Raw genomic sequence first — 72089 nt, forward strand, 5'->3', positions numbered from 1 at the left:
CCCTGCAGAAGTACATCCAGCGCTTCAACAACACTCGCCTCAAGATTCCCAGGGTAACGGAGGAGGCCATCATCTCTTCCTTCTCCGACGGTGTGTGCAACGTCAAGATGAAGGAGGAGCTAGCGATGCATGAAGACCTGTGCACCTCCTTGGAGCTGTTCAACTTGGCGACCAAGTGCGCCAGGGCTGAGGAGGGGCGCCTCTCCCTCCTCGAGCTGCCTGCCGCGGACCCCGAAGAGAAGAAGCCCATGGCCAAGGACGTGAAGCGCAAGGGGGCTGCCGTGCTCGCGGCCGAGCCAGACACCAAACGGGGCAGAGATCAGCCTGAATCCTCCAAGGGCAGCCGGTACTGCGTGTACCACGACCTCCACACTCACAACACCAATGAATGCCAAGAGCTCCGGGCCGTGCGTGAAGGAAGGGTCGGCAGACGTCCCGACCGCAGCGACCGGGGCTACGGCTGAGGAGGAGGAAGGAATCCAGGACGCTGGGAAGACCGCGGCCTGCGCCAAGGGTGGCGCGACCAACCTCGCGAGGACCGCTGGCAGGAGCCGCCTCGCGAGGGAGGCTGGAGGGATCAGCCTCGCGAGGATCGCCCGCAAGGGAACGCATGCCTCCCTCCGCTGCCGCCGCAGCCAAGAAGGAATGAAGACCGTCATCAGGACGAGGGGGCTGGGGGCTTCCAGGAACCGCGTGCAATCGCCTACATCCTGGGCGGAGCTCAAGCCCCAGCCTCTCAGCGCATCTTCAAGCAGTTCGCCCGCGAAGTGAATGCAGTCCTCCCCAAGCTCGAGGCCACGCACCCTCTCAGGTGGTCGGCGTGCGCCATCACGTTCAGCTCAGCGGATCATCTCAAGTGTGCGGCCACAGCAGGAGTCCTCCTGATGCTTTGTTCCCTAATCATCAGCAACGTGCTAGTCACCAGGACCCTCATCGACGGCGGGGCAGGGCTCAACATCCTGTCCGTGGAAACATTCAACAATATTCAAGTGCCTTACAGTCAGCTTCAGCCAACCAAGCCCTTCTTCGGAGTCACCGACGGCTCCACGGTCCCAATAGGGCAGGTCCGCCTTCCTGTCACCTTTGGGGCACGCGACAACTACCGCACTGAGCTCATCGACTTCGACGTCGCCCACATTCGCCTGCCGTACAACGCCATCCTCGGGTACCCGGTGCTGGCCAAGTTCATGGCCGTAACCCACCACGGCTACAACGTCCTCAAGATGCCAGGAAGCGGCGGGGTCATCACGGTGCCCTGCGAAGAGAGAGACGCAGTGTGCTCCCTGGAGCGAGCCTTTCAGGCCGCATCACTGGAAGACCCAGACCGCGGAGGCAGGAGGCTTCCCGAGGCAGCCCCCAAGAAGAAGAAGACATCAACCGGCCCGGCTCCTCAGGAGGCAGGCCCCTCAGGGCCTGCGCCTGGCCAGGAGGAGCCTCCTTCCATTGCATAGGGAAGCGCGCCCGGCGCCCTCCTCAGGCAGGGCTCGGGGGCTCTCCCCTGGAGGGCCGCCGACCTCGCCGAGGTCACGAGGGAGGCGCTTGGGCACCATGTGGAGGCGTGCTTCGAAGCATGTTTCCCTCAAGAAGGAGCAAGGCAAGGAGGGCCAGACTCTCAGGAGTTCGTCAGCAAGGCCATTCAGGAGCTACAGGAGTCAAGGGTCATGAGAGGCAGCCGCCGCCTACCTGCTGTGGCCCCCCATCCAGGCGAGGATGGTGGGCTTCGCGTCTGCATCGACATGCCAGGGCTCAACCAAGCCGCGTCTGAAGAGCGCCTCTGGCCCTCGCGAGTGGGACATTGCGAGGGTCCGCCCCACAGCTACGCGAGCATGCCTTACGGCCTGCCGAACGCGGCTGCTGCGCACCAGCGTCTCATGAGGGCCATCTTGGAGGCTCAAGAGGTCAGGCGTGCCGCAGCCCTGGCGGAGATGGAGATGGCACGCGAGGAGCCGCCGACGCCTCCGGAGCCTCCCGAGGCCCCTGCGCCTGGGGGCTCGTGAGGATTGGCTCCCGCAGCCCGCCGAGTCTGCTACACCAACACCCCTTCGTCCCCAACATCATCAGGTGACATCTTTTAAGTTTCGTTTCTAGCTGGGAGCGCCTTCAGGGCCGCATTATTCCTAGGCCGCGTGGGTCCGTCCCTACGGCATGTATCCCTTTTATTTCATGTCCTTGGTCAAGCAAGGGCACCTCAGGAGTCGCCTGGGTCAAGGGGGCTGAGCTCGCCCCAGCGGGCTCAGCCTGGCCTCGCGAGGACGCCTGGGCAGGAGAGGCTTTCGCGTCACGGTCACCTTCTTCCTTGGGCAGAGGCACTGCCACGGATGGAACCTCAGGAGCTCCCTTCGGCTTCTTCGCCGCGGGCGCCAGCCTGGCCGAAGGACATGGGCATCAGGTCTCGTCGATAGAACAATAATCAAGACGGGAAGCAGGCACTTACAGGTCGTTGCTGGTGGACTCGAGCAGCCTTCGGCCGAACTTAAAGCCCAAGAGCCGGCTGCAAGGGTCGGCTTCAAGGGGCTCGGGAGCAGGAGGTGCACCTACGGATCGCCCTGGGGCCGGGGCAGACCCGCGGGGGACCAGCCCAGTCCGGTCCTTCTTCGGGATCGGAGGCAGGCTCCCGCCGCCCTGCTCGCCCTCATCCTCGTCGTCGTCGCTCTGGGGAAGGCGGAGAGTGCGGGACCTGCGCCGAGGGGGAGGAGCTCTTGACTCCGCCTCCGAGTCAACCCCCTCTTCCTGCTCCCCTTCTTCCTTCTCTTCGCTGGAGTCGTCGGAGGACACGTCCACCAGGTCCTTTGGAGCCTCCACGGGCACGGGCCCGTCCCCGTTGAAGACAGGCATGGACCCCACTACCTGCTCCCAATCCTCACGAAGGAACAGGGGCGTAGGAGCGCCCTCCAGCCTCGCCACGTCACCCCCAACCAAGGACTGGAGGACCGCCACCAGATCCTCGTCGGCCAGGACCACGGGGCTCGAGTGAGGCCTCCACATCGGAAGCGAGTACTGACGGAGCGGAGCCAGTTGATGCTCCAGGAACTAACTCAGCAGTGACGCACCGGTCAGCTTCACTGCCGCCACGCTGGCCGGCCTCAGATCTGCGTCCATCTTCTCCAACACCAGCTTCGCGCAGGGATCCAGAAGCTCCACTCGGGACCAGTCGTCGGAGCTCGCGGGGTGCTCCGTGGGCAGGATCAGCCGAGGATGGATGCGCCCAGCATCCACCAAGACCCACTTGCTCCTGAAGCCCTCAATCCTCTTCCCAGGGCTTGAAATGGCGATGGCACTGCCGTATGTGACAAAGCTCGTGCACGCGGAGGCGGAACCACGGGAGGTTCGGAGGGAGAAGTAGTGGCGTAGCAAGGCCACCGAGGGCTTCACCCCTACGTGAGCCTCACAATAGTAGGCGAAGATCGCCAGAAGAAGGACGGAGTTGGGATGGAGGTGCAGAGCTTGAATATTGTAGTGGCGGAGGACAGAGAAAAACTCGGAAAAGGGAGGCACCAGACCGACAACGATGGCGCTCACGAAGAGCGGATAGAAGGTGCTTCCTCGACCTTCAGGGACGGCAGAGCCGGCCTTGAACGCCTTTGTCCCGTCGATGCCCTGCGCCTCCACCATCTAGCGCACCAGGTCAAGACTCGCCCCTGACTTGTTGGGCGGGTCCAAGGCAGGCGAGTACCAAGCTCCGGCCGGGGCTTGGCGAGGCGCCATGACTGGCTAGGGCACGCAGGCGGAGTAGATCTGAAGATTTTGGAAGCAGGGAGGAGAGGCGCAAGAAAGGGGATCTGAGCAGCAAATGGAGGAAATAAAGGAGGCAAGGGAGATGCCACTCTTTTATCAACTCACGCGGTTGCAGAGGCGCTCACGTCCAATCAACCGCCACGCGGCGCCCAAGGCCGCAGGCTGTTAGGGCCCGCGATGCTTCGCACTTTCCCTTTCGCCTCTCTGCTCGGCCAAGTTCGGGGCCGTGGGCCCGGGGGCTACTATCGGCGTTCTGGGAACGGGGATCCCCAGACTTGCCTGCCTGCGGCCTGCGGCGTGGCTCAAAGGAGGCCCAGCACAGCCCATCTTCATCAACGCAAGCTCAAGACCCTCGCGAGGGGCCAAGCCTCGCGGGGCGGAAGACAAGGAGCTTCCTCAGGCACGGCCTCGTCAGGCTGGCTCATGAGGGGGCGGAGAGTTCAAGGCAGGGTACCTCGCGAGGTGCCCATGACGCAAGCCATGACGACCAAGGGCGCCAGTCGGGCGCCAGCCCGCGCAGTGTCCTCCTTTCCTCTTTGGTGCAAAGGGAGCAAGCGCAGGCGAGAGCATCAAGCAAAGGCGTCCATTTTGGTGCAACGAGACCAAGACCAGCCCAACGGCTGGAAGCAAGTCATTGTGGAGCCCAAGCCGGCGTCATCACCAGAGCCTTTGACAGGCGAGGACCAACTTTAGTCAGGATAAGTGTACCCGATGTTCCCCTTCAAAATGGCCGAATGTTGGCGCCCTTCCCGCTCAATATTTGGGAAGAGGCCCAGGGCCTTTTGCCTATAAATAGGACTAGCCACCCCCAGGGTAGAGACATCTGATCCTCATCAAGAAACCAGTAGATAGAGCAACTAAACCCCTCCTAGCAGTTCATCGCACCAGCCAAGAACAGACCCTCGCGAGGCTGTCCTGCTTTGTATTGTTCATCATCAAGCCCAAGAGGCAATCCACCACACCACACACTGGAGTAGGGTATTACACCACAATGGTGGCCTGAACCAGTATAAATCTTGTGTCTCTTGTGTTGTCCAGTTTGGTAGTTTAGGTCCTAGCGATTCGGCGAGGAGCGAGTCGGTAGAGGGTTGAATCTCCGCACGCACCCCAGTGTTCGAACCTCAAGGGTCTGCTGGAACCCGAAATCCGACACATTCGACGAGGCGCGACAGGATGCCGTGCGCGAGATGCACCTCGTGTTGGGGGAGGAACACCGTCGTCAGGCCTCGCTCTGAGCTGCGAGGTACCAGCAGGCGCTGCGGCGGTACCACTGCCACAACATCCATTCCAGGACCCTCGAGGTGGGTGACCTCGTCCTGAGGCAGGTGCTCTCTAGGAAAGGGCTTCACAAGATCTCCCCCATGTGGGAGGGCCCGTTCAGGATCGCCCTTGTTTCTAGGCCTAGAGACGTAGGACAGGGTCCCCATCCAGAATGCCTGGAACATCCTGCACCTCTGGAAGTTCTACCCATAAAGAAGGCTCTGCGCCTGTGAAGGTCTCCGCTCGTGTTGGGGCTGTACACGCCCCAGAGTCTCATGAGTGTCGCCCTTGGGCCTCACGGGGCTCCCTCCCACGTCCTAGTGGCAACACTTATTTCTGCGTTGGTGATAAGACTAGTATAGGTGCCGGATGCGGCTGTTCTTTCGCTTGCTTTCCATATCTGATTTCGACTTCTTGAATGGAATTTGGAGTTTCAGTGCCTCTTCTTGAGGGTTGGGAATTTTTCTTCTTACCTCATTCGATTCTCTTAAGCTTTACTTCAGGAGGAGTGGTACTTGCCCGTCGCTCCTCCTCGCGCGTCCCACGTGCGGGGGCTGGGTGAGTGTGCACGCGTCGAGCTTGCCCACGAGCACACCTCGCCAAAGCCTCAGTCCCTGGCCCTATGGCATATACGTCCTCGCGTGATGCTCTCGAGCGAGCTCACGGGCACTGCGCCTCTAGGGCCTCCTAGTTCTACAGCTATGGGAGCGCCCCCCCCCCTCCTGAAGCCTGGAGACCACTAGGTCTCCCCTCGACGAGGAGCGCTCCTGCGGCACGGAAGTTCATCACAAAAACTCTAAGATAAGTTATCCCAACTACAATCAATGGAAACGCGAGTATCTGGAGGAGGCATGGAAATAATAACTTAACGGCGCAAGCGCCATAGTCCATTACATGCCCTGGTAGGGCCTCCTACTTCTTTTTTGCAGCAGAAAGGAAAAGAAAAAATGAAGCAAAAGCAGGTGCATGTCGATGTCAGCTCCTGAGGTCCGGCTCTGGCAGCACCCCGGCTCACTCAAAGCCCTCCTCCCGCTTCACCTGGGCATGGCAGCGACGCAGCTTGTCTCCCCTCCTGGTCCATGCTTAGCGGTGCGACGGCTCGTCGGAATCATCGTCGCTGGAGCTTTCCACGGAGGAGAACTACTAATGGAAGTGGCATGACCATCGCCGAGGACGAGGTCATCACCAGCGACGACGCTGCTCCTCCATCCGTCGTTATCATCGTCATCATCGTCGTTGTCGCTTTTCGGGCAGCACCCAATGTGCGGGCCATCCTCCCCGGAGATCCTCACATAGAGAGTCGTGACACCGTCGTGCCTGAGGTGGAGGGTGCACCTCCCGCGCAGGTCGCGTGCGCGGGCAAACGACTGACACCCGCGGTTCAGGAACACATTGCCGGCAGCCGTGACCTCGGCCCCCATCCACGAGGCCTTGCTGCAGCAGTCGTCGGCCTGAAGCCAGAGGCCACCAGGTCCCCTGGCCGGCATCGCGCCCGCGAAGAAGCACGGGAGCTGGAGCCAGGCACTTACATGCTTCTCCGCCCACACTCTGGGGAAGAGTCGGCTGAGTGGGATCGCAGCCGTGGTGGCCGGATGGCTACCGCGTGCCTCGCCTCCTCAGAGCGGCTCCCTTAACCGCGGCGTCTCCCACCACAAGAAGACATGCCCACAAGACCGTCGGAGGCAGTGCCTGCCTTGGAGAGCGGGCTCCTACGCTCGCGGGGAACCGCTGTCGGCATCGCAACGTACTTGCGAGGGCGACCGTGGCCCGTCTTGAGCGAAGGCGAGTCCGGCTCCTCCTTGGGGACCTTTTCTTTCTCCGCAGCCGAGAACCTCCTCATCGGCGCCATGGATGATCTAGCAAGATGGTGGAGCAAGAGGAGGGAGAAGCAAGGAGCGAGAAGACGAAGATGGGCAGGGGGCTCCGCCCGCTCCCCCCATTTATAGCCGGGAGAAGGTAAATCGTTGGCCTCCCACAATCTCAAGTAATGATGATTTTCCCTGCATGCAGCAGGTAGTTGTCAAGTTGAACGATTGCTAAGGCAGCATGGGGAAGCGGAGACACCCACGTCTTATCAAGCGCCACGCGTCGACTCGGCCCGCAGGTGATTGGGGCCCGCGGTGTTCCGCACTTGCCCTTTGGCTTCGCCTTGAAGCCAAGTGCGAGCGCGCCTTAGGCCCGGGGGCTTCTGTTGGCGTTCTGGGAACCAGGGTACCCAGACCTGCCTGCCTGTGGCCCATGGCGTGGCTCCATCGACGGCCTGGTTCGGCCCATCTTCAACCACGACAAAACAAGACCCTCACGAGGGGCCAAGCTCGCGAGGCAGGCGACATCAAGACCTCCTGAGGGAGCGGCCCCCTCAGGTAGCCTCCTGACAAAGCGGAGATTCTATGCAAGACCCAGCCTCACGAGGCAGAAATGACATCAGCCATGACTACCAAGGCCAGGCGCAAAGCGGCAGGTTTCCTCTTTGGTGCAAAGCAGGCAAGCACGTGTGTGGAGTCCCAAGGAATCAACCAAAGGTTGCCATTTGTGTGCAACAAGACCAGGACTGCCAGAATGGTAGGGGGATGTCATCGCTGAGCCCACCACGACGTCACTATCAGAAGCTTTGCAGGCGAAGACCACCTTTCGTCAGGATCAGATGTACTTCTTGTCCCCTTTCAAATTTGGCTGTTGTGGGATTCCTTCCCGCCTAAGTTTTGGAGGAAGAGGACCAAGGCCACTATAAATATAGCCTAGCCACCACCGTAGAAAGCATCGGGTGATCAGCTCATCGAATCCCCAAGAGCTCATCACAAGAACACGCCTCCTGAGGTTGTTCTTCCACTTGTACTAGTTCATCCTCAGCCCCTCGCGAGGCTAATCCACCACAAAGCAGGAGTAGGGTATTACACCGCAAGGTGGCCCGAACCTGGATAAATTTCCATGTCTTTCTCCTTCTTGTTCATTGAGCTAGGTCGTGAGAGCGACGGATTGGTCGGCTTGAGAGGTTGAGTTCTTCGCACACGCCCCTGAGTTCGAACCTTTCTTGGGTCTGCAGAGCCCGGAATCCGACAACTATGAGTCTGCTACCTATCGTAGTGACCATGGGTCTCCTATGGGTCATGGGATCCATGGGCCTCCTACAGGTCATAGGATCCATGGGACTTAACCGGACCGCGATATGGGCCATAAACGAGCCAAAATCAAAGCGTCAATTTATGGGCCGAGACCATAATAGGCCATTAACTTGCGGAAAACAGCAGATGCTTAATTCTATAGAAAGGCATAACGGGTCATTAATGGGCTAGAATACATGACGGGATGAAAACGACCCAATGGGTTAACAGGCCACAAACGACTCGATTGTAACCACAGACTGAATTTGGCCCATTAGCAGAACAGGCCAGTAACGGACCGTAACTAATCAAGGGACGGAAATGATCCCAAGAATTTATGGGCCCTTAGAAGGACAAAAGATAACATGGGTTCAAAATGGCCTAACTGAATCATTGGGCGTTACTGGGTCCAAAGCAATTTAATGTTCATTATGGGCTAGAATCACCATGGGCAGTTAAAGGGTCCGCAGATACAAAAGGCCGCATATGGGTCGAAAGACGTCATGGGCCATACATGGGCCGAAAGTGACAATGGGATGGAATCATATTGGATAGCCCACATGACACTACTGGCCGCATTCGGAAAGGCCATAACGGGTCGTGAGTAACCGGGTCGTAAATGGGCTATATGCGAACAGGCCGTTAACAGGCTTTCCAAGGGCCGGCCCACAAACTTTTGACCAAGTCAAATGGGCCAGCCTTTTTAACTTAAATGGGCCATAGTTGGGCTATTCCACGTGTCAACGTTTCATTGCTGCCTCCCGTCCATTGGACGGTTAACATCTGTCACAACGCCGAGCTGGCACATGGTTCCGTTGGTGAATGAGAGTTTGACACATGGAAAATCACCATTGGTCCGGGTTGTTAACGGGTTATTGGGTCCAAACCAGCACCCTATAGCTTATCAGCGACCCATTATGGTGGATGCCACGTGCCGGTTACTCCTGAGGAAAACACTTTCATTACGCACCATTTATCGTCATGGAAGTGGGACACTTCCGTGATGATAATTTGAGTATTGTCATGGAACACTTCTACGACAGCACGGCTATGACTATCTTGATTCTATCATAAAATCATCATGGATGTACATGCTGACAAAAATTTGACCTACTGGGACAAACATGTATCATCACAGAAAGTTCTATTCACATTTCGACCAGCCCCCTTTATAAAAGTTGTTCAGGTGGACAAGATGCCTTGGTTTCCAAGCCATACGACCGCTCATGCAAGCGGTCGCGGTCATATGGAACGGTGTCTTGTGTGTTATGTCTTGTGGTGCGCCTCCTCCTGATTTGTGTCTTGTGGTGCTCCTCCTCCTGATTTTTACACTCATCTCTTCCTTCACTACTTCCCATGTTCACACTTGATTTGTTCCGTTTTTAGCCAATTTCCTATGGAAACACATCAAAGAGATGATTTGTGGAATTCTTTCCATTCATTAGTAAAGGAAATATGTCCTAGAGGCAATAATAAAGTTATTATTTATTTCCTCATATCATGATAAATGTTTATTATTCATGCTAGAATTGTATTAACCGGAAACATGATACATGTGTGAATACATAGACAACATAACGTCACTAGTATGCCTCTACTTGACTAGCTCATTAGTCAAAGATGGTTATGTTTCCTAACCATAGACATGTGTTGTCATTTGATTAACGAGATCACATCATTAGGAGAATGATGTGATTGACATGACCCATTTCGTTAGCCTAGCACTTGATCGTTTAGTATGTTGCTATTGCTTTCTTCATGACTTATACATGTTCCTGTAACTATGAGATTATGCAACTCCCGTTCACCGGAGGAACACTTTGTGTGCTACCAAACGTCACAACATAACTGGGTGATTATAAAGGAGCTCTACAGATGTCTCCGAAGGTACATGTTGGGTTGGCGTATTTCGAGATTAGGTTTTGTCACTCCGATTGTCGGATAGGTATCTCTGGGCCCTCTCGGTAATGCATATCACTATAAGCCTTGCAAGCAATGTAGCTAATGAGTTAGTTACGGAATGATGCATTACGTAACGAGTAAAGAGACTTGCCGGTAACGAGATTGAACTAGGTATTGGATACCGACGATCGAATCTCGGGCAAGTAACATACCGATGACAATGGGAACAACGTATGTTGTTATGCGGTTTGACCGATAAAGATCTTCGTAGAATATGTAGGAGCCAATATGAGCATCCAGGTTCCGCTATTCGTTATTGACCGAGAATAGTTCTAGGTCATGTCTACATAGTTCTCGAACCCGTAGGGTCCGCACGCTTAACATACGATGACAGTTTTATTATGAGTTTATAAGTTTTGATGTACCGAAGATTGTTCGGAGTCCCGGATGTGATCACGGACATGACGAGGAGTCTCGAAATGGTCGAGACATAAAGATTGATATATTGGAAGCCAACATTTGGATATCGGAATGGTTTCGGGTGAAATCGGGATTTTACCGGAACACCGGGGGGTTACCGGAACCCTCTTGGGGGTTAATGGGCCTTAGTGGGCCATGAGGGAGAAGAGGAGGGCCGGCCAGGGCAGGCTGCACGCCCCCCCCCCCCCCCCCCCCCCCCACCTAGTCCGAATAGGACAAGGAAGGGGGGCGCCCCCCTTTCCTCTTTCCCCTCCCCCCTTTCCTTCTCCACCAAGGCAAGAGGGGGGAGTCCTACTCCCGGTGGGAGTAGGACTCCTCCAGGCGCACCCCTAGGGGGCCGGCCGCACCTCCTCCCTCCCTCCTTTATATATGGGGGCAGGGGGCACCCTAGAACACACAAGTTGATCTTCGTGGTCGTTCCTTAGTCGTGTGCGGTGCCCCCCTCCACCATATTCCACCTTGGTCATATAGTTGCGGTGCTTAGGCAAAGCCCTGCGTCGGTAGAACATCATCATCGTCACCACGCCGTCGTGCTGACGGAACTCATCCCTGACACTTTGCTGGATCGGAGTCCGGGGATCGTCATCGAGCTGAACGTGTGCTGAAGTCAGAGGTGCCGTACGTTCGGTGCTTGGATCGGCGGATCATGAAGACGTACGACTACATCAACTGCTTTGTCATAACGCTTCCGCTTATGGTCTACGAGGGTATGTGGACAACACTCTCCCCTCTCGTTGCTATGAATCACCATGATCTTGCGTGTGCGTAGGAATTTTTTTGAAATTACTACGTTCCCCAACAATGGCATCCGAGCCTAGGTTCTATGCGTTGATGTTATATGCACGAGTAGAACACAAGTGAGTTGTGGGCGATACAAGTCATACTGCTTACCAGCATGTCATACTTTGGTTCAGCGGTATTGTTGGATGAAGCGGGCCGGACCGACATTACGTGTACGCTTACGCGAGACTGGTTTTACCGCCGTGCTTTGCACACAGGTGACTAGCAGGTGTCTGTTTCTCCAACTTTAGTTGAACCGAGTGTGGCTACGCCCGGTCCTTGCGAAGGTTAAAACAGCACTAACTTGACGAACTATCGTTGTGGTTTTGATGCGTAGGTAAGAACGGTTCTTGCTAAGCCCGTAGCAGCCACGTAAAATTTGCAACAACAAAGTAGAGGACGTCTAACTTGTTTTTGCAGGGCATGTTGTGATGTGATATGGTCAAGACGTGATGCTATATTTTATTGTATGAGATGATCATGTTTTGTAACCGAAGTTATCGGCAACTGGCAGGAGCCATATGGTTGTCGCTTTATTGTATGAAATGCAAACGCCCTGTAATTGCTTTACTTTATCACTAAGCGGTAGCGATAGTCGTAGAAGTAATAGATGGTGTAACGACAACGATGCTACGATGGAGATCAAGGTGTCGCGCCGGTGACGATGGTGATCACGACGGTGCTTCGGAGATGGAGATCACAAGCACAAGATGATGATGGCCATATCATATCACTTATATTGATTGCATGTGATGTTTATCCTTTATGCATCTTATCTTGCTTTGATTGACGGTAGCATTTTAAGATGATCCCTCACTAAAATTATCAAGAAGTGTTCTCCCTGGGTATGCACCGTTGCGAAAGTTCTTCGTGCTGAGACACCATGTGATGATCGGGTGTGATAGGCTCTACGTTCAAATACAACGGGTGCAAAACAGTTGCACACGAAGAATACTCAGGTTAAACTTGACGAGCCTAGCATATAACAGATATGGCCTCGGAACACGGAGACCGAAAGGTCGCACGTGAATCATATAGTAGATATGATCAACATAGTGATGTTCACCATTGAAACTACTCCATCTCACGTGACGATCGGACATTGTTTAGTTGATTTGGATCACGTGATCACTTAGATGACTAGAGAGATGTCTGTCTAAGTGGGAGTTCTTAAGTAATATGATTAATTGAACTTAAATTTATCATGAACTTAGTACCTGATAGTATTTTGCTTGTCTATGTTTGTTGTAGATAGATGGCTCGTGCTGTTGTTCCGTTGAAATTTGATGTGTTCCTTGAGAAAGCAAAGTTGAAAGATGATGGTAGCAATTACACGGACTGGGTCCGTAACCTGAGGATTATCCTCATTGCTGCACAGAAGAATTACGTCCTGGAAGCACCGCTGGGTGCCAGGCCTGCTGCTGATGCAACTAACGACGTTAAGAACGTCTGGCAGAGCAAAGCTGATGACTACTCGATAGTTCAGTGTGCCATGCTTTACGGCTTAGAATCGGGTCTTCAACGATGTTTTGAACGTCATGGAGCATATGAGATGTTCTAGGAGTTGAAGTTAATATTTCAAGCAAATGCCCGGATTGAGAGATATGAAGTCTCCAATAAGTTCTATAGCTGCAAGATGGAGGAGAATAGTTTTGTCAGTGAACACATACTCAAAATGTCTGGGTATAATAATCACTTGATTCAACTGGGAGTTAATCTTCCTGATGATAGTGTCATTGATAGAATTCTTCAATCACTGCCACCAAGCTACAAGAGCTTCGTGATGAACTATAATATGCAAGGGATGGACAAGACTATTCCCGATCTCTTCGCAATGCTAAAAGCTGCGGAGGTAGAAATCAAGAAGGAGCATCAAGTGTTGATGGTCAACAAGACCACCAGTTTCAAGAAAAAGGGCAAAGGGAAGAAGAAGGGGAACTTCAAGAAGAACACCAAACAAGTTGCTGCTCAAGAGAAGAAACCCAAGTCTGGTCCTAAGCCTGAGACTGAGTGCTTCTACTGCAAGCAGACTGGACACTAGAAGCGGAACTGCCCCAAGTATTTGGCGGATAAGAAGGATGGCAAAGTGAACAAAGGTATATGTGATATACATGTTATTGATGTGTACCTTACTAATGCTCGCAGTAGTACCTGGGTATTTGATACTGGTTCTGTTGCTACTATTTGCAACTCGAAACAGGGACTACGGATTAAGCGAAGATTGGCTAAGGACGAGGTGACGATGCGCGTGGGAAATGGTTCCAAAGTCAATGTGATCGCGGTCGGCACGCTACCTCTACATCTACCATTGGGATTAGTTTTAGACCTAAATAATTGTTATTTGGTGCCAGCGTTGAGCATGAACATTATATCTGGATCTTGTTTAATGCGAGACGGTTATTCATTTAAATCAGAGAATAATGGTTGTTCTATTTATATGAGTAATATCTTTTATGGTCATGCACCCTTGAAGAGTGGTCTATTTTTATTGAATCTCGATAGTAGTGATACACATATTCATAGTGTTGAAGCCAAAAGATGCAGAGTTGATAATGATAGTGCAACTTATTTGTGGCACTGCCGTTTAGGTCATATCGGTATAAAGCGCATGAAGAAACTCCATACTGATGGACTTTTGGAATCACTTGATTATGAATCACTTGGTACTTGCGAACCGTGCCTCATGGGCAAGATGACTAAAACGCCGTTCTCCAGAACAATGGAGCGAGCAACTGATTTGTTGGAAATCATACATACTGATGTTTGTGGTCCAATGAATATTGAGGCTCGCGGTGGGTATCGTTATTTTCTCACCTTCACAGATGATTTGAGCAGATATGGGTATATCTACTTAATGAAACACAAGTCTGAAACATTTGAAAAGTTCAAAGAATTTCAGAGTGAAGTGGAAAATCATCGTAACAAGAAAATAAAATTTCTACGATCTGATCGTGGAGGAGAATATTTGAGTTACGAGTTTGGTTTACATTTGAAACAATGCAGAATAGTTTCGCAACTCACGCCACTTGGAACACCACAACGAAATGGTGTGTCTCGAACGTCGTAACCGTACTTTACTAGATATGGTGTGATCTATGATGTCTCTTACTGATTTACCGCTATCGTTTTGGGGTTATGCTTTAGAGACGGTCGCATTCACGTTAAATAAGGCACCATCAAAATCCATTGAGACGACGCCTCATGAACTGTGGTTTGGCAAGAAACCAAATTTGTCGTTTCTTAAAGTTTGGGGCTGCGATGCTTATGTGAAGAAACTTCAACCAGATAAGCTCGAACCCAAATCGGAGAAATGTGTCTTCATAGGATACCCAAAAGAGACTGTTGGGTACACCTTCTATCACAGATCTGAGGGCAAGATTTTGTTGCTAAATTCGGATCCTTTCTAGAGAAGGAGTTTCTCTCGAAAGAAGTGAGTGGGAGGAAAGTAGAACTTGATGAGGTAACTGTACCTGCTCCCTTATTGGAAAGTAGTCCATCACAAGAACCGGTTCCTGTGACAACTACACCAATTAGTGAGGAAGCTAATGATATTGATCATGAAACTTCAGATCAAGTTTCTACTGAACCTCATAGGTCTACCAGAGTAAGATCCGCACCAGAGTGGTACGGTAATCCTATTCTAGAAGTCATGTTACTTGACCATGGCGAACCTACGAACTATGAGAAAGCGATGATGAGCCCAGATTCCGCAAAATGGCTAGAAGCCATGAAATCTGAGATGGGATCCATGTATGAGAACAAAGTATGGACTTTGGTTGACTTGCCCAGTGATCGGCAAGCCATTGAGAATAAATGGATCTTTAAGAAGAAGACTGACGCTGATGGTAATGTAACTGTCTATAAAGCTTGACTTGTTGCGAAAGGTTTTCGACAAGTTCAAGGGGTTGACTACGATGAGACTTTCTCACCCGTAGCGATGCTTAAGTTTGTCCGAATCATGATAGCAATTGCTGCATTTTATGATTATGAAATTTGGCAAATGGATGTCAAAACTGCATTCTTGAATGGATTTCTGGAAGAAGAGTTGTATATGATGCAACCAAAAGGTTTTGTTGATCCAAAAGGTGCTAACAAAGTGTGCAAGCTCCAGCGATCCATTTATGGACTGGTGCAAGCATCTCGGAGTTGGAATAAACGCTTTGATAGTGTGATCAAAGCATATGGTTTTATACAGACTTTTGGAGAAGCCTGTATTTACAAGAAAGTGAGTGGGAGCTCTGTAGCATTTCTGATATTACATGTAGATGACATATTATAAATTGGAAATGATATAGAATTTCTGGATAGCATAAAGGGATACTTGAATAAAAGTTTTTCTATGAAAGACCTCGGTGAAGCTTCTTACATATTGGGCATCAAGATCTATAGAGATAGATCAAGACGTTTAATTGGACTTTCACAAAGCACATACCTTGATAAAGTTTTGAAAAAGTTCAAAATGGATCAGGCAAAGAAAGGGTTCTTGCCTGTATTACAAGGTGTGAAGTTGAGTCAGACTCAATGCCCGACCACAGCAGAAGATAGAGAGAAAATGAAAGATGTTCCCTATGCTTCAGCCATAGGCTCTATCATGTATGCAATGTTGTGTACCAGACCTGACGTATGCTTAGCAATAAGCTTAGCAGGGAGGTACCAAATTAATCCAGGAGTGGATCACTGGACAGCGGTCAAGAACATCCTGAAATACCTGAAAAGGACTAAGGATATGTTTCTCGTATATGGAGGTGACAAAGAGCTAGTCGTAAATGGTTACGTCGATGCAAGCTTTGACACTGATCCGGACGATTCTAAATCGCAAACCGGATACGTGTTTTTATTAAACGGTGGAGCTGTAAGTTGGTGCAGTTCTAAACAAAGCGTCGTGGCGGGATCTACATGTGAAGCGGAGTACATAGCTGCTTCGGAAGCAGCAAATGAAGGAGTCTAGATGAAGGAGTTCATTTCCGATCTAGGTGTCATACCTAGTGCATCGGGACCAATGAAGATCTTCTGTGACAATACTGGTGCAATTGCCTTGGCAAAGGAATCCAGATTTCACAAGAGGACCAAGCACATCAAGAGACGCTTCAATTCCATCCGGACCAAGTCCAGGTGGGAGACATAGAGATTTGCAAGATACATACGGATCTGAATGTTGCAGACCCGTTGACTAAGCCTCTTCCACGAGCAAAACATGATCAGCACCAAGACTCCATGGGTGTTAGAATCATTACTGTGTAATCTAGATTATTGACTCTAGTGCAAGTGGGAGACTGAAGGAAATATGCCCTAGAGGCAATAATAAAGTTATTATTTATTTCCTCATATCATGATAAATGTTTATTATTCATGCTAGAATTGTATTAACCGGAAACATGATACATGTGTGAATACATAGACAAACATAACGTCACTAGTATGCCTCTACTTGACTAGCTCATTAATCAAAGATGGTTATGTTTCCTAACCATAGACATGTGTTGTCATTTGATTAACGGGATCACATCATTAGGAGAATGATGTGATTTACATGACCCATTACTTTAGCCTAGCACTTGATCGTTTAGTATGTTGCTATTGCTTTCTTCATGACTTATACATGTTCCTGTAACTATGAGATTATGCAACTCCCGTTTACCGGAGGAACACTTTGTGTGCTACCAAACGTCACAACATAACTGGGTGATTATAAAGGAGCTCTACAGGTGTCTCCGAAGGAAGATGTTGGGTTGGCGTATTTCAAGATTAGGTTTTGTCACTCCGATTGTCGGAGAGGTATCTCTGGGCCCTCTCGGTAATGCACATCACTATAAGCCTTGCAAGCAATGTAGCTAATGAGTTAGTTACGGAATGATGCATTACGTAACGAGTAAAGAGGCTTGTCGGTAACGAGATTGAACTAGGTATTGGATACCGACGATCGAATCTCGGGCAAGTAACATACCGATGACAAAGGGAACAATGTATGTTGTTATGCGGTTTGACCGATAAAGATCTTCGTAGAATATGTAGGAGCCAATATGAGCATCCAGGTTCCGCTATTGGTTATTGACCGAGAATAGTTCTAGGTCATGTCTACATAGTTCTCAAACCCGTAGGGTCCGCACGCTTAACGTTACGATGACAGTTTTATTATGAGTTTATAAGTTTTGATGTACCGAAGATTTTTTGGAGTCCCGGATGTGATCACGGACATGATGAGGAGTCTCGAAATGGTCGAGACATAAAGATTGATATATTGGAAGCCTACATTTGGATATCGGAATGGTTCCCGGTGAAATCGGGATTTTACCGGAACACCGGGGGGTTACCGAAACCCTCCCGGGGGTTAATGGGCCTTAGTGGGCCATGAGGGAGAAGAGGAGGGCCGGCCAGGGCAGGCCGCGCGCCCCCTCCCCCCCCCCCCTAGTCCGAATAGGACAAGGAAGGGGGGCGGCGCCCCCCTTTCCTCTTTCCCCTCCCCCCTTTCCTTCTCCACCAAGGCAAGAGGGGGGAGTCCTACTCCCGGTGGGAGTAGGACTCCTCCAGGCACACCCCTAGGGGGCCGGCCGCACCTCCCCCCTTCCTCCTTTATATACGGGGGCAGGGGGCACCCTAGAACACACAAGTTGATCTTTGTGATCGTTCCTTAGCCGCGTGCGGTGCCCCCCTCCACCATATTTCACCTCGGTCATATCGTTGCGGTGCTTAGGCGAAGCCCTGCGTCGGTAGAACATCATCATCGTCACCACACCGTCATGCTGACGGAACTCATCCCCGACACTTTGCTGGATCGGAGTCCGGGGATCGTCATCGAGCTGAACGTGTGCTGAACTCGGAGGTGCCGTACGTTCGGTGCTTGGATCGGTCGGATCGTGAAGACGTACGACTACATCAACCGCGTTGTCATAACGCTTCCACCTACGGTCTACGAGGGTACGTGGACAACACTCTCCCCTCTCGTTGCTATGCATCACCATGATCTTGCGTGTGCGTAGGAATTTTTTTTGAAATTACTACGTTCCCCAACAATTAGTCATTAGTAGCAATATTGGAGCAAATATCTTAGTTTAATGAAATATCTCAGTTTAAAAAAAGGGTAAATGAGTGTAAAAATATCACTCATCAAATGTCTTGTATGTGTGAAATAAAATTGCTTCGTAGTTGGCTCTTGTCTCGTTCACAATCTTTGTCCCTGCAGGTACCTAGAATCATAAAGATTGAGCCATGGAGAGGCTAAGGGTAAAGAAATCGTAAAATACTATTCTGAACACGAGTGACATAAAGGTATAGTATGGTAGCTTGAGTCCTATCTGTGGCAATATAAGAGGTGTAGTCATTAAATGCCAGATGCTTTTGCCTGATTTTATCTTAATTACTGATGCAACCTTACGCGATTGATAGGGCCTTTGGTTGGCCAACTCACTCTCGATGTAGGACGTGTGGCGATCAAGACATAATTTGGACATATCCCCCACTCTGATACGTTGCAAGCACATCTTGACTGTGCACAAACCAATATCATCATGATCTCGTCCGGAAATAAATGATTGTAAGAATAAGTCCTCATAACCATGACTATTTTTATTTATAAGTGTTCAGTTGTGCAACTTGATTTTGATATGGTTAAAGACTGCAATTTAATACTCTTGCAAAGCTTGGTAAAAACCCTTGTGCTAAAGGTGCACTTCCTCTCGTGGGTTCGATAACTCAGGGTCACCTCTAGGGAAAAAGGCGAGATCATTTCTGCTCCTTTACCGGGTCACTAAAGGGACTCATCACTCGTCCCCGTCCTAGACATGTTCAGGCTGATGACGAACAACGACAACACTTGGAAGGTCACCAGAAAGATGATCAACGGCAGGCTCAACCTTGATAAGGGCTGGGCCACCTTCTGTGTAGCCCACGAGATCAGGACCAGGGTATTATCACCTTCAAGCTGGTGAGCTCCACGAACTTGAGAGTCCTTGTCTTCAACGACCAGAGCATTCAGGTTGTGGCAAATTGCTTGCCGCACCACAAAGCATTCGACATGGAAGCTGAAGGTGTTGATGAGGGTGTTGCTGCTGCTAAGGGTGGTGTTGCTGATGTTGCTTAGGATGGATCGTTGCTATCTATGCTATGTTAATCAACTTTGAAGACTATGTGGTATTGTAGTGATGTTATACTGTTTGAACTGCTATGGTGATGGTTATGCTACGATTATGGTTATGCTAGATTAAGGTTATGCTTATGGTTTTGGTTGTGCTTATTCTTATGGTTTACGCTTATGCTTAAGGTTTATGCTATCGTTATGGTTACGCTATATATGTTGGTGTTGTGTGTGTATGTATTGGTAACCTCACCACTTCTAGAAGAGATCATCACAACACCTGTGTAGTATTTAACCAAACAACAGCTCTTTGCATCTGGGTAGAACATGCAGACAACCAAACACAGGTTCTGATGTTGCTGCTCAGTCAGAGTCGGAGGGGATGCAGACAAACGAACAACATGCAAAACTTAGTTTTTGACCTGCATCCACTCGGTCAGGCTGAGCTGGGTCACAGATACAAGTGCCCAAAATCGATGCGAGTAACCAAACACATCCAAAACCTACGGCCATGCACCTGAACAAAGTCTCACGTTGCATGCATTGTTATTCTCTGATGAAACTGAAGAAACCTAACACCCAGCAACTAGAACATGCATCGGGATTCAACAGCCTAACATTTTCAGCGGGCTATTGAGAGACGGAGGAAGTCGTGATGCGCTGAACAAGGTTGAAACTTGAAACGGAAGAGGAGGATGTTCCCCTAGGAGCAGCGCCTCCTATATATATCTAGCTTCCAGTTGGCTGCGGCGCAAGATACGAACCAAACAGTCAAATATCAGTCAGGCGGCAGGTTTCTGGCGTGAGGCCCCGTGGAGCTTTCAAGTGGCCGGCCACCACCATGTGTTCCCCGCCGCGGGCGAATAGTGTTCCCTCTGTCGGCGTCGTCCATGTCCAATCCGATATTCCGATCTCGCCAACGCTGCCGCAGCTGCTAGCACTGCTACTGGTGCTACAGCAGACGGCAGGCCCTCCTCCAGTCGTCAGTCGTCACGTCATGGCGCTAGCTGTGTGAAAAGTAAGGGCAGCAGTGCAGCTGGTTGAGCCATGGATGCCCTAATGATTGAACATGTTTCCTTCATGCCCTGCTATCTTCACTGCTGACCCAGCAGGGGTACAGTTCTTTGGTGAACTGGTTCTGTGGTGAACTGGTAATGGCCATCTGAGTGCCATGGTATAGAACCAGAAACTGACGCTGTTCCGGACTAACTAGCGTTGATCGTCTGTCTGATCAGAGAGACGATCGGAACTCGGAAGTGTGTCATGATACGTACTCCCTCCGTTCCAAAATAAATGACCCAACTTTGTACAAAATTAATACAAAATGGAGTCATCTAGTATTTTGGAACGGAGGGAGTAGCAGCCTGAACGATTCGTGTTTCTTCCTTCTCTGCTTGTTCTATAGTTTGAAGCTCTCTTGATGGTAGTCCACGGTATTATACTCTGCAAATGCTGCTGGGTGTATATATACAAGCGGTTTTTGTGCTTATTATTGGAGGGAAATCTACATCTGGATCTGTGCTCATCTCACATATATAATGTTTTGCAAACATACACAACAAAAGTCGTTGTAGTATAGTGGTAAGTATTCCCGCCTGTCACGCGGGTGACCCGGGTTCGATCCCCGGCAACGGCGTTTTTTGTTGTCTTCTGTGTGCTATTAGCAGACAGCTACATCCAAACTGGCCAAAATTTCTCAAACTCAACCGCAACGATACTTCAGAAATAGCATGTGAAGGTTCAGAAACAATCTCCTTTTTGTTTGTCTATACAAGATACCTTTTCTTAGAAGAGTCTACAAGATACCTGAATAGAAATCACAAGTTCGTGCTCACATGGGCTGTTGTGTCTGTGCTACTGGACAAGATTTCCACCCTATTGCTCTGCTCTGGCCGATTGTTTCCAAACCTGCTCTGAACATGTGTGCCACTGCTGCCTTCTGGAGTACATATCCGGTCATCAAGAAATCATAGGATTTCCACCTTATTTGCCGGGCTTTGTCGAGTTGTTTACAAACCTTCTCTGTGCTTCCAGGGGCTGATTTGGCCTGGCATGAAATGGAAACCACTGAACTGCCCCGCATTGCCTGGAAAGCACAAGCGAGTTCCAAGCCAAAAGGAGATGCGCCCTGACTCGTCCTCGACGCTGGTGCTTGCGATCTTTACATGCTGTGGCCTGTGGGCCGACAAACGACCTGGAAGCGCTCGTGTTGGCGATCTTTTATATGGCCTCTATGTTTTCTTGTGCTGTATGTATGTAGTCTGCATCCGGTCCGGGGGGCTGCTGTGATGTATACTATGAAACCAGGGAGTGCTCCCTTTTCTCTGAATGAACATCTATGAGTTTAAAAAACGAGTACGAATTCAGAATTGCACATCTTCAAGAATTTTTTTTCTTCCAGAAACGTACATGTAGCTGTATGACATAATGCTTAATCCGAGAAACAAGTAACTTTATTCTATTTGAAGGTGATCCGATTCCGACAATACAACTGTCCCACACAAGCAAAAATGTAAATTCCCTAAAACCACCAGGGCAGTTGTCCAGGGAAGAAGGTAATATTTAAGTTACAACGAAGTGATATTTCTCATCTCATCGGCACTAACCAAAACAGGAGTATTTCAGTATGGATAGTTCACATGAACATGCAAACTGTATATGTATGCTACTGCCTCTCACAGTCTCACTTGCTCTTCAGAGCAGGGCCGTTTGTGGTGGTAATGGCACCCTTTGGTGGGTTGAGCTCATCCCAGGCCTCAATCCATGTGACCATGGCATCAGCAAGCTTGTTGAAGTAGCCATCCACCTTGCCGAGCTTCGCCCTCACCTGCTTGGCCAGCTCAAGGTAACACTTCTGGACAGTGGTGGCCTCCTTTGAGAGAGTCACAGACTGGAAAAAGGGGATCAGCTCCTCCTGCCAGAAGATGCCGTTGTATTCCTTCTTTAGGTTCACAAACGGGTTGCTTGCTTTGCTGTGCCAGATGTAGGGCAGACCAGTCTTAATACCCAGGCTCAAATGATCAGTAATCACCTGTGTAGACAGAGAACAGATAATTCAGTACAAAGAATTGGAAACAGGCTAGATACAATTTTTAGCATCCGCAGTGCACTAGATATAACTAATTGTCCATGGCAACCAACATGTTCAGTTTGCATTCACAGACATACCACCAAATACAGTTTTAAAGAAAATGACAGAATGTACCTTGGTGCACCATCCAGCCCACATATCATCGTAGCGACCAATAGGCTGGCCATCACCCATAAGGCCAAAGTACATTGCAGGACCAATGAGCTCACGGTCAAACGCGAGGTTCATTCCACACATAGGAAACAAGGTACCCTTCGGGATTGTAAGAACAGCATCAACATACCTGATCCCAAGAAAGAAACATCAGATTAGAAAGAAGAGATTGTTTAAAATATTGAAGTGCCAAATGTAAAATTCTCACCTGTTATTTCTCTCGCGAGGCTTGACAAGCTGGGTAGGGGCATCATAGTCTGGAATGTTGAGCCAAAGCCCATGAGACACAGCAGTTGGGGCACCCTCGCGAAGGCTGAAGGGGTACCCACGAACAAAATCAGCACCCTCACGGTAAGGGTCGTACAGAGTATTGAAGAAAAATGGAGTTGAAGGGCTCAGAAGGTTCTTGATGTGCTGCTCGAGCGCATTGATGTCCTTTCCTGATGGGTCCTTAGCAACCTGAGATTTTGTGAAAATAATAGGTTAGCAATGGGCTAATGGCATCTGCGCTGCATCACCAAATATACCGACCAATTCAGAATGGAAGACCAAAACAATGGCAGCAAGATAACAAATTTGAGAGTGCAAGCATGTGCGTGTGCTATGTCTGTCAACTAAACTACAATAGAAAACTATTACAGAACCCCCTTGACTGCAGGTGATGCCATGAAAGAGAATATGGTGTACTATTTTCTTTTCTTTTTTTGACCTTGGGTGTACTATTTTCTAGGTAAATGAATGACAAATGCAGGCCAGAGACCGATTCTTACAGTAAGAACTTTGCTTTTGCACTAGATCTCTGCTTCATAGGCCATCTCAGAGATCCAACAAAAGCAACATTATTTAGCAAATAGGTGGGACCCTCACGTGAATATACAATTTTTATTTTACATACCTTGTGTCAAGGTAGCTGTCAAAACAAACACCTCGCGCCAAGGTATGCTTTATAACTAGAGATAAATCCAACTAGAAGAAGGTATGTAGCCCATTAAAGAAAAAGGATGGTCACATCTATCGCTCAGTCCATATATGCTACTCTATCACTTTAGGCTCTGGATCGATCCACACAAGATGCAATCATTTCAAAATTGTTAGACAATCATTTATCCCAAAGCTAAAAGTACAGATGAGGACCCTAACACACAAACAAAAGATGCATCGGCATAAGTGACAAAGTAAGGCGGCAGGCGATACTTACAATTTGTACTGTCGCATTGTTATATATACGAGAAATTATTAATCCTACAACAATTGTGGGGTAACAAACTACCAACACCACATATCCATAGCTTACAACTCCACCTCATACCCATCCAACTGCAAGCAATACAGGAGTACAGGACCAAACCAGTGTGGCCACCTCCAATGCTTGATACTCCCTCTCACAAATATAAGATGTTTTAACTTTTTTCTGAATGTATATAGACACGTTTTAGTGTGTTTGTTCGCTCATTTCAGTCCGTATGTACTCCCTAAGTTAGTACAAAGTTGAGTCACTTATTTTGGGACAGAGGAAAAGTTAGTACAAAGTTGAGTCGCCTATTTTGGGACGGAGGGAGCACTTCTTCATATTGATATCCAAAACTGAAGTAACATTGTTAGATCAAAAGATGCGACTATCTATCAGTCAGTCATCTGGTGAAAAATTGCATTTAACTACCCAGATCACTTCCTCTCCCAAAAAAAAAAACTACCCAGATCACAGGGCTACGAATCACGTGATTTTAGGCGCGAGCGAACTGAGCGATCATAACTGACACGAGTAACAACGTCATGCAGCACCCCCACGAAGAAATTAATGAGAGATCTCGCCTTTCTCCTCAATTCCCCCAACCAGATCTGAGCCCCACCCACACCAAAATCCACCTCCCGTCCCGTGACAAAAATCACACAGTGCAGGACACTACATAATTTCGACCAAATTCGAATGCGATCTAGCCCAATCGAGCCAAATCACACCACCACATAGGAAGAATATCTCGTAAGCGAGACGGCGAGAGAGCAGACAGAGCACTCACGAAGCAGTCGTCGTCGATGGTGTAGATGTACTTCTTCTTGGAGACCATGTACCCGAAGCAGCGGCAGGCCGAGTCCTTGAAGGAGATGCAGGAGGCCTTGGGGCCGAGGATGCGGTTGACGTCGTTGCGGTTGTAGAGCTCGTAGTCGAAGCCCTCGGGCACCTTGATGACCTTGCTCGGGTCGCCGTCCTGCACGATGATGAGGTGGTAGGGCTGGAAGAAGGGCCGCCACATCTCCAGGAAGTCGAGGTTGCGGATCGTCGGGATGACGATGTCCAGCTCGTCCTTGAGCAGCGGCGTCGTCGGGGTGGCCATCGCGGCGTTGCGAGGCGGGCGTCGGCGGAGGAGTTAGGCAGGCAGGCGGTGGTCGGCCGGGGTGCGGAGAGGTGTGCGAAACGGACAGGGTATATAAGGGAGGAGGAGGCCGGGCGGGGGTTTAGTGCGGGCCCGGGCCGGCTGGGCCGGACAGAGTGGACCGGCCGCGGCCGGTGTGGGCTGCTCCTTTTGCCTTTTTCCCTTTGCTTGTCATGGAAGTGAGCAGTATGTAGTCTGAGTGTGGTCGTTGGTGAATTAGTCAGACTTGCCAGAGTATTCAGTCCAGACCCTACAACAAATGACATGATGTGATCTCATGTCTATGAGATTAGTTTTTCTTTGCCGAGCAGTCCAATCAGGTAACTTCAAAGTCCCAAAAGAAACAGTTCATGATTTACTTTGGACAAGTCAGCCAGCATGTCATCTCATCTTGCCGACTTAAAAAAAATAACTTAGCATCTTCAACACGGGTGCTTCGCCTCGGCGCGGTATAATTCTTTTACAGCACTAAAACAGTCTTTTTGCGCGGGAGCGGCGAAGAGGTTTTCCAGATGCAAAAAACACGGCGGCACCACCTGCAGCATCCCGCGCGCACAATCCGGCGCCCCAAATTTGCAGCACAGCAGCCCATGCGCACGCCCGTACGCTAAAACTTTTTGTGCGCGCTCTATTTTACAACGTCAGCTGAAGCGCTGTTTTCTGTCTCTGCGCACAAAAACGATTATTTTTAGCGCGTGAGGCATTTTTTGAGCGCCTATTGGAGATGCTTTTAACGTTCTGTCGTCCATCTCATCTTCCGTCCAACTACCCCCCCTTCCCACGCCCATGAAACACTCACCCCACCCCACATCCGAGTTTTTTTTACCTCGCCCGATTATCCTCAAATCAAATCGGTAGGGCAATTGTACATATCAATCGGGTGGGGTAACCTATATTCTGTTTGGTAACTAATAAATCATGGCAATTTATTTACAGCGGCCTGAAATTTTACATCTTTCAAAATTAACTTAACCTTCTGGTATTTCTCACGAAGCAATCACAGTGATTTAGTTGCATGTTTTGCAGCTACAGTTTAATTTTATATTCCAGAGAGCAGTCACGGTAATATACAATGGGCATGGTTTAGATGTATTTGTGTGCATGAAAAGGTGGGCATTTCATGCCCACAAGAAATCACATCTTCCTAAGCTAAAGTTTGACATGGGAACACTATACCTCGGTGGATATCATAATGCAAATGCACGCTTAATAATTTGAAATAGCCAGTGGATATATTATCTATGCATGAGTAGCACAGGCATTCATGGAAGCATTCATCTAGTACAATACCAAAAATGCCAAATCTACCGGATGTTTGCGTACAGAGAAAAGTTACGGGGATTTTACTTTAAACAATCCCATAACTTTAGCGTCGTGCACCTTGAGTGCCAGTGCGATTACTTGAAGGTCACACCACATTACAAGAGAGGGCACCTTTCCCCCTCTGTACGTTACAGCACAGCACGGAAGAGCTTTCAAGTCAATACGTTACAGCAGCATCACGCCGGAAAGAGACGCTTGTGTACACGAGAGAGAGCATCTTCGCTGGATGTGGCAGTAGTACTAGTAGTACGCACTAGTTATTGAAAGAGTCAATTACACTGGTGGTGCTATAACTTGGCGTAAACGATCACTTTGGTGTTAGAAGTTGTGGTGTATATTAAAGTGGTGCAAAAACTTGACATTAACGTGCAAATACGGTGCTTATCTCGTTTATGTACGGAGTAGGTGCTGACTAGGCGCATGGGGCCCGCTGTCAGCCACTCTACCAGAGAGATGGGGCATATGACCTGATTTTTTCAAAAAAATCCCTGTTGACTGGGAAGATTTTGTTATCTCTATAAGAAGTGAGTCCCGCATGTAACCTGAGACAGAAAACTAAATGCCAGATGTGGCCGGTGGGGATCGAATACACAACACCATCCACACAAACGAGCTGGCAAACCACTGCGCCCATTAAATTTTCTTCGGCCAGTACGGGTAAAAACGTCATATGTATTTTTAATCACAGCGCAGGCAGAGGTTAAACGGGTTGCAGATCTTGCGGCTTCTTCTGCACCTGTTAGTTTATTTATTTTTTTGTAGAAAGTATCAAAATTATAAGTGTTTAAAAAAATCTAAATTATAATCTCAGTAATAAACATAACGAACGAATATTTGTGTTTATAAATATTGTACATGCAAACAGAATAAATTATTTTATAAAATTGTTCACATATTATTTAAAAAATACTATGAATTATAACAGTGTTTGCATAATTTAGAATTTAAAAAGTTACATTACAATTCATAAAATTATTTTAGGTATACAGCATTTCAATAATTATATGCACGTTTGTATAGTTCAATGTTTTTATAACTAAAAATAATGATAATTTATAATTTAAACTGCTCATATGAATATTCATTTTCTATAATTTTAATATAAGTTGTGACTATAATATTTACTTAAATATTTTAATTTTATTAAATGTCCGTATTAACTAAATATTTTTTGCAGGATGTACATTTAAATGTTATTATTTACTAATAATCATTTTCATGTACTCCCTCCGTTCGGAATTACTTGTCTCGAAAATGGATGTATCTAGAACTAAAATACATCTAAATACATTCATTTTCGCGACAAGTAATTCCGAACGGAGGGAGTATAATATTTGAATAACACAAATATTTGAACATATTTTTTATTAATTATGTTTTACAAATAAATTTTAAAAAGGAACAGGTGTAGAATGGCCGCACTATCTGCAGCCCATAAAAGCTCCTCGTGCTTCCAGTTTAGTACATATAGCTTTCTTATCCGAATTAAACAAGAGATCTTGTTGGCGTACTGGTTAGTTGTGGCTTCTTGTCGGACATGGCTTGAGTCCAGCCGGCCTCACTTTTGATTTAATTTTCACTCTTGTCTGACAGGTGGGACCCACTCCTCATAGAGGTGAAAAAAAAATGCCACTCTCCCATGTCAACAGGGGTTTTCTGTGAAAATATATATTTCGAGGGTGTTTTCCAAAAAATCAGGCCACACACCCCCTCTCTCTGGTGCAGTGGCTGACAGCTGGCCCCACGCGCCTAGTCAGCACCTACTTCATACATAAATGAGATAAGCACCGTATTTGCACGTTAATGCCAAGTTTTTGCACCACTTCAATGTACACCACAACTTCTAACACCAAAGTGACCGTTTACGCCAAGTTGTAGCACCACCAATGTAATCGTACGCCGGAGATCAGGTTAGTTATGTTGAGTGCGTTGAGGAATCGTGCTGCGATTCTCAATTTCTCGATCAGGGACTCTTCCCTTTGCTCGTCTTACACGTTCGTGATCGCCGATGGCTACTACTCCCTCCGTTCCAAAATATATGACCCAACTTTATACTAACTTAGTACAAAGTTGGGTCATCTATTTTGGAATGAAGGGAGTAGTACACTGACCAGTAGTAAGGCTGACGAAAATGATCAGGGCGGGGTTCAAGACAAGTTTGTCACCAGTTAGCATAGGGCTCCCTGTACACCTTCGCTCGTATCTCGGACGCACATGGAGGTAGGGTCGTATTTTGTGCCTATAGAGCCATGGAGGTGTGATGGATCTTGACCTTTGCCAACGGGGAACACTTCGTTTTAAGTTTTTTTTAGGTTTGGTTAGGACTAGCACAGATGTTCGTGTGTTGCAAAGCAAGAAACATGCTCTCACACACTTCTAGCGAGTCATCTGTGTTGCCACTTCTCTTTATCACCATCGTTGATGGTGGTCAATTGTCTACCTATTTACGACAAATATGATCAATCCGTAGACGGTGAGCTAAGTCATTACACTCTAGTATGTCAATTTCATGATTCTCTCCCTGCATGTTTCCAACAGCGAACTATGTCGTGTTCTTCCGCCATGGCCATCAAAGCATAGTTCAAAAACCAAAACAGGTGAGCATCCTGAATTTACGTATACTTGATGTCAACTCTGATTCCCCAACATTATATTTTTGGTCTTCTCGCACCATGCTCTCACATCCAAGAATCATTATTATTACATGATGATAACTCCATGACAAAGCAATGTGAGAGTAAACTTGTTGTTCTAACCATCAAGTATAAAAAGTGAAAATTAATATTCACAAAGTTCATTTCCATTGGCTGCAAATCAATCAATTGTCAAGTTTACTTTTCGCACCTCCTTGACAAAAACTTGACTTCCACATTGTCCTAAATAATTCCTAACTCCATTTAATAAGGGCCAAGCATAATTTATATGTACCACAGGAAATTCGAAACAACATTATCAGGAAATGGAGTACCCAACATACATGTAGGTTATTTTATTTTGCACCGGTACATGCAGGTTAGTTAGTGTGTGTGATGACCTCATTTATTTAAGGGTTTGTCTAGAACTAAGTCGACTAAGACTTAACGTAGTCTCAGTCGAGTGATGTCAGCGCAGTTGTGGTGATACGATCGGCACGGCTGGATGTTGCAAACGGCGAGGAAAAATGTTGCAGCGGTACTGCAAGCAACGCCGACATATGCCGCAACCGTTCTGACTAAAATGCTACAACCGTCAATGGAGGATGTTGCGACCGATGAGATGGCGTGCTACAATCGTCAAGGGATGACATGCTACAACTAGCAATACGGATGTTGTAGCCGGTAGAAATAAATGTTGCAAACGATGGGACAAAATGTTGCAAGGTCAACTGAGGCTTGGTTAAATCTGAGTCGAGTGAGTTTTAGCATGCAAGTCCGTTTATGTAATGGGTCCTCTCTCCCATCCCAGAGTTCTTCTAGGTTCCATTCTATTTCTTTCCTCTAGTTCCATTCTTTCCTGCCAAATGTATGTCATCTCTTAATTTTTTTTCTACATGCTCAATTGCTCAAATTTATTCCTTCTTTGAATTTTTTCCTTCCTTCCTCCTCATAAGAGGATTTAATGAATGTAATTTATTTATTCATTCTTCTAATTTATTTATTTTTCTGTCAAATTTATTTCCTTCTTCCAATTCTTTCCCTTCGTGCTCAATAACTCATAATAGTGGGATTTTATTCCTTCCTTCCTCCACACAAGAGTGTATTCCATGTTTTAATCCCTATCCTTTATGCTCATATTTGTGACCAAATGAGACACACTCCTTGAGGTGATTTATTAATTTCAATTCATAGACATATATAAATTGATGTGATCCAGTGTAAGAAAGCGAGGTGAGACAATTCAATAGCTGAACGAACGACCTGGTGTTTACTCGTTGTGTAGCCATAGCGATTCGTATGTGGGAATCCATCCAATATGGCACACCGCACACGTATATGAAAAATTGGAAACCTCATCTTTTTTGCATACACAATAGCTAGCTCAGTTGGCTGCACATTTAGGAATAGGATGGTAGGTCGCAAGTTCGTGTCTCCACTCGAACAATTATTTGTGCCTGGTTTTTCCGGGCTGTGTTGTTGGGTCGGCTTTGTTCGAGCAACGAGTGGGTTGTGCCCACCTGGTGGGCTCACTATGGTAATTATTTTCTCCAATAACTCTTATTTATTTCATAAAAATTCCTCGTGAAGTTTCAGCTCATTTGGAGTTGTGCAGAATAGTTTGCCTGACGTAGCCTTTTCAGGTCCAGATTTCCAGCTGCCGGAATTCTCCCTCTTTGTGTGAACCTTGCATATTATGATAGAAAAGGCATTACAATTACTCTAAAAAGCATTATTATGCATAAAAACATTATAAATAACAGTAGGAAAACATGATGTAAAATGGGCATATCACTCTTGTAGGGGTTTATGATATTGTGCCTGGGAATTTGTTGTGATCCAAAACAAAACGGAGACAAAAGTTAAAAATATTGCAATGTGGTTGTGAACACAATAAGAAAATGCAAGAATAAATTAAAAAGAGCACGAAACATGAGATGATGGTTGTTTGAATCAATAGGGCTAAGGCGTACTCAGGGAGCCGGATTCCCCACTAGTATTTATCTAATGCGACCTATGCCTAGGCATAATTCAATGTTCGGATTTCTAAGTCACTTTATATGTTTCTACAAGTGAGTGTAGCCAAATACAGACACGTGCATATATGCCACTGCCACATGGGGCGTACATCGCCATCGTTTATCCCCACTTCAGTTACATAACAGTGACTAAGGATGCAACTATGATGGTCTCCGTTTATCCCATATTGCAATGATCAGGGAAAGAGGGAGATACATACTGTCACTTCAAACATTCGCAAACCTGTGGCACCCCGGCTCAGAGAAACCGGAACGCCCCGTATTCCAGCCCAGAGATCGAGATAAAGTCTTCTGAAATACGACATTTCTTAGCACAGAACAAACCAGCTTTCTATTACAACTTGAATACGAATACAAGGTCTCCGATATTACAATGAATAACACCGGCACAACGACACTATGCCAACTATAGTTTCTCTATGCAAGCAGCATAACAACTCGAGGCAGCGGAACCTCTACTCGCAGCGGAAGAACGAACGGTGATGATGGACTCCAATACGCAGGGAATCTGGCTGGAATCTTTATCCTAGCTCGCGAACATAGGAACCACACCAAACAAGCAAGCAATCTAGGCACGACCTGCAAACTGGCATGACACGCCAGGTCAGTACATTGAATGTACTTGCAAGCTCACAACAACCAAGAGCAATCAAGACAAACAACAACATGGCAATTACAGGTTAACATGAAACTATATCAATCAATCATAGTATGAACAAGATGAACACGGTAATGCTAGAACAATATGAGCATGGCATGAACATATGAACATAATGATTCTAGCATGCAACATGATGACACTATCATGCACCAACTTACTCTGCTCGGGTTACCTCGTAACCATCACATGCATCACTTACCAACCTCGGACATCTCGCGATCATCTCAGGATCAAATCAAGCTTGGTATAAACAATACTGTACTAATCATTTCATGACCACAAGGAACTTGACCTTTACCCTCAATTCTCGCATAACACCACAAATATCCAACAACTCGGTATCCTCGATACCACGGTGATCCTCTCACGATGACATAAAGATCAACCAACTTCTCTCATCATCGAACCAGGGTTGTTATTAAGCACATCATTATTATTACTGTTGACTCATAGTGTGACCAACTCCAAACTGGGCCCTTATCCGCGGGCGCGGCTATTGATTGATTTAAACACACACTCTGCAGAGGTTAGCACACTGTACCCACACCACGGAACCCATGGCCTCATGCTCCCATTCGGGTGGACCAACGGTATTCTGACAAAACCGACTATTGCCCATGACACTCTCCCGGCCACTCTGACCAACTCCCCTTTGGGCTAAGTCATGTGTGGCCCCGTGCCTGCCAAAGACATCAACGGCCACCGTCGTGGCAAAACATAAACGGTCCCAAACGGGGACAAGGTACCATAACAACAACAACGGGCACACAAGGTTTATGTCCGCCTACGTAATCAGGGTAGCGTGCGCCCATAGCCTTCCCTCGTTGGAGGCACCGGCGAGAGGCATGACAATAGACCCAGTTAGGTCCTTCCCATAAAAGGTAAATGTGGTTGCACTAGTCAACTCGATATGGTGGCACCATGACTCAGCCAACAGTTGTTCAAGTTCATTATTATCCAGTTAAACTTGAACGCAACATGATGCAACTACAATGCATGAACATGGTATCAACATAAACATGGATGTGCATCATAACTATCAACCATATCAACAACGAATCATATATCCGAATGAGCATGGCATACTGACGAGCATAAATGACACAAGCATAACTCTACCATAAACATTGCATGACCAGTAGCATCATGAATAAATACCATGCAAGAACATAGCAAGATCACTACCAAGTAAGCATGTAACCAACTAGATGCAAAGGAACATGCATAACCACGGTTCTGGATATCATACGGTAAACATGCATCGGACTGAACATCACTACTACCAGCATGTACTACTACTACCAAGCATGACATGGAAACAATACTAGCAAGTAGTACAAGATAACAAGATGCATCGGAACATAGCATGAAGGTGAACATGAAACCATGAGCATAACCAAAAACAACGACAGTAGTAGCAAACAAGCAGGCAGATAACTGGCAAACTTTTATTAAATATAAAAGTGGAAACCATGGCTACTGCATGGCTATCACGCAAGTGGTTGATCTGGCTTCCCTGGGGGCGACGGAGACTCCAGGGAGAAGTGAGGTGAAGCTGCAGAACGAAACGCCGAACGGTTCTCTCTCGGAGGGGGCTAACTGGAAGCAAGGGCAAACTGGTCATTTTCACTGTGGGACCACCTAGTGAAAATGTTACCTATAGAAAGAGCTCGACGAGCCGAAGACGTGAGCGTTGGTTTCACCTCAATCGGAGCTACGGTCGCGAAGATATGAGGTGTAGAAAGTCAGGGACCTATTGTGAATATTTTCATCACCAACGGGTCCCTGAGTGGATAAGGCAGAAGTGCATATAAGAAAATGCACTTTCAGAACTTGGAAAACGTACTTCGGGCCGAAGCAGAATAAGAATACGTTTCAGTAGCAGAAAACGTACTTCTCAAAGTACGCTTCCACTTATCTGAGTGGATAAGGCTATGAGCCACTTATGTGTGGGGTCGGGGAGGAGGCGGGATCCACTGGCAGGGGGGACGGGGCCGGCTGGGCGTCGTCGTCTTCCTCCTCCCTCTGTCCCGATCGAAACATAGGAGGGGCAGGGGAGGGCGATGCCGGTGGTGGCCCGGCCAGCTTCGGCCTCCGTTGGCCGAGGCGAGACCTTCGGGCGGTGCGGGGCGGAGAGACACTCCCCTCCAGGGGAGACACGGGAGCCGGGGAGGAGCAGGGAGATGGCGACGGGTGGTGGCACGAGGAGGCAGAGGCGGGCGGCCGGCGGTGGAACTCGCGGCTCCGGCCGTCTCCGGTCGAGGGAAAGGCACCGGCGGGTGCACGGGGCTGCGACGCACCCGTTCAGAGAGGAGGCGGCCACCGAGAAGGAGCGGAGAGGAGGGAAGGGGCGGCGCCAGGAGGAGGCCGAAAGCTTCGGGTGGCGGTGGTTCTCGGCGCTGCGGTCGTCTCCAGCGAAGGGAGAGGGGGTGGGGCGGCTCGGAGGGACGAGGGGAAGATAGTAGGAGGCTCGGGAGAAGGGGAGGAGAGCTGTGATGGTCGAAATCGAGACCAACTTCGGCGAGGTCACGGCGGTCCGAGGAAGAAACAACGATGTGAGGTTGCTCTGGTGATCAAATGAGGCGAGGGAGGGACTGGTGAGCTGCGGAAGGACTTGCGCATGCTTATATAGGCTGCGGGGAGGTCTCTGGAGCGTCACGGGTGAGCTCACGCCAAGCTCCAATGGAGGACGACAGCTCGTAGTGGCACGGGCTTGGAGTTTGCGACGCATTTATGGCGAAACAGGAGGGGGCCCGAGCACGGAGAAACTCCAGGACATGGATGGAGGTCGAGACGACGAGGTAGACGACGGGAACAGGGCCGAGAACGAGCCAGAGCACGCAATTAGTCATGACGCAAGCGTGATCACCACGGGCACTAGAGCAAATGACTCGTTTTGGCTGGAACAACCATGTCTAGTGGATAGACCAGCATGCCCTTAGTCTAAACAAACAAAGAATTAGGTCTAGGGGCAAAGAAGAGATTGGCACCTAGCTCTAAAGCAGATCAACATGAAGGTGTTTGTAACTTGTTGTGGTTCACACGTGTGGAGTTGGACTCGAGTCTTTGACACAGCGTTATCAAGCACTAAGATGATGCTGATTACCAAAAATCAGCCTAATAGGAATGGTTTAGATGAGGGTTGATGTAGAAAGTGCCATAATGGCCAGATTAGGAAATTATGATTGTGATGAGCTGAAATTTGGAGGAGGTGGGTTATTTGATTTTAGAAATACCAAAGTGGCACTTGCTTCACAAAGCTTCATTCTAGAAAGAAACTTGGAAAAATTCATAAGGACAAATGGCTAAATGGATGGAGCCAAAACTTGGTGGTGAGAGTAGATATGGGTAGGAGAATGTCCTAGAAAATATTCAGCTTAAATTAAGCAATATAAAATATGGTTGCTTCACAAACTGAAAATCTGACCAGAAACCAAGATTTGGAGCTGGGCCCATATGGAAAGGTTACATGAGCTCAAATTTGGTGGAGAGTGGTTATTTGATCAAAGGAAGTATGTGGCAAAGTTTCATCTCATTTGGACATGCCTAGAATATACTTCCTTCACAAAGTTCCTTTCTGGACAGAAACTTTGGAAAATTGCTGAAACATAATTGCTAGGAAAATGAGTAAGAAAATTTGCACAGGTCAATGATATAGGCATGACAAGATGTCCAAAAAGTTTGAAGGCAATCAAGCAAAGATAAATAGCACTTCCTTCACAAAGTGCCATTCAGGGAAGAAGAGGAAAAGAATTATTGGAGGATGATTTTTGAACATGGCATGAAAAGTTTTGCCATATTTGAGCAAGATATGACCCAAACAATTTATGAGAATTATTTGTGAATTTTTGGAGTGACAGAAAGATGGGTTGCTTCACAACCTAGGGCAAAAAGGATAATTTCTTTAATAGAAAAGGAATATTCTCAATAAAAAGAATATTGGGATTTGGGCTAGGATGAAAATGACATGAGCTAGGGATGGTTTTGGGGATGACAAGCCACTATAAAACCTAGGAAGACATGATCTTCCCAAGTTTTGGAACCACATAGCCACAGAAAAGCAAATCAAATCAATAAATCCACAAAAATCAAAGGAAAAAGAAAAGGGCAAAATCCAGGGTGTCACAAAACCCTTCATCACACAGATAGTAATGATCTTTCATCAAAGAGGCATATGTTGGATGGTCAACTTCACCATGTGAAGCCTGGTGGCCATGTGGCATCATCTTCTCGTCGTCCCCGACTATAAAAGCCCGATGGCGAGGCATCCATCACCAAAACCATAGTCGTCGATACCTCCCGCCTACTCCTCCCGTAGACAGCTCATCTAGTTTTCGCGACAATGTCGTCGTGTCAGGACGTGGCCTATTGGTTGAACGTGTTGGCGAACGAGAACCTTCCGTCCCAGATGCCGCACAACGACGTGTGAACTCTCCCCACGGTGCACTTGCTGAGATAGCGGCCAGAGCTAAATCTGGCAGATCTCTAGGTAGGGGATCCTAGGCTAGATGTCTTGGGATGATAGTAACAGGACACATGATTTTACCCAGGTTCAGATTCTCCGAGAAGATAAAATTATATGTTCTGCTTGTGCTTTGTTGCGTTGGAGTGTGTATGGAGTACAAGTAAACTACAAAATATTGTAATGCGTCTCTACGAGCCGGACCCCACGGTTTGCATAGATAACTGGGGGTTTGTCATAGGGTACAAGATCATAGTCGCTTACGTACGAGGAGGTAATGTCCTCCATGAATCCAGCATCTTGTTATGTACACCAAGTCTTCTGGATCTTCCTTGTATATACCGTGGACTACCAGTGCGGCCCAGGACGGAACCGACAAGGGGTCCTCAACCGGCCCACCAGGGCGGGAGTCAACGCGGTGAGAAGACCCTTAGCCGGAACAACGTCAACAACCGCCACATCCTCCTCCCTTTGTGGACGTGGCACCGACGGCTCTCGTGATGGAGTATACAGGGGATATGCGCCCGTGATGGCAACCATAAGGGATATGGCACTCTGTGTGGTGCCGGTGGTTCATGTCGCGGTGGGCGCTGTTGATATGGCACCTTGGGCGCCATTGTCCCTGCCAACAACCTTGTCTTCATTGCCCCCACTGCCCACCTCACCCCGTTTGTCCCCGTTCCCATCGAGGCCCAACCCGAGCTGGAGCCTGAGCTCGAGGACCCACTCGGAGTCGTGATGCTTGAAGCGGAGGCGCGCCGTCGCGACAAGGAGCACATCCACGAGCGCTTCGGCCGCACAACCAACGAGGAGGAGGAGGAGGAGTAGCTCGTAGTCCTCACTCCAAGGAGGAGAATGACGACTTCATCTACATCGATGGGTTCTCAAGGGAGGAGGACAAGGAGGAGGACTAGGCGACGGCGGAGACGAAGTAGCGTAGGTAGTAGTAGTTGGAAATGTCTATTAAGAACGTTGTATATGTTGAAAATGCCGCTTAATGATATTTCAAGTCGCAAAATATATGTAATGCGTCGACTTTTGACCACTAATATACTCCCTTCGTCCCATAATATAAATGCTTTTATATTATGGGACAAAGATAGTGTAAAAAACGTTTTTATATTATGAGACGAAGCGAGTAGTTGCTAGTTATGTTTACGAGATTGATGACGGTTATGAACTGTTTGGTTGGATTGAATGCCGCTTAAATGAAAAAAAAATATGATGGCTATCGTTTGGTGATTTTATGTTTGCGCACATAGAGTCAGCCTCCAAATTATTATGAAAAGTACAGTTCATATAGCGGATGGCAATTCAGAATATGATAACTCCGCGCGAGTTGCTCTTATATTTCTCAAACCATTTATTTACCCGGGCATGTCTAGTGCATATCCATGGCACGCCTCCACGCAAATAACACAATCGCCAACATATTCACACGCGACACACGTACACACAGATGCAATGCACCCGGCCGGTTCGGTGGAGACGGCGTACGTCGGCCCATCACTTGCCGGCGAACCCTGAGAAGAAGCGGTTGATGGCGGGGAAGACCTCCGGGCGGTGCGCGCTGACGAAGCGGCGGAAGGCGTGCTGGCTGTACCTCTCGCCCTCCTCCGCGTTCTCCAGCACCGCGCTCTGCCGGTTGCTCTTGCTCACCCTAAACAAGAGAGCAAAACAGTTAACCATATGCATGCATCGAAATGATCCGATCGATCGGGGTAGCTTGGAGACCTCACCTGACGTCTGGGTTGAGGAAGACGTTCCGGGTGAGCTGGAAGACGCACATCCCCGTCACCAGCGACATCGCGCCGATCAGCGGGTAAACCTGCAGCACCAGAATTTTGTTAATTAACGCATGCAAGATACAAAAACATGCTGAAGCAATACTATAGCACTAATTATTGACAAGGCAAAAATGTGCATACAAAAACAGAGCACACCAAATTCACAAGAACCATGACAAAATTTCATGTGAGTAAAACGATCTTGCACGTACATCTGGCTTCAACCAACGGCCCATGTCGTCGCCTGGCCTAGCGTTGCGCTTCGCGATGATCTAAACTCTGGAAGACACTGCTGCTATCACCTTTTCTCCTGTGTTCTTCTTCCCGGCCAATGGTTTGCCCGCTGTATGCAGAGATATATATACATACACGCCAACACCATGCGTACATGGGGCGGTGCCCAGCAGGCTGCGACGACGTCTCGGAAGACCGATTTCTGTGGGCGAGCCCGGGATATATCGAGAAACCATGAGCCGCCTGCTGTTTTTGGAGCTCGCTCGTCAAAGGTTGAACAGTTCCCGTGTCAGGTCAGCCCGCCCGCTTCTCTCCCGCGGCCGATTCCAGGCCGGGTCAACGTTGCCGCACTACCTATGCGTCGTCATCGTATCTCTTTCGTTTCGGTCGATGGGCACGTACGTTCGTACGTAGCATTTCCATAGTCAAAACTGGCGTTTTCCTGGCATTCGATGGGGACGAGAATACAGATAGGCCTGGATCTCTGAAACCATGGGAGCAAATCTGGTTTTGAACATTATGATACATTGATACATTTGATACGGCGTGGCGTGATATTTACGTCCATGCGACCAAAAAAAGGTAAGGAAGGGTGGAAATCCAATTTCCCTCTATTTTTAGATCCCAATTTCACACAATCCAGAAGGTGGTGGAAGCCACTCGAACCTGTCTACACATATCAAGGACCCTCGGTGTCTTCGCTTCTCGGCCAACCCAACGTGGTGGAGAAAGAGCTTTGAAAAACATTCTCATTAATAACTTTCCTCTGTGCGTGGTAGATTACGGTTGGTGGCGGCGTCGGAGGATGCGACCAGCGCGGACAGTGAGGGCAGCGGCTCGGTGTAGATGGCCAGCTGCGCGGTGGTGACGGTCGGCAGCGGAAGCGACGGGGTGGGCGGCGGCGAAGACATGATCGGAACTGAGCTACCTGATACCAAGCTGTTAGAGTACGTAATGGGCTCATTAGTCTTAGGGTTAATTAGAGATAAGGGTCGCTTGCTTAGAGGTCAAGTAAGCCTTGCTTGGGAGTCAAGTAAACCTCTCTATATAAAGAAGAGGGGAGATGTATCAATCTAATCAAGTAAGAATTAAGAAGGAAATCCCTTCTCTCTAGCTCGGCCGTGGGCAAAAAGGCCCCCGGCCGGCCCTCTCGCGCCCTTCTTCTAACAACGCCGTAACAGTTTGGTATCAGGTAGCTCAGTTCCGATCATGTCTTCGCCGCCGCCCACCCGTCGCTTCCGCTGCCGACCGTCACCACCGCGCCGCTGGCCATCTACACCGCATCGCTGCCCTCCTCGTCCGCGTTGCTGGTCGCATCCTCCGGCGCCGCCACCGCCCAGATGTCGGCGTCCTCCATCGCACCACCGGCCGCCGCCTACACCCCGGAAGAGATCACCGGGGTCCTAAACAACCTCGTCACAGCCGTCCAGGGGATCCGGCTGTACCTGGCCAACCCCTACGGGCCGCCGCCGGCCCTGCCGTGGTACTCGCCGCATCCAGGGGCCTCCGTGGCGTTTGCTGGGACGCTGCAGCCCCAGCTGCCGCCGTCGTCCCGCAGTGGCTGCAGTGGCCGGCGCCGGCTCCCGCCGCGCCTCCAGCGCCCACCGCCACCCCCGTGCCGCCGTGGCAGCCACCGCACCAGGCGGCCTTCGCCGCGCTCGCCGGGCCACTCCAGCAGCCACTGGAGCTGCCATCCGTCGCCACCACCGCCCAGCCCTGGCTGCAGTGGAAGCCTCCGCTCCTGGCGGCCTCCGCCGCGCTCGGCGCTCCGCTGCCGCTGCCCGATGCGCCACCGCAGCAGCCGCTGCAGCTGCAGCAGCCACCACCGGTCAGCTCCGGCCCCGCATCAACCACGCCGGCGGGAGTCCCGCTCCACCAAGTCCAGTCCCTGTCACCGCTTCCGTCTTGGATCGCTACCTGCCACGTGTCGGTGGCGGTGAGGCTGCAGGCTGCTGCGCGCGGCCTCCTAACGCGTCGGCGGTGCGGGAGATGCGCGGTCTGCAGCTGCCGCTCCTCCAAGTTGTCCTTTGCTGCGCAAAGGACCTCGATCTCATCCATTGCGCCGGGGATCTTGGGCATGCGGTTTCCCCCACGGGCGACGGGCATGCTGTTTTCCCCGTGGGCAGCGACCTCAAAGTCTGCGACATCGACGGTTGGGGGGCGCACCCGTCATCGTCATTCTCCATCGCAAGCCCTCCATTCTTCCCTGTGCGGTGCAAACCAACAGTCGTTCGACAGGGAGAAGGCATGGTGTCAACGACAGCAGCGCACGGCGTAGCACCACTGCATTCCGCCACCGGCTGACGCAAGGGCGCCTCTGCTAGTCACTCTTGCGACCACTTCCAGGTGGTCATACACATGCACTCCTTTTGTCCAGGTGGTGTCCATGGGATCCAGGGGGGCTGTACACGTGCACGTCCGACGTGCGGATGGTGTCCACTTTTTGTTAAGGGGTCCAAAGTAAAGCGTCCCAGTGTTAGAGTACGTAATGGGCCTAATGGGCCCATTAGTCTTAGGTTTAATTAGAGATAAGGGTCGCTTGCTTAGGGGTCAAGTAAGCCTTGCTTGGGAGTCAAGTAAACCTCTCTATATAAAGAGAGGCGATGTATGAATCTAATCAAGCAAGAATTAAGAAGGAAATCCCTTCCCTCTTGCCCGGCCGTGGGCAAAAAGGCCCCCAACCGGCCCTCTCACGCCCTCCTTCTAGCAGCGCCATAACAAGGTGATAGGAGCTAGGGTTCTCCCCGGTCTCGGACATAGGCTGTAGGGAAGGAGGGAGGAGGGCGAGGGCTGGAGCGCGACGGCCGGCGGCGTGGCACCGTCCTTGCGTGGTGCGGCGGCGGCGATGGAAGGAGGCGGCTAGGGTTTAGGGTTTTCCGGCTCCTCTGGGAGCCGGGCAATAGAAATATTCTTATTGCTTAAATCTCAAAATAGTCTTACAAGTTGTATATATAACCACGGTGTGAAATAAAAAACTAAGATAACTTGCGGGCTAAGCTTGCCCGGTGGGCCTCCTACGGCCGTAGGTCCGGCCGTCATAACATCTCTCCCCGCCTACGCAAACAACTCGTCCTCGAGCTGAAAGTCGGGGTAGTGTTGTTGGAACTCCTCGCACTGCTCCCAAGTAGCGTCCTCCTCTGAAAATCCAGCCCACTGAATCAACACGTACCAGGAGTCGCGACACAGCTGAGCCTTCAACGCCTTCTCCGGCTCAGGAAGTAGACGCCCATCAGTGACCAGCGGAAGCGCTGGAGGAACCGCGGGTGGCTCGCCATGAAAGGGCTTGAGCAGCCCCACATGGAAGACATCATGGACCCGCGCACCTGCCGGAAGCTGAAGACGGTAAGCCACCTTCCCAATGCGTTCCAGGATAGCAAAGGGACCGGCATAGCGAGGACCCAGCTTCCTCTTTGCACGTGGGTCCAGGGACTGTGTAGAACAATGAAGTAGACACAGCCACACCCAATCATCCACCGTGAACTTCGCCTCGCGATGGTTGCCATCGTAGTAGTGTTTGGCCAACTGCTGGGCCTGAAGGAGGCGTTGCCGGACTTCTGCCAGCATCTCGTCACGGTTCCGCAGAAGAACACCAGCCGCCTCGCCCCGTGCCAAGGCCGGATCAACAGGAAGAATCAGCGGAGGTGGTCGGCCATAAACCACCTCAAAAGGCATAGCACGGAGGGCGGAGTGATAAGAGGTGTTGTAGGAGTACTCCGCCCACGACAGCCAGTACACCCATGCGCGAGGACGATCACCTGTGACACAACACAAATACATGGCAATCACCTTGTTAACGACCTCGGACTGGCCGTCCGTCTGAGGATGGAAAGCTGTGCTCAGGCGGAGCTTAACGCCTACTAGCCGAAAGAGGTCGCACCACACATGTCCCGTGAACACGGGGTCCCGATCACTCACGATCGAAGATGGGAACCCGTGGAGATGGACAATGCCATTGAAGAAAGCCCGAGCGACAGACGCCGCCGTGTAGGGATGCCCGAGCGCGATGAAGTGGGCATACTTCGAGAAGCGGTCGACCACCGTGAGAATGACGGACTTGCCACCCACCTTTAGGGAGGCCCTCGATGAAGTCCATGGAGATGTTCGCCCAGACCTGGGATGGCACCTCCAAAGGCTGGAGCAAGCCAGCCGGCCGTAGAGTCTCCATCTTGTTGCGCTGGCACGTCACACAAGATCGTACCCAGTCACGAACCAGAGCACAATCACCTGGAATGTAGAAGTCGGCACGGAGACGATGGAGTGTTTTCTGCACACCCTCATGGCCCGCCGAGTGGGCGAGGCGCAATACTTGATGACGAAGATCGTCATGCGCCACAACGAAGACCTGATACGTCTCCAACGTATCTATAATTTTTGATTGTTCCATGCTATTATATTACCTCTTTTGGAAGTTTATGGGCTTTATTTTACTCATTTATATCATTTTTGGGACTAACCTACTAACTAGAGGCCCAACCCGTATTGCTGTTTTTTTGCCTATTTCAGTATTTCGAAGAAAAGGAATATCAAACGTAGTCCAAACGGAATGAAACCTTCGGGAGCGTGATTTTTGGAACAAACGTGATCCAAAGGACTTGGAGTGCAAGTCAAGAAGCAGCCGAGGCCTCCACGAGATAGGAGGGTGCCCTCCCTATAGGGCGCGCCCCCTGTCTCGTGGGCCCCTCGGGCAGCCACCGATGTACTTCATCCTCCTATATAAGCATACGTACCCCAAAAACATCCACAAAACACAATTTCCACCATCGTAACCTTCTGTATCCGCGAGATCCCATCTTGGAGCCTTCGCCAGCGCTCCGCCGGAGCGGGAATCGACCACGGAGGGCTTCTACATCAACACCATAGCCCCTCTGGTGAGTTGTGAGTAGTTTACCACAGACCTTCGGGTCCATAGTTATTAGCTAGATGGCTTCTTCTCTCTTTTTGGATCTCAATACAATGTTCTCCCCCTCTCTTGTGGAGATCTATTCGATGTAAACTCTTTTTGCGGTGTGTTTGTCGAGATCCGATGAATTGTGGGTTTATGATCAAGTTTATCTATGAGAAATATTTGAATCTCCTCTGAATTCTTTTATGTATGATTGAGTTATCTTTGTAAGTCTCTTCGAATTATCAGTTTGGTTTGTCCTACTACATTGATCTTTCTTGCCATGGGAGAAGTGCTTAGCTTTGGGTTCAATCTTGTGGTGTCCTTACCCAGTGACAGCAGGGGTTGCAAGGCACGTATTGTATTGTTGCCATCGAGGATAAAAAGATGGGGTTTATATCATATTGCATGAGTTTATCCCTCTACATCATGTCATCTTGCTTAAGGCGTTACTCTGTTCTTATGAACTTAATACTCTAGATGCAGGCAGGAGTCGGGGTCGATGTGTGGAGTAATAGTAGTAGATGCAGGCAGGAGTCGGTCTACTTGTTGCGGACGTGATGCCTATATACATGATCATGCCTAGATAATCTCATAATTATTCACTTTTCTATCAATTGCTGCACAGTAATTTGTTCACCCACCGTAATACTTATGCTATCTCGAGAAAAGCCTCTAGTGAAACCTATGCCCCCCGGGTCTATCTCTTATCATATTTGCTTCTAATCTACTTTTATTTGCATCTTTACTTTTTGCATCTATATTATAAAATACCAAAAATATATTTATCTTATCATACTATCTCTATTAGATCTCACTTTCGCAAGTGGCCGTGAAGGGATTGACAACCCCTTTATTGCGTTGGTTGCGAGTTCTTTGTTTGTTTGTGTAGGTGCGTGGGACTTTTGAGAAGCCTCCTACTTGATTGTTACCTTGGTTCTCAAAACTGAGGGAAATACTTACGCTACTATTGCTGCATCACCCTTTCCTCTTCAAGGAAAACCAACGCAAGCTCAAGACGTAGCAAGAAGGATTTCTGGCGCCGTTGCCGGGGAGATTTTTGCTCAAGTCAAGACATACCAAGTACCCATCACAAACTCATCTCCCTCGCATTTACATTATTTTCCATTTGCCTCTCGTTTTCCTCTCCCCCACTTCACCCTTGCCGTTTTATTCGCCCTCTCTTTCCCAATCTCCTCCTCTTTTTTATATTGCCTTTTTCTGTTTGCTTGTGTGTTGGATTACTTGTTGCCATGGCGCAAGATAATACCAAATTGTGTGATTTCTCGAATACCAACAATAATGATTTCCTTAGTACTCCGATTGCTCCTCTTAATGATGTTGAGTCTTGTGAAATCAATACTGTTTTGCTTAATCTTGTTATGAAAGATCAATTCGCCGGCCTTCCTAGTGAAGATGCCGCTACTCATTTAAACAACTTTGTTGATTTGTGTGATATGCAAAAGAAGAAAGATACGGATAATGATATTGTTAAATTGAAGTTATTTCCGTTTTCACTTAGAGATCGTGCTAATTAAAGTTTGGTTTTCGTCTTTGCCTAAAAATAGTATTGATTCTTGGAACAAGTGCAAAGATGCTTTTATCTCTAAGTATTTTCCTCCCTCTAAGATTATCACTCTTAGGAACGATATTATGAATTTTAAACAACTTGATCATGAGCATGTTGCCCAATCTTGGGAAAGAATGAAATTGATGATTCGCAATTGCCCTACTCATGGTTTGAATTTATGGATGATCATACAAAAAATTTATGCCGGTTTGAACTTTGCTTCTAGAAATCTCTTAGATTCGGTCGCGGGAGGCACGTTTATGGAAATCACGTTAGGAGATGCTACAAAACTTCTTGATAATATTATGGCTAATTATTCTCAATGGCACACCGAAAGATCTTCTAGTAAAAAAGTGCATGCTATAGAAGAAATCGATGTTTTGAGTGGAAAGATGGATGAACTTATGAAATTGTTTGCTACTAAGAATACTCCTCTTGATCCCAATGATATGCCTTTGTCTACTTTGATTGAGAATAATAATGAATCTATGTATGTGAATTTTGTTGGTAGGAATAGTTTCGGTAACAATGCTTATAGAGGAAACTTTAATGCTAGACCGTTCCCTAGTAATTCCTCTAATAATTATGGAAATTCCTACAATAATTTTTATGGTAATTTTAATAAGATGCCATCTGATTTTGAGAATAGCGTGAAAGAATTTATGATTTCTCAAAAGAATTTTAATGCTTTGCTTGAAGAAAAATTGCTCAAAGTTGATGATTTGGCTAGGAACGTTGATAGACTTTCGCTTGATGTTGATTCTCTTAAACTTAGATATTCTTCTCCTAAGCATGATATCAATGAGTCTCTCAAAGTAATGAGAATTTCCATTGATGAGTGCAAAGAAAGAACCGCTAGATTGCGTGCTAAGAAAGATAGCTTTATAAAGGCGTGTTCTTCTAGTTTCCATGAAAATAATGATGAGGATCTTAAAGTTATTGATGCGTCTCCTATTAGATCTTTGTTTTGCAATATGAATCTTGATAATTATGGGACTGATGATGAGTCAACTTTGCCTAGAAGGCGTCCCAAGAATTCGGAGTCTTTAGATCTTGATGCTAAATTTGGTAAAAGTAGGATTGGAGAGGTCATGACTTTAAATGGCATTGAACCCACTATCTCGGATTTCAAGGAATTTGATTATGATAATTTCTCTTTAGAAGGTTATATTTCCTTGTTGCAATCCGTTGTTAATTCTCCTCATGCTTATAGTCAAAATAAAGCTTTTACCAAACATATCATGGATGCCTTGATGCAATCTTATGATGAAAAACTTAATTTGGAAGTTTCTATACCTAGAAAATTTAATGATGAGTGTGAACCTACTATAAAGATTAGAATTAAAGATCATGAGTGTTTTTCTTTGTGTGATTTGGGTGCTAGTGTTTCCACGATTCCGAAAACTTTATGTGATATTCTAGGTTTCCATGATCTTGATGGTTGCTCTTTAAATTTGCACCTTGCGGATTCCACCATTAAAAAGCCAATGGGAAGGATCAATGATGTTCTCATTGTTGCAAATAGAAATTTGGTGCCCATAGATTTTATCGTTCTTGATATAGATTGCAATCTTTCTTGCCCTATTATTCTTCGTAGACCTTTCCTTAGAACGATTGGTGCGATTATTGATATGAAGGAAGGGAATATTAGATTCCAATTTCCATTAAAGAAAGGCATGGAGCACTTTACAAGAAATAAAGTCAAATTACCTTATGAATCTATCATGCGAGCTACTTATGAATTTAGTGTCAAAGATGGCACTACTTAGATCTATCTTCGCTTTTATGCCTAGCTAGGGGCGTTAAACGATAGCGCTAGTTGGGAGGCAACCCAATTTTCTTTGTGCCTTTTGTTTTTGTTCCTGTTTAGTAATAAATCTTGCATCTACCTCTTGTTTAGATGTGTTTTTATCTTTTAATTAGTGTTTGTGCCAAGTAGAACCTATAGGATAACCTATGATGATAGTTGATGTGATTCTGCTGAAAAACAGAAACTTTGCGCGCACGAATTTAGTTTTGTTAAATCACAGAAACGTGCTTTTGCGTTGATTATTTTTTATGCTATTCAATAGACAAATTGTCCAGGACTTCCTATTTTGGTAGGATTTGTAGAGTTCCATAAGTTTGTGTTAGTTACAGATTTCTGCGGACTGTTCTGTTTTTGACAGATTCTATTTTTCGTGTGTTGTTTGCTTATTTTGATGCATCTGTGGCTAGTAAAATAGTTTATAAACCATAGAGAAGTTGGAATAGAGTAGGTTTAACACCAAAATAAATAAAGAATGAGTTCATAACAGTACCTTATGTGGTGGTTTTGTTTTCTTTCACTAACGGAGCTTATAAGATTTTCTGTTGAGTTTTGTGTTGTGATGTTTTCAAGTTTTGGGTAAAGCTTTTATGGACTATGAAATAAGGAGTGGCAAGAGCCTAAGCTTGGGGATGCCCATGGCACTCCAAGATATTCAAGGATAGCCAAAAGCCTAAGCTTGGGGATGCCCCGGGAAGACATCCCCTCTTTCGTCTTCGTTCATTGGTAACTTTACTTGGAGCTATATTTTTATTCGCCACATGATGTGTGTTTTGCTTGGAGCGTCGTGTATTATATTAGTCTTTGCTTTTTAGTTTACCACAATCATCCTTGTGTTGGAAATATGCCCTAGAGGCAATAATAAATTAGTTATTATTATTATATTTCCTTGTTCATGATAATCGTTTATTATCCATGCTATAATTGTATTGATAGGAAACTCAGATACATGTGTGGATACATAGACAACACCATGTCCCTAGTAAGCCTCTAGTTGACTAGCTCGTTGATCAATAGATGGTTATGGTTTCCTGACCATGGACATTGGATGTCGTTGATAACGGGATCACATCATTAGGAGAATGATGTGATGGACAAGACCCAATCCTAAGCCTAGCACAAAGATCGTGTAGTTCGTATGCTAAAGCTTTTCTAATGTCAAGTATCATTTCCTTAGACCATGAGATTGTGCAACTCCCGGATACCGTAGGAATGCTTTGGGTGTACCAAACGTCACAACGTAACTGGGTGGCTATAAAGGTACACTACGGGTATCTCCGAAAGTGTCTGTTGGGTTGGCACAAATCAAGACTGGGATTTGTCACTCCGTGTGACGGAGAGGTATCTCTGCACCCACTTGGTAGGACATCATCATAATGTGCACAATGTGACCAAGGGGTTGATCACGGGAAGATGTGTTGCGGAACGAGTAAAGAGACTTGCCGGTAACGAGATTGAACAAGGTATTGGGATACCGACGATCGAATCTCGGGCAAGTACTATACCGCTAGACAAAGAGAATTGAATACGGGATTGATTGAATCCTCGACATCGTGGTTCATCCGATGAGATCATCATGGAACATGTGGGAGCCAACATGGGTATCCAGATCCCGCTTTTGGTTATTGACCGGATGTCTCGGTCATGTCTACATGGTTCCCGAACCCGTAGGGTCTACACACTTAAGGTTCGATGACGCTAGGGTTATTAGGAAGACTTGTGTGTGATTACCGAATGTTGTTCGGAGTCCCGGATGAGATCCAGGACGTCACGAGGAGTTCCAAAATGGTCTGGAGGTAAAGATTTATATATGGAAAGTTGTTGTTCGGGTTCCGGGAAAAGTTCGGTTTTTTCGGTATTGTATCGAGAAGCTTCCAGAAGGTTCCGGAGGATTCCGGAGGTCCGGAAAATGTTCCACCACGTCCAATACAGCAGCATGGGCTGTAAGGGGGCGCCCTAGCCTTAATGGGGCAAGGGCACCAGCCCCCCCAAGGCCCATGCGCATGGGAGAGGGGAAACCCTAAGGGGGAGGGCCTCCACTTGACGTGGGAGGCAATCCTCCCCCCCTTGGCCGCTGCCCCCAACCCTATATGAGATCTAGGGGGGCCGCCCCCCCTCTCTCCCCACCTATAAATAGTGGAGGGGTGGGAGGGCGGCCACGCCCTTGAACCTGGCGCAGCCCCTCCCCTCCAATACCTCTCCTCCTCCGCGTGAGCTTGGCGAAGCCCTGCTGGAGAACTACCACTCCATCACCACCACGCCGTCGCGCTGCTGTTGGACTCTCTTCCTCAACCTCTCCCTCCTCCTTGCTGGATCAAGGCGTGGGAGACGTCACCGTTCCGTACGTGTGTTGAACGCGGAGGTGCCGTCCGTTCGGTGCTAGGATCATCGGTGATTTGGATCACGACGAGTACGACTCCATCAACCCCGTTCACTTGAACACTTCCGCTTAGCGATCTACAAGGGTATGTAGATGCACTCTCCCTTCCCTCATTGCTAGATTACTCCATAGATTGATCTCGGTGATGCATAGAAAATTTTGAATTTCTGCTACGTCCCCAACAGTGGTATCAGAGCCAGGTCTATGCGTAGTTTCTATGCACGAGTAGAACGCAAGTTGTTGTGGGCGTTGATTTTTGTTCAATATGCTTACTGTTACTAGTCCAATCTTGTTTCGACGGTATTGTGGGATGAAGCGGCCCGGACCGACCTTACACGTACACTTACATGAGACAGGTTCCAACGACTGACATGCACTTGTTGCTTAAGGTGGCTAGTGGGTGCCAGTCTCTCCCACTTTAGTCGGATCGGATTCGATGAAAAGGGTCCTTATGAAGGGTAAATAGCAATTGACATATCACGTTGTGGGTTTTTGCGTAGGTAAGAAATGTTCTTGCTAGAAACCTATAGAAGCCACGTAAAAACATGCAACAACAATTAGAGGACGTCTAACTTGTTTTTGCAGCATATGCCTTGTGATGTGATATGGCCAAAAGATGTGATGAATGATATATGTGATGTATGAGATTGATCATGTTCTTGTAATAGGAATCATGACTTGCATGTCGATGAGTATGACAACCGGCAGGAGCCATAGGAGTTGTCTTAAATTTTGTATGACCTGCGTGTCATTGAATAACGCCATGTAAATTACTTTACTTTATTGCTAAACACGTGAGCCATAGAAGTAGAAGTGATCGTTGGCGTGACAACTTCATGAACACACAATGATGGAGATCATGATGATGGAGATCATGGTGTCATGCTGGTGACGACGATGATCATGGCGCCCCGAAGCAAAATGATATTGGCCATATCATGTCACTATTTGATTGCATGTGATGTTTATCATGTTTTACATCTTATTTGCTTAGAACGACGGTAGCTTAAATAAGATGATCCCTCGCAGTAATTTCAAGAAAAGTGTTCCCCCTAACTGTGCACCATTGCGAAGGTTCGTTGGTTCGAAGCACCACATGATGATCGGGTGTGATAGATTCTAACGTTCGAATACAACGGGTGTAAGCCAGATTTACACACGCAATACACTTAGGTTGACTTGACGAGCCTAGCATGTACAGACATGGCCTCGGAACACGGAAGACCGAAAGGTCGAGCATGAGTCGTATAGAAGATACGATCAACATGAAGATGTTCACCGACGTTGACTAGTCCGTCTCACGTGATGATCGGACACAGCCTAGTTGACTCGGATCATGTAATCACTTAGATGACTGGAGGGATGTCTATCTCAGTGGGAGTTCATAAGATGAACTCAATTATCCTGAACATAGTCAAAAGTTTTTTGCAAATTATGTCATAGCTCGCTTTTAGTTCTACTGTTTAGATATGTTCCTAGAGAAAATTCAGTTGAAAGTTGATAGTAGCAATTATGCGGACTAGGTCCGTAAACTGAGGATTGTCCTCGTTGCTTCGAAGAAGGCTTATGTCCTTAATGCACCGCTCAGTGTGCTGAACCTTGAACATCGTCTGTGGATGTTGCGAACATCTGACACACATGTTTTGATAACTACGTGATAGTTCAGTTAAACGGTTTAGAGTTGAGGCACCAAAGACGATTTCAAAACGTCGCGGAACATATGAGATGTCTCGAGGGCTGAAATTGGGATTTCAGGCTCGTGCCCATGTCAAGAGGTATAAGACCTCCGACGATTTTCTTAGCCTGCAAACTTAGGGAGAAAAGCTCAAACGTTGGGCTTGTGCTCAGATTGTCTGAGTACAACAATCACTTGAATCGAGTGGGAGTTGATCTTCTAGATGAGATAGTGATGTTTCTCCAAAGTCATTGCCACCAAGCTGCTAGAGCTTCGTGATGAACTATAACATATCAGGGACAGATATGATGATCCTTGAGAGATTCGCGATGTTTGACACCGCGAAAGTAGAAATCAAGAAGGAGCATCAATTGTTGATGGTTGGTGAAACCACTAGTTTCAAGAAAGGCAAGGGCAAGAAGGGATACTTCATGAAATGGCAAATCAGTTGCTGCTCTAGTGAAGAAACCCAAGGTTGAACCCAAACCTGAGACTAAGTGCTTCTGCAATAAGGGGAACAGCCACTAAAGCAGAATTACCCTAGATACTTGGTAGATGAGAAGGCTGGCAAGGTCACTAGAAGTATATTGGATATACATTATGTTAATGTGTACTTTACTAGTACTCCTAGTAGCACCAGGGTATTAGATACCGGTTCGGTTGCTAAGTGTTGGTAACTCGAAATAAAAGCTACGGAATAAACGGAGACTAGCTAAAGGTGAGCTGACGATATGTGTTGGAAGTGTTTCCAAGGTTGATGTGATCAACCATCGCACGCTCCCTCTACCGTCGAGATTGGTGTTAAACCTAAATAATTGTTATTTGGTGTTTGCGTTGAGCATAGACATGATTGGATTATGTCTATCGCAATACGGTTATTCATTTAAGGAGAATAATGGTTACTCTGTTTATTTGAACAATACCTTCAATGGTCTTGCACCTAAAATGAATGGGTTATTGAATCTTGATCGTAGTGATACACATGTTCATGCCAAAAGATATAAGATAGTAATGATATTACCACCTACTTGTGGCACTGCCATGTAAGTCATATTGGTATAAAACGCATGAAGAAGCTCCATGTTGATGGATCTTTGGACTCACTCGTTTTTGAAAAAGTTTGAGACATGAGAACCATGTCTATTGGTGTATATGCATGAAGAAACTCCATGCAAATGGACCGTTTGGACTCACTTGATTTTGAATCACTTGAGACATGCAAATCATACCACATGGGCAAGATGACTGAAAGCCTCGTTTTCAGTAAAATGGAACAAGAAAGCAACTTGTTGGAAGTAATACATTTTGATGTGTGCAGTCCAATGAGTGCTGAGGCACGCAGTGGATATCGTTATGTTCTTACTTCACGGATGATTTGAGTAGATACTGAGTATATTTACTTGATGAAACACAAGTCTGAATTATTGAATGGTTCAAGTAATTTCAGAGTGAAGTTGAAGATCATTGTGACAAGAGGATAAAATGTCTATGATATGATCATAGAGATGAGTATCTGAGTTACGAGCTTTGGCACGCAATTAATACATTGTGGAAATTGTTTCACAATTAATACCGCCTGGAACACCATAGTGTCATGGTGTGTCCGAACATCATAGTTGCACCCTATTGGATATGGTGCGTACCATGATGTCTCTTATCGAATTACCACTATCGTTCATGGGTTAGGCATTAGAGACAACCGCACTCATTTTAATAGGGCACCACGTAATTCCGTTGAGACGACACCGTTTGAACTATGGTTTGGAGAAACCTAAGTTGTCGTTTCTTAAAAGTTTGGGGCTGCGACGCTTATGTGAAAAAGTTTCAGGTTGATAAGCTCGAACCCAAAGTGGATAAAATGTATCTTCATAGGACACCCAAAACAGTTGGGTATACCTCCTAATTTAGATCCGAAAGCAATAGGGATTGTTTCTTGAATCGGGTCCTTTCTCGAGGAAAAGTTTGTCTCGGAAAGTTGAGTGGGAGGATGGTGGAGACTTGATGAGGTTATTGAACCGTCACTTCAACTAGTGTGTAGCAGGGCACAGGAAGTTGTTCCTGTGGCGCCTACACCAATTGAAGTAGAAGCTTATGATAGTGATCATGAAGCTTTGGATCAAGTCACTACCAAACCTCGTAGGTCGACAAGGATGCGTACTACTTCAGAGTGGTACGTACTCCTGTCCTAGAGGTCATGTTGCTAGACAACAATGAACCTATGAGCTATGGAGAAGCGATGGTGGGCCCGGATACCGACAAATGGCTCGAGGCCATAAAATTCGAGAGAGGATCCATGTATGAAAACAAAGTGTAGACTTTGGAAGAACTACTTAATAGTCGTAAGGCTGTTGGGTACAGATGGATTCTAAGAGGGAAGACAGACAATGATGGTATGTGTCACCATTAAGAAAGCTCAGCTTGTTGCTAAGATGTTTCCGACAAGTTCAAGGAGTTGACTGCGATGAGACTTTCTCACTCGTAGTGATGCTAAGAGTCTGTTGGAATCTTATTAGCAGTTGCTGCATTATTTATGAAATCTTGCAGATAGGATGTCAAAACATTGTTTCCTTGACGATTTTCTTGAGGAAAGGTTGTGTGTGATACAACTAGAAGGTTTTGACAATCCTGAAAGACGCTGACAAGTATGCAAAGCTCCAGCAATCCTTCTAAGGACTGGAGTGAGCATCTCGGAGTTGGAAGATCAAAGATTTTGGGTTTATACAAAGTTTATGAGAAACTTGTATTTCCAAAGAAGTGAGTGGGAGCACTATAGAATTTCTGATGAGTATATGTTGCTAACATATTGTTGATCAGAAATGTTGTAGAGTTTCTAGAAAGCATAGGGTTGTTTGAAAAGTGTTTTTCAATAGAAAACCTGGATTAAGCTGCTTGAACATTGAGCATCAAGATCTATGAGGATAGATCAAAAACGCTTAATGATACTTTCAAATGAGCACATACCTTGACATGATCTTGAAGGTGTTCAAGATGGATCAGTCAAAGAAGGAGTTCTTGCCTGGGTTGTAAGGTATGAAGTTAAGACTTAAAGCTCGACCACGGCAGAATAGAGAGAAAGGACGAAGGTCGTCCCCTATGCTTTAGACGTAGGCTCTACAGTATGCTATGCTGAGTACCGCACCTGATGTGTGCCTTGCCACGTGTCTGGCAAAGGGGTACAAGAATGATCCAGGAATGGATCATTGGACAACGGTCAAAATTGTCCTTGGAGTAATAAGGACAGGTTTCTCGATTATGAAGGTGATAAAGAGTTCGGCGTAAAGGGTTACGTCGATGCAAGCTTTAACACCTATCCGAATGACTCTGAGTAGCAAACCGGATACGTATAGTGTAGCAACCATTTGGAATACCTCCAAGTAGAGCATGGAAGCAGCATTTACAATATGACCTAGAGATTTGCAAAGTACATACGGATCTGAATATTGCAGACCCGTTGACTAAAACCTCTCTCACAAGCAAAACATGATCAAATCCCAGAACTCATTGAGTCTTAATCACATGATGATGTGAACTAGTTTAGTGACACTGGTAAGCTCTTTGGATGTTGGTCACATGGCGATGTGACTTGTGAGTGTTAATCACATGGAGATGTGAACTAGATTATTGACTCTAGTGCAAGTGGGAGACTGTTGGAAATATGCCCTAGAGGCAATAATAAATTAGTTATTATTATTATATTTCCTTGTTCATGATAATCGTTTATTATCCATGCTATAATTGTATTGATAGGAAACTCAGATACATGTGTGGATACATAGACAACACCATGTCCCTAGTAAGCCTCTAGTTGACTAGCTCGTTGATCAATAGATGGTTATGGTTTCCTGACCATGGACATTGGATGTCGTTGATAACGGGATCACATCATTAGGAGAGTGATGTGATGGACAAGATCCAATCCTAAGCCTAGCACAAAGATCATGTAGTTCGTATGCTAAAGCTTTTCTAATGTCAAGTATCATTTTCTTAGACCATGAGATTGTGCAACTCCCAGATACCGTAGGAATGCTTTGGGTGTACCAAACGTCACAACGTAACTGGGTGGCTATAAAGGTACACTACAGGTATCTCCGAAAGTGTCTGTTGGGTTGGCACGAATCGAGACTGGGATTTGTCACTCCGTGTGACGGAGAGGTATCTCTGGGCCCACTCGGTAGGACATCATCATAATGTGCACAATGTGACCAAGGGGTTGATCATGGGATGATGTGTTGCAGAACGAGTAAAGAGACTTGCCGGTAACGAGATTGAACAAGGTATTGGGATACCGACGATGGAATCTCGGGCAAGTACTATACTGCTAGACAAAGGGAATTGAATACGGGATTGATTGAATCCTCGACATCGTGGTTCATCCGATGAGATCATCGTGGAACATGTGGGAGCCAACATGGGTATCCAGATCCCGTTGTTGGTTATTGACCGGAGAGTTGTCTCGGTCATGTATACATGGTTCCCGAACTCGTAGGGTCTACACACTTAAGGTTCGATGACGCTAGGGTTATTAGGAAGACTTGTGTGTGATTACCGAATGTTGTTCGGAGTCCCGGATGAGATCCCGAACGTCATGAGGAGTACCGGAATGGTCCGGATGTAAAGATTTATATATGGAAAGTTGTTGTTCGGGTTCCGGGAAAAGTTCAGATTTTTCGGTATTGTACCGGGAAGCTTCCAGAAGGTTCCGGAGGGGTCCGGAGGTCCGGAAAATGTTCCACCACGTCCAATACAGCAGCATGGGCTGTAAGGGGGCGCCCTAGCCTTAATGGGCCAGGGCACCAGCCCCCCCAAGGCCCATGCGCATGGGAGAGGGGAAACCCTAAGGGGGAGGGCCTCTACTTGACTTGGGAGGCACTCCTCCCCCCCTTGGCCGTCGCCCCCAACCCTAGATGAGATCTAGGGGGGCCGGCCCCCCTCTCTCCCCACCTATAAATAGTGGAGGGGTGGGAGGGCGGCCACGCCCTTGAACCTGGCGCAGCCCCTCCCCTCCAATACCTCTCCTCCTCCGCGTGAGCTTGGCGAAGCCCTGCCGGAGAACTGCCACTCCATCACCACCACGCCGTCATGCTGCTATTGGACTCTCTTCCTCAACCTCTCCCTCCTCCTTGCTGGATCAAGGCATGGGAGACGTCAAGTTCCGTACGTGTGTTGAACGCGGAGGTGCCGTCCATTCGGCGCTAGGATCATCGGTGATTTGGATCACGACGAGTACGACTCCATCAACCCCGTTCACTTGAACGCTTCCGCTTAGCGATCTACAAGGGTATGTAGATGCACTCCCCCTTCCCTCGTTGCTAGATTACTCCATAGATTGATCTTGTTGATGCGTAGAAAATTTTGAATTTCTGCTACGTTCCCCAACACCTTGCTGTACAAACCTTTTGGGAGAAGCCTACTTGATTAGAATTTGCTAGAATACACTATGTGCTTCACTTATATGTTTTGAGCTTGATAGTTTTTGCTCTAGTGCTTCACTTATATCTTTTAGAGCACGGTGGTGTATTAATTTTGAAGAAATTGCTAGTCTCTCATGCTTCACTTATATCTTTTTGAGAGTCTTTTAGAACAGCATGGTATTTTCTTTGGTTACAAAGTTGGTCCTAGAATGATGAGCATCCCAAGTTGAGTATAATAAAAACTATCATAGAAAAAGAATTGGATGCTATGATCAAGATGATGCTTGATAATTGTTTTGAGATATGGAGGTAGTGATATTAGAGTCATGCTAGTTGAGGTGATTATAAAAAATACTTGTGCCAAGGGTTGTGATTCCCGTAGCATGCACGTATGGTGAACCGCTTTGTGATGAAGTTGGAGCACAATTATTTATTGAGTGTCTTCCTTATGAGTGGCGGTCAGGGACGAGCGATGGTCTTTTCCTACCAATCTATCCCCCTAGGAGCATGCGCGTAGTGCTTTGGTTTTTGATGGCTTCTAGATTTTTGCAACAAGTATATGAGTTCTTTTGACTAATGTTGAGTCCATGGATTATACGCACCCCACGCTTCCACCATTGCTAGCCTCTCTTGTGCTGCGCAACTTTCGCCGGTACCATACACCCACCATATACCTTCCTCAAAACAGCCACCATACCTACCTATTATGGCATTTCCATAGCCATTCCGAGATATATTGCCATGCAACTTTCCACCGTTCCGTTCATATGACACGCATTACTTTTGTCATATTGCTCTTTGCATGATCATGTAGTTGACATTGTATTTGTGGCAAGGCCACCTTCATAATTTTCATACATGTCGCTCTTGATTCATTGCATATCCCGATACACCGCCGGAGGCATTCATATCACTACAAAAAAATACACTTCCGTGATGATACGTGTTTGTCACAGTAGGTCGCGTTTTTTGTCATGCATGTACATCCATGACGATTTTATGACAGAATCAAGATAGTCATACCTGTGCTGTCGTAGAAGTGTTCCATGACATTACCAAAATTATCATCACGGAAGTGTCCACTTCCATGAGGATAAATCACGCGTCACAGAAGTGCTTTCGTCAAGGGTGACCGACACGTGGCATCCACCTTAACAGAACGCCGTTAACCTATCGGGTCGGGTTTTGGATCCGATAACCCGTTAACAGCCCCGACCAATGGGGATTTTCCACATGTAAAATCATCATTGGCTGGAGGAAACACGTGTTGGCTCATCATTGGGACAGATGTCATCCACTCACTGGACAGAAGGCGCCTATGATACATCGACACGTGGCACGGCCCAACAGTGGCCCATTCCTGTGAAAAGGCCGGCCCGTTTGACTTGGTCAAAAGCTGGCGGGCCGGCCCATGGAAAGCCTGTTAACGGCCTGTTCGCATATAGCCCATTTACAGCCCGCTAACCCAAGGCCCGTTACGCCCTATGCGAATTAGGCCCAGTAGCGTCATCTGGGCCATCCAATATGATTCCAGCCCGTTTTCACTTCTGGCCCATGTATGGCCCATGACGTCTTTCGGCCCATATGAGGCCCTTTGTAACTCTTGGCCCATTAGCGGCCCGTGCTGAAACTGGCCCGTAATGAACAGTGTATTACTTTACACCCATTAACGGCCCGTGGTGAAACTGGCCCGTAATGAACAGTGTATCACTTTATACCCATTAACGGGCCCGTTATTCCGTTGGGCCGTTTCCATCCCAAGTTAACCTTCGGCCTTCCGAGGGCCCATTTATTCTTGGGCTCATTTGCAGCATTCGGTTACTTACGGTCCGTTACTGTCATTTTCTGCTTGTGGGCCAAATTCAGCCCGTCATTACAGTCGGCCCGTTTGTGGTCCGTTAGTCTGTTGGGCCATTTTCATAGCATCACCAAATACGGCCTATTAACGGCCCATTATGGTCAGCCCATAAAATGTACGATTTCCATTATAGGCCCATCTACGGCCCATTAAAGGCCCGTACAAGACCCATAAATGAGTCGACGGCCCATGGATCCTACGTGACGTAGAAGGCCCATGGATCCTACGTGACGTATAAGGCCCATGGATCCTACGAGACGTAGAAGGCCCATGGATCCTACGAGACGTAGAAGGCCCATGGATCCGACGGCCCGTGAAGGGCCATGGTCGGGCGAGTTGGCCCCCGTTTGAACGATATAGCATATTCAAAGAATTATCCTACTCAATACTATCACCTCTAAAAAGCATACACTATACAACAAAGAGATCAAGGCATAGAAAGGTAGAACAATCCTACACTATACAATAAAGAAACTACAGCCGATTATACCCACTGGGCATTATGGTTCCGCACAGGTGATAATACAGCATACACAAACAACAAATTACATACACTGGGCAAATACAGCTCATACATCATGGACGCGCATAACTTAACTCCATTTGAACTATAATCTCTTCAGAAAATAGGATTGGCCGGATTCAGATAGCACAAATTTCAGTCTGCAAAATCTCCAATTCCTTCATGGTTACCTCGGTGTCTTGTTTCATTTTTTTGACTCATGCATCTAATACCTGCATGTACAGTCTCAACTTGTTGATTATACGTTGATAATCATGTACACGTTGTCTTGCCACCTCTAGTTGATGCTCGAGAACATTAGCACATTCCAATTCCAATCCATAATCATTCGGTAACGGCCATGCCGCACTGCTCGCAGATCTTTGTGTTGATGTCACTTCATCCTGAAATGTTTCTGTAAGTACACATGACTAGGGCAAAAATATAGTTACAACAGTGAAGTGAACAAGACACTATTTTGTACTACATGGCAAAACAGGACTAACAATAATGTTACACGTCACTTTCATAAAAAAATGTTACACGTCATGAAGCATAAGCATGTGATATTTTAAAAATTATAAAAAAGATAGTCTGTGCAGCCTGCATACAGAAATCCCTCTTAGCTCACCAGAGGAGCATGATGTTGGGGCCCAATCGAAAACACAGACAAGTTACAAATTTAGACAGCACGTTGCGTATAAGTAAGCAAGCAGTTGGCCATTCTGTACCTCAATTAAAGTCTTAGGGAGCATAATGAACAGCAGAGGGTTTCATACAAACATACTACAGCAGGCAAAACTATGCAATCATTAGCGTAGTATAAACTAGATTGTGAGCCTCATGCAATAATAGTTGGTTAATAGACTTCAAAGCTTCAGGCACACTTCGGCAGAGTAATTAAATGGTAAGGCCTTTAATTATGTCAACTAATAGTGATACAAGTACCGAACATCAGGCATGATTATTTGGGCATCTCATTAACTGAGGACAAATAAAGCAATTGAAAAGAGAAAATTAACTATGCCTGAAACAAACAAGGAATTGAACTGTTGAGTTGCATACAGTGACTTACCTTAGCAGGTTGAAGAGGCTCAGCGCAGCTCCTACTTCTCTTGCAAGGCTCCTTCCTAACATCTTGTACTTGGAAATCCTCAATCTTATCTTCATTGCACCCCCTCTGCAAGGTGACACAAACTAGTTACTCGTCTCCTTGGAAGATAAATATGCATACTTTCCAGTCTGTGAACACAAAAGGATGAGATTATAACAAAACAACACCACATAATGAAACATGCCGCATCTCTTGCACTTGCACACAATGAAATGAGCATTTACTATGTCTGCACTATGTAAAAACTAGGCATACCTTCGAACTGGATCTCCAGGTACTCTTGGAGAGCCTACTGTAGTGTACAACCAAACCTTTATGTCACCTATGAGTTAGACAAGGCCCCACTACAGCAGCCCTTAGTGTTTAAATCGTTGACAAGCTCTGTTAGAGTGTTAGGTCAAGAACAACAAGTAATCAAAGCAAACAGTCCTAGTATGGCTGGCTGATGCAAACAAGCAATTGAACAGATGTGTGAGCAAATCTTACATATCAAGAAAAGAAGCAAAGAAGGAGGCTTAAAGACCATCACTTGACTGACCAGATTTAAGGGGCATTTAAACATCATGTGCAACGTATGAACTAACATAAGCATTGCATATTCCAGATTCTACAATGGAATGCACATGTATTAGGTTATGCCATGTATGATGATGCCTAAATGTACAGATAGCAGGCAGGAGTGATTCATCATTGCACGCACAATTGAATTGCAGGTTAAGGGCCAATTTGATTCTGCCTTTTCAGGGCATATTGTCAAAATAAGCCATAAAAGATGTAAAGAAGTCATTTTTGAGTTATGGGCTTGGGCTTAACTAATTTCGCTTTGGAGGGGGGTGTTTCGGGTAGAACCTCACTAAAAACTGAAGGAAGGGGAATAGTGAAATGACTCTGTTGTCTGCCTATATTACACTCAAAATGCAACTGCTGACGCCCGTGTCACACCTGACCCTCAAGTAAAAACAAACACGTAAGCATTCATTGCCCTGCCTGCTTGCATCTCCTCTCCCCTTTCCCTCTACCTCGATCCCCTGCCTGTAGCACTAGGGTTCCTCCAGCGAGCCGTCGCCACTGGTCCCATTTGGCCTAGTCCTCGATGATGCTATGTCCAGCTAGGCTACATGGCCGGCGGGTAGGGGCAAATCTCCTTGGCTGCTCCTCCCACTGGCGCCGCCCCTCATTCTCATGGTCTCCAGCAGCTACTCCACTGTGGTTCGTCCAACGCACTACTCTGGCGGGCGCTGCACAACTCCGGCTGATGCCACACTGCGGCAGAAGGCACCTTATTCCCCCTCCCCTCCTCCCAGGCCATGGCCTGGAGGTGCTGTTGAAGGATGAGCTCATCCAACAAGGTGAGGATCTCCTCTGATTTTTTGCCAAATTTTCATTCTGATTCACTATACGATGAATTGCTATGAGCTGCTTCTGCTGCTGCTATATGATGCATTGCTATGAGCTGCTCCGACTGCTGCTATATGATGAATTGCTATGAGCTGCTACTACTGTATGATGAGTTGCTATGAGCTACTGCTGCTGCTATTTGATGAATTGCTATGAGCTGCTGCTGCTATATGATGAGTTGCTACAAGCTGCTCCTGTTGTTGCTATATGATGAATTGCTATGAGCTGCTCCTGCTGCTGCTATATGATGAATTGCTATGAGCTGCTACTGGTATATGATGAATTGCATACTGCTGTTGTTGTATGATGAGTTGCTATGAGCTGCTGCTGCTGCTGCTATATGATGCTTTCAGGTGGTGCTGCTATATGATAATAACCAGCCACTTGGACCATCGAATTTCAATAAATAATTGTTCTTCATTTAAATGTGGGTCATGCATTCTTCGTTTAAATTAGGCAATGGGATCTCTATGGAAAACATTGACCAAAGTAGATTGTGCCAAGTAGATGGTATCTTTGTATTTGCATTTTGAGCAAATAGCGATGGTCTGTTTTCCTATCATATTAATTATTGCACTGGGTTCAATTTGTGATGTTTGCAAGTCAAATTAATTTCCATATGGGCAGCAAAATGAAAAATATATAATGCAATCTAGACTTTCCACTGATCATACCAAAGATAAGCTGAAAACGCAATGAAAAGAACTGGTTGGCTTATTACATGGAGCTTATATTCACAGGTGCTTATTTTCTTAGGATAACTCGTAATAATTGTCCCTAAGAAACTTGGCTAATAGAACTGGCATACAAATAACATGTCACGATGATTGCAATGGAGGAGTGACGTACCATAGCACACTGTATAGGCTCACCGTTGCCTCTCCTTTTTTTTGCGATGTTCCATGAAATTGCCACATACATCTTGTACTTCTTCATTGTGTAACCCTATCTGCAAGTTGACACGGCTAATTTCAGTCATCTCTACATGATACTACATTGCATATCCCTTGCGCATATTTAAACCACCAATTAACGATTGTGTGCGTACCATAAACTAGCCATGACTCTGTATGCTGGACTAGCAGGCACTCTAAGGGAGCCTAATGTAGTGCACTGGAATTCCTACATGCCACCTACGATTTTGAGTAATGTACTGCCCCTGTTCCTAAATATATGTCTTTGTAGAGATTCCAGTATGGACCACATACAGATGTATATAGATGCATTTTTGAGTGTAGATTCACTCATTTTGCTCCGTATGTAGCCTATAGTGGAATCTCTAGAAAGACTTATATTTAGGAACGGAGGTACGAGGTAGTATCATGTATGACATCTACATATCTAATATAGCAACCAGTAGTAGAAATCATTGTCTGCACAACGGGATTACTGGTCGAAAATCCTAGCAAAGCACGCTGGTAGGCAGTAGGGTTTAGGTTTAGGGTTTAGAGTTTAAGGGTTTAGGGTTGCCAGCTGCATAACAGGTAATAGCGACCGGTTAGTATATTTGGAGTACATCGGGCAGGTGATGTTGGACGGGTTTAAAGGTGACAAGTACCTAGGCCGTGGCGGGTGCTTGGCATCTCTCCAGACGGTGGGAATCAGGTTAGAAACGTCGAGGGTGATGATGTTGCGCTGGCTGTCGGGGTCCGACAAGGAGATCTAGAACCGTCGAGTAGGGTGTTTGTGGAGCGGCTCCGGTAGGGTGGACTACGGTGTGGGCGAAGCGGATCTGTGGCCGTGGACAAGGGCGTAGGTGAAGCTGCTCCGGTGGTTGGGTTATGGATGTTGTCGACAACGCGGATCTGCCGCCATGGACAGGGCGTCAGAAGCTGCTTCGGTGGTTGGGTTAAGGATGGTGTCGACGATGTGGATCTCCGGCCGTTGACGGGGCGTCAGAAGCTGCTCCGATGGTTGGGTTAAGGGTGGTGTCAACGATGCGGATCTGCGGCCGTGGGCGGGGTGTCAGAAGCTGCTCCGGTAGGTTGGATGAGGGTGCAAGGAAGCGGATCTGAGGCCGTGGACTTGTGAGTTGGCAAAGCGGCCTCGGTAGGATTGAGAATGGTATAGGCGAAGCTACTCTGGTAGGGTTGATGATGGTGTCGGCGAAGCGGCTCCGGTAGGGTTGAGGAAGGTGTCAGCAAAGCGGCTCTGGTAGGGTTGAGGAAGGTGTCAGCGAAGAGGATCAGAGGCCGTCAACGGGGCCGTCGGCGGGGCGGCTCCGGGGGGTGTGGACGAAGCGTCTCCGGTGGGGAGTACGAATGAGCCGGTGCAGATGCGCGGCGGTTGACGAGAGTACCGGCGAAGCAGATCCGGCGCCGTGGACAAGGCCGACACTGAAATGGGCTGTGGTATAGTGGTGGATGAGCAGTCTACTTGTTTCTAGGGGAGGTGGGAGGGGTAGATGCGGCCGCAGAAGCAGATCCGGCACCGAAGGAGCAGGGTGACACCTCGATCTTGATACTAATCTATCGTCTGGATTCTCTCTCAAACATACACACACACACACTACCCGGCACCGAAGGAGTAGGGTGGCACATCGATCTTGATAATAATCTATCTACTCCTCTTTCAAACACACACACACACTCGCTAGTTGTGCCTCTGTGCCTACCGCGCACACTCTCGATACGTCTTTCTCTCCCCCCCCCCCCTAACAATGACAGCAAAAGGGTGACAACTCAATTTGATCATAATCTGTCAATTGGTTTCTCTCTCAAACATTGTGTCTCGGTGCCTCGCTCGGTAGCCCCCTCGATATGTAGACTTCTCGCGCGCGCACAGCTGTAGTGACGATGACACTGAACCCAGTGTGCCTTGTTTTTACCGGCCTCATGTGATAGTTTTCACCCTGTTTTCTGTTAATTAACAAGGCAAACTTTTCTTTGTTACTACTAGTGAATCTGAAATCATTCGGGGTAGACATAAAATATATCACTTCAACCCAATCATCGCAGCAACTATTTTAAAAGAAATTAGCTAGTTGCCTGTGCGTTGCACGGAACATCAAGATGCATTTGTATGAGTATATCTTGTGAGAGAAAAGTTTGATCGAGGGAAGGCCTTATTTGTGAACATGGAGAGACGTGTGGGTATATGTTTGCAAAATTGCCATAGTTTCTTTCCTATCCGTTAGATATAAATCCGATGGCCTATATTGCAGGATGGCACGCACACCATCATCACCAACTCTGTTTTCTACTCCCTCCGTCCGATAATACTTGTCATCAAAATGGATAAAAAGAGATGTATCTAAAACTAAAATACGTCTAGATACATTTCCTTTTATCCATTTTGATGACAAGTATTTCCGGACGGAGGGAGTATTTGTCTTTTTAGAGATTTCAACAAGTGACTATGACCGGACCTTACCAACATACTCAAAAAAATAGTCCATAATTTTGATGTTACCCTCTTTTCTTGGCGGTGCAGTGCCATCTGGATACCTCATAAATAAATCAAGGACAAATCTGACCCCTTCCTGAAAAGACATAAGTAGCAAAATGAGTGAATCTACACTCTAGAATATGTCTACATACACATCCGTATGTGGTAGTCCATTTGAAATCTGAAAAAGACAAATATTTAGGAACGAATGGAGTATATATAAGAGTAGACATGGAGATATATCTCCAGCATGGTCTACAACAAAAATGTGCTGGGCTGGTTAACGTCGGATGCTCGCAACGCGATGACATGAGTTCGAATTCTGTCTTTTAACTTTAGATTTTTATATTATATATTACTCTACTTATTTAATATATACTTCTTTCGCTACTGTACTGACAGTGGAACCCACAGAGTACTTAGAATATTAAGGATGGACTTGTTTCTTTTTACCTTTCTGTACGAAGCTGTAGCCACCCTGGAAGTCACATGTACACTGTACATGCAATTAACTTTTTATAGAGGGACAATCATACAGGCAATTAACTCAAATGGATTGGATGTCACTCTATTATTTCCAGCATAAAGAGCATCTCCAACGGCAGCCGGCAAATTTCCTACCGCTTCCTTCCGTGGAGGACGACATCAAACGCCAGCGGCATACATTTTTACAACTCTAACCAACCAGATGAAATTTGTGCAAACACGGACTAATTTCATATAAGCATGAAGTATTTCGTATAAAAAAGTTGGATCTTCATATAAACATGATGGATTTCATTACATTTACATGAACTAGAGGTGCCAATCCGGCTCTCTTGTATAATTAATACTCCCTCCGTACGGAAATACTTGTCCTAGAAATGGATATATCTAGAATTATTTTAGTTCTAAATGGCCGCTCGCGGATCCCTTTGTCTTCCTCATGTCCGTCAAACACTTGCGGGGTCGACGAAGGTCCTCGGAAGAGACGAAGCAGCAAAGAAACCACCTGAATCCGCGGTCGTCGCCTCGGCGGTGGCCTTCATGGGTCCCAAGTGGCGGCGGCTTCCCATGTTGTACTTCTCCTCGATGATGGCGGCGGACACAGAGAAGCTGGCCACCAACTCGTCGCTCTCCACGCACCCGGCTTCTTTCTCTGCCTGCATGGCGCTGCCGCAGGCATGGGAGGCACGCCCACAGACACATGAGGTGCGGCCACCACAGACATTGGTGGCACGGTACGATGCGGCAGCAACGACGCCCGTACCGGCGTACTCGCCGCCGTGCCGGCATGGAGCAACTCGCCACTCCTCATCGAGCTGAACTGGAGCGGCGAGTTGCTGAACCACGCGCCTCCTTGGGGCGGCAACTGGCTCCGTCGGCCCAAGCGAGGTTGGTGAAGCACCGAGCGGCCTCCCCCGTATCCGGAGGGCTCGGCAGGCCACCCAGCCGGGTAATATGCCGGAGAACGGCTCATCGGAAGCCATCAGAAGAGTGGAGAAAATGGTGAAGGAGGAGATGGGGGAGCGGCGGAGGGGTGCGATTCTTGCCCGCTGTCTGTCTTGCCTCATGTAACTAGAGGGCGGACGGTAGGAGCTTGGCCGGCGTCTGGCCTCGTTTAAACTGAGGGCGGACGGGAGGAGCTCGGCCAGTGTTGCATTTAATTCCAGCCCACTCATGAACGGATGTGTGGCCGGAGTAGGATTCTCGGTTTGCATGCGGGTTTAACGGAGGGGTTTAATGGAGGCGCCGGTGTAGGACCTTGAAGTATGTCTAGAGGGGGGGTGATTAGACTACTTGACCAATAAAAACTTAACCTTTTCCCAATTTTAGAGTTTGGCAGATTTTAGCTACTTTAGGACAAGTCAAGCAATCATCACACTATTCAAGCAAGCATGCAAAGAGTATATAGGCAGCGGAAATTAAAGCATGCAACTTGCAAGAAAGTAAAGGGAAGGGTTTGGAGGATTCGAACACAATTGGAGACATGGATGTTTTTGGTGTGGTTCCGATAGGTGGTGCTATCGTACATCCACGTTGATGGAGACTCCAACCCACGAAGGGTAACGGCTGCGCGAGTCCACGGAGGGCTCCACCCATGAAGGGTCCACGAAGAAGCAACCTTGTCTATCCCACCATGGCCGTCGCCCACGAAGGACTTGCCTCACTAGCGGTAGATCTTCACGAAGTAGGCAATCTCCTTGCCCTTACAAACTCCTTGGTTCAACTCCACAATTCTTGTCGGAGGCTCCCAAGTGACACCTAGCAAATCTAGGAGACACCACTCTCCAAGAAGTAACAAATGGTGCGTTGATGATGAACTCCTTGCTCTTGTGCTTCAAATGATAGTCTCCCCAACACTCAACTCTCTCTCATAGGTTTTGATTCTGGTGGAAAGAAGATTTGAGTGGAAAGCAACTTGGGGAGGCTAGAGATCAAGATTCATATGGTAGGAATGGAATATCTTGGCCTCAACACATGAGTAGGTGGTTCTCTCTCAGAAATGGTAAGTTGGAAGTGTAGGTTCATTCTGATGGCTCTCTCCATGAATGAAGAGGAGGTGGAGGGGTATTTATAGCCTCCACACAAAATCTAACCGTTACACACAATTTACCAAACTTGGTGGGACCGAATCGTTAAACTCGGTCAGACCGATTTAGTAAACCTAGTGACCGTTAGGATTTTCGGTGGGACTGACATGCATCTCGATGAGACTGATTCGGTTAGGGTTTGGGCATAACGTAATCTCGGTAAGACCAATTGCACAAACTCGGTGAGACCGATTTGGTAATAAGCTTTCCAGAGAGTTGGTCAGGTAAACTTGGTGGGACCGATTTGCTCTTTTCAGTAAGACCGAAATGTTACAAAAAGGAAACAGAGAGTTTACATTGCAATCTCGGTGGGACCGATCGCTCACTTCGGTTAGACCGAAACGTTATGAAGGGAAACAGAGAGATTACAACCCCATCTCGGTGACCGAGATCCCTATCGGTAAGACCGATTTGCTTAGTGTTTGTGGCCGTGGCTATGACTTTTGGAATTGGTGGCGCCGGATAGGAAGATTCAGTGTGACCGATTTTGGCTTTGGGTTTAGGTCATTTGTGGATGTGGGAAAGTAGTTGAGGGTTTTGGAGCATATCACAAAGCACATGAAGCAAGAGGCTCATTAAGCAACACCTCATCCCTCCTTGATAGTATTGGCTTTTCCTATAGACTCAATGTGATCTTGGATCACTAAAATATAAAATGAAGAGTCTTGAGCTATTGAGCTTGAGCCAATCCTTTGTCCTTAGTATTTTGAGGGATCCACTTTCATCATCCATGCCATGCCATTCATTGAGCTTTCCTAAAATGATAGTCTTGGAATAGCATTAGCTCAATGAGCTATATGTTGTTATGAATTACCAAAACCACCTAGGGATAGTTGCACTTTCAATCTCCCCCTTTTTGGTAATTGATGACAACATATTGATCAAAGCTTCGAAAAATGATAATAAGATTGAATGACATCGTCTCTTTGAGAAGTATGTGATAAGCAAGAGCTCCCCCTAAATTTGTGCATAGTTTAAGATTTGCTTTGGACTGCAAATGCACAATGAATTAGGCTCATGGGTTACTCTTCCATGTCACATACATCTTGGTGGAGTGCTCAAAATAATAAACATTGAATACATGCACTCATCACCAAGCAAAGTGAATGATCACATAAGATAGATAGGACAATATCAAGCATGCATAAGTGTAGCTTATGATCAAACACATGATCATCAATGTCTCACAGGCATAGTATCTCAACCAATCAAAGGAAACAAAGTTTAAAAACCACCAAATAAAGCAAGAGAGAACAAAAGCAACACTCTCTCTCTCGAAGCCTATGATCTATACATTTTCTCCCCCTTTGGCAACAAGTTACCAAAAAGTTCATAGAAAATGCATAGTGCTAGATCGACTCTCAGGCTTGATCTTCTGGTGGTGGTGTCCTGATGACTCCAAGGACGAAGGCTTCAGCTGAAGTAGAGGGTGCTGGAGTGGATGCTGGAGCTGGTTGCACTGGAGTTGAAGGGGCAGTGGCTGGTGCTAAAGTTGTTGCTCTAGTGTCTGTCACTGGCACTGCAACTGACCTCTGGGCTCTGGGCACTTTGGCAAACACATTAGTTGTAGTCTTGCCCTGCTTCTCCTGCATGTCCTCTTGCAGCTGCTCTACAACTGACTGAATCTCAGTTACTTTGACATCAAGGTCATGGAATTTGAGTTCCATGATTCTCTCAAGGCTCTCCTGATTTTGAGTGAGGGTGGTCAGTCCCTTCTCAATCCTCAGTGTAGATGCTATCAAGTAACCAAGCTGCTCTTGTTTGGTCTTCACGAAATATTCAGATGCCTCCTCTTGAGTTGGCATCCTGGCAGCCTTCTCCTTCTTTGCCTTCTCCTTCTTCTCCTGAGCTTGAACTGATTGTGGATCATTTTCATTCATGACAACCTCATTGTCCTCAAAGTCTGGATAAAGTGGAAAATGTTCCTTATCCAATGATATTTCCCTGTGCCCATCTTTGAGTTGATCAATTCCTGAATCTGAGGTGCATATCCACAACTCCTCTTCTGATCTGCTGCAGTCCTCTTAATTGTTTCAATCATCAGGCTCATGACTTTGAACTTCTGTGGCACATCAAACACATGCAACATGTTGATGGCATGCCCTCTGATCATGTTATGGTCACCAGACTTGGGCAACAGAGTATGCCTCAGAATCCAATTGATGGTTGGCAACCCTGACAGCAGAAAGTGAACTGATCCAAACTTGTGAATCTCAACTGCCTTGTCTGGGATCTCCTTGTACATGTGAGCCATGGAATTGTGATCCATCTTCTTCTTTGCATAGATATCCAGATCATCATCATTTTCCTTTCGGGCATTTATCAGACTTGCCCATTCTTCAACAGTTGACTGGTACCTTGTACCTTCAGACATCCAAACAATTCTTCCATCTAGATAAAAGTGTGCTGTGGAGTAGAATTGCATGATAAGTTCATCATTCCAGTGGGTGAACTTCTGTCCAACAAAATCAGCAACTCCACAAGCAACAAAGCTTTCTTGCACTCCTGGATAGTGCTCTTCATTGTCCTTGATGTAGGTCCAGTCGACCCACCTCATGTCACAAACTATAGGCTTCTTATCCAACAGAATTGTCTCATAGAAGTCCTGTTGTTCCTTTGTGTGGAACCTGTAGTCAACAACAATTCTTCTCCTTGATGCATATGGATCTTCCATCCTCCACAGTCTCAGCCCTGAATCCTTCCTGATCCTCATGTCCTCAGCCATAGGATGGGCATCATTGTGGTCTGGTATCTTGGGCTTGAGCTTTCTTAGGCTTGACCTTCTTCATCTTCTTCTTCAGCAACATTGGGCACTAGGGCCTTGTTCTTCTCAGCAGCTGGAACACTTCTAGTATTCCTCTTTGGAACTTGCTTGGCCTTGGAGGCAGCTTTGGGTGCTTCCTTGGGCTTAGATGTTGCAGCCCCTGATTTGATTGCATCACCCATAAGCTTGGGTGCCTTAGGTGCAGCATCCTCTTCCTCTTCAGCATCCCTTCTCATTGAGGGCTTTCCAAGGACCTTGGCAGTTGTGGTTCTTGCTCTCTTCTTTTTCTTGTCCTGAGCACCTTCATCCTCTGATTCAATTGTGAATTTCATAATCTCTCCAGTGGGAACTTTCTGAGGTTTGGAAGAAGTGACTTTCTTCTCAGGTGCCTCTTTGGGATCTGTCTAAGCTGGCACTTGAGTGGACTTTCTGGCTTCAGGCATTGGTGTCCTCTTGGCAGGAACTTTCTTCTTCAGTCCAGGCTTAGTGCTATGTGCAGAGCCATATTCTTTCTTGAGCACCACTTTCTTGGAAGTAGCCTCATCTTCCTCAGCTTTGTAATCCTCATCCTCTGAGTCTGATGTTCTTTTCCTTCTCTGCCTGGTAGCAGCCTTGGGCAGGTTGCTAGGAGTGCTTCTGCTCCCTTCATCTATAGTTGAGGGACTAGTTCCCTCACTCAAATCCATCTGCTCTTCTGACCTGTTCTGGCTGTCACTCTGGTCTGACATGCTGCAAAAAGCTGACTGCTGACCCTGTGAAGAGTTATAGATGAGATAGAATAGATGAGCATCACAAAATGCAGACATTTTTGCAAAAGAATGATTCAAAAATTCAGTTTTAGTTTTCCACGAAAAGCATTTCGGATCAACCGATTTTCAAACTCGGTGATACCGAAGCAGTTTTGGAACCTAAACTGATGAACTCGGTTGGACCGAGTCACAGTTCGGTGGCACCAAGACTGCTAGGGTTTCACAGAATCCTCAAATCGGTCGCACCGATTAGTAACTCTCGGTCAGACCGAGAGTCACTAGTGCAATGGCATAAGCCAAATCGGTGAGACCGAGTTTTTTTAACTCGGTGGGTCCGAGATGATTTCGGCGGAAACCTAACCCTAAAATTTTGAATCTAATCTACTCTACGGATTACTTTGGCTGGATAAGAGTGTTTCAATCGTGGCAAGAATCAATAAGAATACAATGTGCTAGGAATCAGACGTGGATAGCACAAAGATTGAGTCCATACCCTAACTTGGCGGTGGACTCCCTACGGCGGCAACGGCGGGGGCGAAATCCGTTGACGGCGGCGGAGACCAGCTACTGGAGGCTGCTGGCAACGAGGAGACGATCCGGAGACCTTCAATGGCAGAGCGAGCTATTCCGCGGGCGAAGGGTTTCGGAGAAATTTCCAAAATTTTGCCCGTGACTATATATAGCCCGACCCTGTCGGTGTGACCGAGTGGAACAACTCGGTGGCACCGAGATGCATAACTGTGTGCAGTTACAACAAATTGGTGTGACCGAAAAGTTCAAGTCGGTTGCACCGAGATTGAAAACTCAGATCAACTTAATGATCTCGGTAGGACTAAAATGGAGGAATCGGTCAGACCGAGAGTCACAAAGAGGTTTTGGAAGTTTAAGTCTATGACGAATCGGGGACTCCGAGTGCTCCTCACATAGAGTGGTTCGAATCCGACTTGATCAAATTTTGTGATGTAGCATGAATAGAGTTTGAGATGAGGAAAGCATAGATAGCTAAAGAAGGTTCTTAGGCATTCTTGTCCATCCACTTGGCAAAAAGAAAAACCAAACAATCAAAACAACGAGTGGATGTCCTTGAATGAGTAAAATATGCACCAACATGCTCACACAGTAAGATGGCAAATGAAATATGTGGCAAAGCATGCACAACCAATTCTAGCATCTATCAAACAATTGGCGATGACTAGGTCATCTATATATGAGTATATTTACTTAGAGTCAAATGAGAACATTTGATCATAGGTCATACTCATCGTTTAAGCTCAAGTGGGGTTACCACTTTTACATAATGCATTAATGTGTTCACACCATTAGAGTTGCTTTGACTCAATTATTAGAGTTAAGCTCCCCCTAGATGTGAGATCCCCCTTAGAGGGATGAACTAACCTTGGGTTTTGTCGATGATGACTTCATGTAGGTGTTGAAGATGTATATGCTCAATGTTGATGTAGATCATTTGGAGCAATCCTTTGGAGTGAGTTGCACTTTCAACTTACCTACATGGGTTAGTCCCACAAGGAACAAACAAGAATATCCATAGACATAGAGTGATTCACACACAAGATGATGTCCATGAAATCATTAGGTTACCTTGTCCCTTGCCTTACCAACATGAGGGTTTGTGACTCCTTGAACTAGTGCAAGATGTGGAAGTTGATTGCACTTGTTCTTGCCAAAAAGATATGAGTGAAGAATGTTGGCGGAGTCACCCTCAAGAACTCTCTAGTTCTTCTTCTTCGGGATCCACATCATCTTGATGGGAATCCTTGGAGTTGTAGTTGTACTTGATGATGTAGAACTTGACGTAGTCTTGGGAACCCACTTGAACAAGGCTTTAGGTGCTTCTTCAAATGCATCAATCTCTTCTTGAAGCTTGTCCTTGCCTTTGTTCTTTTGGTCTTGTGGTGGAAGATCATCTTGAGGTTG

General features: G+C 47.0%; 2 protein-coding genes and 1 non-coding gene across 3 annotated transcripts; 1 reads left to right on the forward strand and 2 right to left on the reverse strand.

The window, feature by feature from the left end:
* The first annotated feature begins 20893 nt into the window (after positions 1 to 20893).
* Positions 20894 to 20965, forward strand: TRNAD-GUC (transfer RNA aspartic acid (anticodon GUC)). Its single transcript has one exon. It is a non-coding gene; the product is annotated as a tRNA-Asp (tRNA).
* A 795-nt stretch (positions 20966 to 21760) lies between these two features.
* Positions 21761 to 24982, reverse strand: LOC123044261 (UDP-arabinopyranose mutase 3). Its single transcript, XM_044466959.1, has 4 exons — positions 24592 to 24982; positions 22782 to 23032; positions 22535 to 22703; positions 21761 to 22360 (listed from the first exon to the last, which is right to left on the reverse strand). Exons 1-4 carry the CDS (start codon positions 24904 to 24906, stop codon positions 22013 to 22015), a joined length of 1083 nt encoding a protein of 360 aa, XP_044322894.1. The 5' UTR covers positions 24907 to 24982; the 3' UTR covers positions 21761 to 22012.
* A 12401-nt stretch (positions 24983 to 37383) lies between these two features.
* Positions 37384 to 38284, reverse strand: LOC123041008 (uncharacterized). The gene is made up of 3 exons (XM_044463707.1): positions 38063 to 38284; positions 37803 to 37891; positions 37384 to 37723 (listed from the first exon to the last, which is right to left on the reverse strand). Exons 1-3 carry the CDS (start codon positions 38084 to 38086, stop codon positions 37570 to 37572), a joined length of 267 nt encoding a protein of 88 aa, XP_044319642.1. The 5' UTR covers positions 38087 to 38284; the 3' UTR covers positions 37384 to 37569.
* Between the last annotated feature and the right edge of the window lie 33805 nt (positions 38285 to 72089).

Source organism: Triticum aestivum, chromosome 2B (genome assembly GCF_018294505.1).
Source record: "Triticum aestivum cultivar Chinese Spring chromosome 2B, IWGSC CS RefSeq v2.1, whole genome shotgun sequence".
NCBI classification, from domain to species: domain Eukaryota; kingdom Viridiplantae; phylum Streptophyta; class Magnoliopsida; order Poales; family Poaceae; genus Triticum; species Triticum aestivum.

Coding starts and splice junctions, on each gene's coding strand:
- LOC123044261 (XM_044466959.1), bottom strand. CDS start 24,906: ATGGCCACCCCGACGACGCCGCTGCTCAAGGACGAGCTGGACATCGTC. Junction 23,033..24,591: donor CCATCGACGACGACTGCTTC/GTGAGTGCTCTG, acceptor ACAAAATCTCAG/GTTGCTAAGGACCCATCAGG. Junction 22,704..22,781: donor CCTCGCGAGAGAAATAACAG/GTGAGAATTTTA, acceptor TCTTGGGATCAG/GTATGTTGATGCTGTTCTTA.
- LOC123041008 (XM_044463707.1), bottom strand. CDS start 38,086: ATGGGCCGTTGGTTGAAGCCAGAT. Junction 37,892..38,062: donor GCCGTTGGTTGAAGCCAGAT/GTACGTGCAAGA, acceptor CTGGTGCTGCAG/GTTTACCCGCTGATCGGCGC. Junction 37,724..37,802: donor TTCCTCAACCCAGACGTCAG/GTGAGGTCTCCA, acceptor TCTCTTGTTTAG/GGTGAGCAAGAGCAACCGGC.